At 37.4% G+C, this 71365-nt stretch overlaps 4 protein-coding genes and 1 non-coding gene across 7 annotated transcripts; 2 read left to right on the top strand and 3 right to left on the bottom strand.

Moving 5' to 3' along the window:
- Window positions 1-14685: 14685 nt before the first annotated feature.
- Window positions 14686-37781, bottom strand: ankrd27 (ankyrin repeat domain 27 (VPS9 domain)). Of its 3 annotated transcripts, none has more exons than XM_049474554.1 (29): window positions 37640-37781; window positions 33003-33125; window positions 31636-31746; window positions 31387-31543; window positions 29725-29879; window positions 29572-29631; window positions 29396-29449; window positions 29221-29286; window positions 29039-29115; window positions 28718-28839; window positions 26731-26809; window positions 26402-26534; window positions 25946-26038; window positions 25034-25158; window positions 23676-23758; window positions 23400-23515; window positions 23049-23141; window positions 22733-22930; window positions 20881-20940; window positions 19963-20082; window positions 19799-19843; window positions 19351-19473; window positions 19074-19271; window positions 18673-18792; window positions 18257-18430; window positions 18009-18108; window positions 17828-17906; window positions 16816-16882; window positions 14686-16703 (listed from the first exon to the last, which is right to left on the bottom strand). In XM_049474554.1, exons 2-29 carry the CDS (start codon window positions 33102-33104, stop codon window positions 16287-16289), a joined length of 3327 nt encoding a protein of 1108 aa, XP_049330511.1. In that variant the 5' UTR covers window positions 33105-33125; window positions 37640-37781; the 3' UTR covers window positions 14686-16286. The 3 variants fall into 3 exon arrangements, with proteins under 3 accessions (XP_049330511.1, XP_049330510.1, XP_049330509.1); XM_049474553.1 differs by lacking the exon at window positions 37640-37781 and adding an exon at window positions 35469-35620 and having other exon boundaries at window positions 19074-19268; XM_049474552.1 differs by lacking the exon at window positions 37640-37781 and adding an exon at window positions 35469-35617.
- Window positions 37782-43570: 5789 nt separating this feature from the next.
- Window positions 43571-51233, bottom strand: bmb (brambleberry). Its single transcript, XM_022672311.2, has 13 exons — window positions 51088-51233; window positions 49009-49277; window positions 48279-48407; window positions 47986-48171; window positions 47358-47580; window positions 47095-47211; window positions 46785-46964; window positions 46204-46410; window positions 45963-46116; window positions 45272-45324; window positions 44579-44697; window positions 44059-44159; window positions 43571-43896 (listed from the first exon to the last, which is right to left on the bottom strand). The coding sequence occupies exons 2-13, from the start codon at window positions 49258-49260 to the stop codon at window positions 43767-43769; spliced, it is 1851 nt and encodes a 616-aa protein (XP_022528032.1). The 5' UTR covers window positions 49261-49277; window positions 51088-51233; the 3' UTR covers window positions 43571-43766.
- A 39-nt stretch (window positions 51234-51272) lies between these two features.
- On the top strand, window positions 51273-54437 carry faap24 (FA core complex associated protein 24). The gene is made up of 4 exons (XM_015604555.3): window positions 51273-51880; window positions 53212-53351; window positions 53763-53918; window positions 54030-54437. Exons 1-4 carry the CDS (start codon window positions 51772-51774, stop codon window positions 54270-54272), a joined length of 648 nt encoding a protein of 215 aa, XP_015460041.1. The 5' UTR covers window positions 51273-51771; the 3' UTR covers window positions 54273-54437.
- Window positions 54438-55161: 724 nt separating this feature from the next.
- slc7a10b (solute carrier family 7 member 10b) lies at window positions 55162-68657 on the top strand. The gene is made up of 11 exons (XM_007244271.4): window positions 55162-57401; window positions 59478-59682; window positions 60051-60202; window positions 62340-62465; window positions 63425-63581; window positions 63842-63965; window positions 64315-64418; window positions 64962-65058; window positions 65428-65577; window positions 65809-65986; window positions 67076-68657. Exons 1-11 carry the CDS (start codon window positions 57242-57244, stop codon window positions 67204-67206), a joined length of 1584 nt encoding a protein of 527 aa, XP_007244333.3. The 5' UTR covers window positions 55162-57241; the 3' UTR covers window positions 67207-68657.
- Window positions 68658-69663: 1006 nt separating this feature from the next.
- trnat-agu (transfer RNA threonine (anticodon AGU)) lies at window positions 69664-69737 on the bottom strand. Its single transcript has one exon. It is a non-coding gene; the product is annotated as a tRNA-Thr (tRNA).
- Between the last annotated feature and the right edge of the window lie 1628 nt (window positions 69738-71365).

Raw genomic sequence — 71365 nt, 5'->3', positions numbered from 1 at the left:
ATTAAAAAAAAACTATGTATTTTAATACATATACATATTTAATGTACCGTTATTTTTAAAGTTATAACAGACAGAACTTTATCCTGGGCTTTTTTCATTAATGATGCACAGTCTAGATAAACAGAACAGGATCCATATACATACTACTATCAGATCAAAAACGTCACAGGAGAAGGGAAAAATTGAATGGGATTAAACGTAGCCTAATTTTGGAGAATCCATTTGGCACCTCCTATCAGCCATCGCTAACTCTGATAATTCACTTTGCCTTGCCATGAGCATGTTGGCCAGTTTTTAACCACACTCACAAGATAACACATTACAACTTATACAGGCATGGGTTAACACTTTATAATGGATTGACACTGTGGTATGCCATGAGGTTTTGCATGTTTAACCCACGTACAAGTAAATCTCAGAAACAGAAATAACACATAAAAACAGTGACGGATTAAAAGTGTTAGACTTTAAGACCTTTTTTGCAAGGATTTAAACTGAGCAGCTATTTGTCTAAATCAGAGAGTGTCCACAGCGTCCACAGTGGGGCCTAACCCGATCAGATCATTAACCTGAGCAGGAAGCAGTGTATTGATCTTGTGCTGTCTTTTATATATTCCTGCCATCATCACTCTCACTGTCAAAACATGTTTGGCCACTAACAGGAGTTACTTAGGGCTAATGGGCTGAGGTGGGCTGCGGCTTTTTTTTCCACAATAAAACTTTTCTGTCAGCCAAATAACTCAAACGCGGAGAGAAGAGGGCGTCCCGAGCAGCAGACTCTCCTGTAAACAACATGTTTTGTATTTGGTCTCTGCTGAAAAACCTGGGGACTGGCGTGAATGACCACGCAATTACTGCATGCGTCTCTGCAGTCCTGGAGTTTGAGTGTACAACAGCTGATGCCATAGGGAGCCAGAGGACGAGCGAGAAGAGGGAGAGAGAGAGAGAGAGAGAGAGAGAGAGAGAGAGAGAGAGAGAGGGAGAGAAAGGACAGACAGTCTGAGAGGTCAGCGCTCCTCCAGGGGCTGCTGGGTGTATTCAGTAATACAGTAATAATGAGCCCTGGAGAGAGAGCCCGTCTGAGCCATGAACCATGCCCACAGGTGCTGGCTATAATAACTGCCCCAGGGAACACGGGGAGGGAGAGAGGGAGAGGGAGAGAGAAAGAGAGGGAGAGAGGGAAAAAGAGAGAGAGAGAAAATGTAAGTCCTAACCCTCTTTTCTCTTTCTCTGACAAACGGCATTTTTTACAGTCTTGAAAAAAAGTGCTGTGCTCAAAAACACACAACCTAGCAGAGTCAGAGTGAGTGTGTGGGTGTTTGTGTGTGTGTGAGAGACAGAGAGAGAGAGACGATTTAAGTGAAAGTTACAGAGTGTAGAGGCGAGGAAGAAGTGGCAGTGAGATTTGATCATCACACATAATAGATTTGCCGGGCCCACTAGAGGAGGCCTCTTGTTGGATGAGAGGCATGAAAGGTTGTCAGTGTTATAGAGGGGAACGATAAAGGCACAACACAATCAGCTCAGAGTGCACTTAACTAAAACTAATCGATTAGTGGGGGGCTCTCCACACAGCCCCCCGCAGCCCATCTGTCAAATCACATCATCCCCCGACTTATCCCAGCCACATCACCACTTGTCAGCATGATACCTACTTGTGTGTGCACGTGTGTTTATGTGTGTGTGTGTGTTAGTGAGTGTGTGAGTGGAGTGTGACGGGGAAAGCCCTTTTGATATGGCTCACCAGGACACTTCATTAGGCTCTGACAGCCTGGTTAATACTCCACAGTCTGAGAGGCTCATCTTCAGCTCGTAAACACGAAGCGCACGCACACATGCACAGACACACACACACACACACACACACATTCACAGACGGTTACATCGTACTTTTCTGCAGCAGGACCTGGTTTGTTCACACAATACCACAGTCTCCCATTAAACACCTTCACAACAAATGCCATCTGATAATTAACAAGAGAGAGAGAGAGTGAAAAAGAGAGAGAAAGAAATGCCACTCTTCATTTGCTGCATCTTTCTACGACACATTATTTAATCTGTTTAATTGAATGCTTCAATAATTCTAAGGAGATTATTCTCTCACAAACTGCCAGTTTAAGTTCGGGGCTAAATAAGGCCAATTATCTATTTGTCAAATACATAAAGCTCTCATCTAATCTGCACTCATTGTGTTTGACTGTGGTGTAAAAACAGATCCCATAATAAGATTGATCGACTAATAAGATCTATCTTTGCTGTGACGAATCAGGCAAAGCAAATATTATCTTAAAGTAAGGGATAAGTCAGGATTATCCAGAATCACACTCGATATCCACAAAAGCTGATTTTCACGCATGCTCACCCCCAAGCTGACAAATTCGGGAAAGTCTGTTTATCTAAACTTCACATAGCCCATTTATTTTTCCTGTGAGGAACAAGTAACTCGTCTTGTTTAATTAATACTCTCACAAACCCCTTTCATCTACATCAGATTCAATTTTGGATAAGAGTTATGTTCAATGTTGAAAAAAAATAAAAAAGTGGCAAAATGACACTGTTAGTTTAAACACAATGTGAGTCGGGCAGCTGTCCTTTCCATTGTTTCAGACATGCTAAAATTTTAATAGAGTACTATTCAAAATGCTCCAACATGACTTGGACTAAAATCTTTTTACACTGACTGAACTTAAGAAACAGTTTTTCTCCTTATTTTAATTTTTCTGAAGCCACAGGAGTTTTGTGTGACAAAGGCATTTTCATAAGCTAATTTTGAAAAATAACAATAAAATACTGAAACCACTGAAATGCATGTACATGAGTGTATGTGGAATATATTACAATGTTACAAAAGACAATGGGAAATAGGCAAAAGAAGTTTATTTTCTGAACTTTAAATTGCCCTCTCCTTTTCACTGTGTGGAACAATCAACTGCTCTTCTTTAATTAATTCTCTTGCACACACTTTTTCACTCAAATCAAATTTAATCTTGTATAATAGTGAAGTCTAGTAGTCTGATTTAAACTCTAAAAAAAGAGATAGCAGTGTTGATAATAGGGGCGACTGACTGACTGAGACCATCTCAACATTCTTGTTCTTAATATGTCGAAATCTATGAGAACTATTTAACTGCTTTAAGGGAAAAAAATAGGAAATGAACACAGTAATAGCACAACAGACCCTACAGTAAAATGCAGCAAAATTAGTGTTTGTGTTTTTTTTTGTTTTTATGGTATTTGTATCCTTGCACTGAAAATATCACTTCATTAGGTGAAGTATGAAGTCGGTGCAGTTTTAAAATATGCACTGTGGGAAACGCTACTCCTGACAGACTTCACACTGGAAGACTGCTAGTTCTAATTAAGCCTCACACTGTTCTCATTCCAACTGCAGCTGACAATTAGCACAATATGTGGCCCCATTAGGGCCATTGGGAGGTGGGCTGCCAATCCCTTCAGGAAACCAATATCGCTGTTGCATCCAGCCATCAGAAATGCTACACATACGAAGTAGTTTACACATAAGCCTGACCTTTGCCCCCACATTCCCAACCACCGCTAAGTGGAGAGACAGTGTCAGTTAGCTATAGTACAAACTGTGATGGTGATGAGTGGTACTCTTTAAGGCACTGTGGTGGTACTCTCAAGGGTGTATTTTCAGTATATTTAGTCTATTTAGTCTATACAAGTGCAATGAATGCATTCAGGTACTTTAAGCTGCATCCATTGCTGACACAGATGTGCAAATGCACACTCATAGCTTGTCCTGTCCCTGAAGAGAAGTATTGATAATGATATAGGATTTTTTATTCTACTTTCTTTTTCACATAAACATGAATTTGTTGTCACCATGCCTAATGTCAAATGTTTTTAAATACACTTGATTTCAGAAGGAACAATAAATCAACCAGTTCCAGTCTTTTTGCCCACATAAATCAATTAATCACTAAATCAATTATTTTTATTTAAATTTGAAATACATTAAGGTTGACAGTTATTTACAATGGTGCAGAGTTTTATACAGAGGAAGGGACTAAAAAAGCATGTATAAATTTATGATTCCAAAATATGACAAATAAAAAGAAAAAAAAACAATAATTAAATATTAAGGACAAATAAAGTAACTGAAAAGCATACAAGTAAAATACAAAAAAAAATCAGAATACAATAGACTAATAAAAAATACGGATAAAATATTAAAATACAACGTAGAAAACAAAGTTGTACTGTCAAGGTCTTTTTATTCCATGTAAATGTCATGCTAAAATCATTTTAAAAAACGTTTAAAAACCTCAAAATAAAATTACAGATGAAGAATTTAAACTTTCAATGAAGTTAAACTTTTTCAATGAAGTTAAAGTAAAATTATTTAATTTCAAGTAATTTTTGAGCATTTCTATTGGTCAATTTAGATACAATGTAGACCTTTATATACAATGTAAAGAACAACTGCAAGATTTATATTATGTCATTTATAATATTATATGTCAAAAAGTGAAACTGCATAAACAGGCTATTTTTAAGAAGATATGTATATTTTTGTAGTACTGACTGTGTTAAATACCTCAGTACCTTTTATTTGTATCTACTTTACACAGAGAAGCGTTTTCACTGTTGCACCCAGCAATCAGATACACTATAAACAAGCAGTCAAATAAGCTGTTAACCTTGAGGCTGGCACTTGACCTCACATTTCATATCACTGCTAACTGCAGATGCTGTGTCAATTGGGTTAGTGAGTTGGCTTTAGCTGTATCGACCTTGCGTAGGTTACTTTGTGTGGACAGCTGCGGTTACATAAAGCAAGTGACAGTGCGGCCTCTTTTAGCCCTCTAAAACCTCAGTCTCTTTGTTTTGCATCCATGTAATATGTAAAGTCGACCTCTGCTTAAATCTGTCTTCTCAGCTTTCCATCCCTTTTTTGTTGCCAGTTTTGATTGTCTTGCAAAATAACTGTGACTTTTTGGGATATTTTCCTGTCACGGCTGCTCGCTTGCAGGTCTGTGAAGGCCATGAGGGAATGTGACTTGAGAGTGTTTTGATGGGCAGAGGGAGGGCAAGAGAGACTGCTCATTTCAGGACAGAGTCTTCTGTCACTGAGCATTCTCTCAAACCCCTCTCTGTCCCTCTCCCTCTCTCTATATCTACGATGGCTGCGGTTGGAGAGAGAAATTTCCAACCGCTGTGTATGTGAGTGGTGATGACAGAAGTGAAGTTGACGCACTTCAGCGAGCTCTCTGCCCTCAAGCGGGTGGGGGGCTGCTGCTGAGGTTCATCAGGAACAAGACCCCGGCTGGTCCCGCCGCTCATTTCCCATTATGCCTGATCCCAGTGCTGCTCTTCCGTCTGCCTGATGTTCTCTCCCTCAAACCCTTCAGCGGCTGTGATCGGACGGGACAGCGGGCGAACAAGCCTGACTGTTCTTTTTGACTTTGGTGTGGACCGAGCGGGCCTTTCACAACGGCAGCCGGCCTCTGGGCTGAGCCAGTCATCAGAGTGGCAGGCCTGTCAGATCACGTGGGGCCCGGCAGTGTGATCAGCGCCGCAGCAGCCAAAGAGACAGCGGCCGAGTCCTGAGCCACACTGACAGGGAATATGTTCGCACAATTGGCAAGCTGGTGGCAACTGAGTGACTGCGACTTCAAGTGGCAGCACGTAAAGAAAGTGGCACGGCAGTCAGTCCGTCAGCGGAGCAGTGACTGCACGCAAAACACAGGTGTTTATAACAGCCACAGAGGAAACTCAAATAATGCTATGTATATGACAACATAGATAAAATGAGCAAATGAAAGGCCTCTTAGCATTGGCTTTAAACACAGTTTTGGTTACTGGATATACAGTTCATCTCTGTGTAATATATATAATAATTTATCTTAAATCAGTAATACATACCAAATTCTTCCATTAGATAAAAACCCCTGACATGTGTGTGTGGCCTTAAGGACAAATATTTGTATAATTGTATAACTGTACAGTGAATTGCGTATCTATTTCTAAAATTAAACACTGATACGAAGCTGGTGTTTGTATATGTCCTTACAATTGAATACATACTTCTTTACGTTGCACCCGTTGCTGACACAGATGTGCAAATGCACAAACAAATTTTGTTGGTCGTTCAGTAATTTTAGTCCCATCTTATCACCTCGCATTTAATAAATTGCTATTTTTAAATTGCTACACATCGTGATTACACTTTGGGCGCGTTTCCAAGGAGATCCGCATAAAACACCACGAGTGGAAATGGAGGAGCTACTGAACGCGAAGTCGTGACCAAAAAAGCCCAAAAACTCACTGGTCCGCCGATTTTTAATTGTTTTTTAATTCACACAGCTTTGGCAATGGAATGTCACATCCGTTATCTGCTATCAGGCCTCGAAAAATCACATCACCCTGCCATGAGAATGGTGGACAGTGTTCACCCTCACTCTCACAAAATATCACTTCACAACGTATACAGGTGAGAGCATTCCCAAGTCAATTCCTTAAGGAGGAATTAATAATCAGTTTACTCCTATCCCATAAGTATTTTGCATGTCAGTGTAGCACCAAAATGGCAACTTCTTTGGAAATGGAAAAAATCTTCCCAAATTTCAATGATAGTTGAAGTGAAAAGATTTTATTCCAAATATTTTTTTTTAATTATTCATTATAACATTTAGCAAAAAGAAAATCAAGATTCTGCTTCACCTGACGTATTGTACTATAACCACGCACCATAAATAGCAACAAAAATGTTCAGTAATTTAACATAATTAATATAAAAAAGATTAACCTAACATTTATAACAGCCTAATAATGATGCATAATTCAACCTCATGACCCCACACTTGTTAAACACATTCCGCATACTTAATGCAAACATATTCCTCTGTACACAAAGTACCCATACACTACCACTGCATAAGGGATGTGCTAACATCTGCTTTAACACTGCCATTTTTCTAGCTATTCCAGCTGAATGTTTTCTTTAAACACTGTTTTTTGGAATATATCTCGGCATACTTCAACAAACAGAACAGCCATGGGGGAGAATAATGAATAATCATTAGCAAAAGGTCCACAAATTATTGATGTAAAATAAGCAATGATATTTTTCCCTCTCCGCAATTTATTGCCATTAACAAGTAACTTGCAATCCAATAAATGTCAGCATTGCTTTCAGTTAATTAAAGGAATAGATATTATATAGTAATGCAGGGTGGCGCTTAGATCCCAATTGCCACAGACTGCAATTTACTGTCTGAGCTTTATTTGAAGGGAACCACAAATAATGGCCATTAAGCTGTCAGCCAATGGACAGGAGATCACATTAATGAAATTAGATAAGCTGAGCTGGTGATATACACAGCAATCCCACTGAAGAGATGGAGAGACCAAAAAAAAAAAGCTTGAGATGCCTTAAATAACACAAAACAATGTATGGCTGTTCCGACGTTAAGAGAATAGCAAAATGAAAATGTCAATTATACCCCAGCTACAGCTCTATAGCAGCATTTCTGTGTTGGAGCTTTTTGTCGTGTAGCATTGTAGCATGTGATTGAGTGTGTGGGTGGGTGTGTGTGTGTCCTGTCGGGGGTCTGTAAGTGGTCATTTAGCTGTAAATCTGAACACTGAGGACATTTCAGATTATTCACTTCATGTGAAATATAAACTGTCTATAAATTCACAAAACATTCTTGTCAACAGCTCCCATACATCACTCACTCCTCAAACCATCAAACTAATAAACAGATAAGGGTGAGCACCTTTTTTCGTGGGGGAAAATGTGGGAAGCAGTATTTTAGGTTCATAATGGTTTAGAATGGTGATTAATGTGATTAATTTCTTTTTTGTTTTTATTATATATGAATGACATATCTGTTTTATGACTTCCTAACAATCAGTTAATAAGGAGAGGTAAACAGAGTACAAAACGTTGAGGGTAAATCACTTTAAATCACTGTTCTGTGAAGTGAGGAGCAACTGAGTTACAGCTATCCGGCTGTAATGTGTGTGTGTGTGTGTTTTACCCTCACACTGTAGTAGCTTTACTCGGCCAGGCTCGGCTGCAGCAGCAGAGCACCGGTCCGCCCTGCACAGTTGCCAGATTCGCGGTTTTCCCGCCAAATTGGGCTTGTTTGAAAATCCAGTTGGATGAAAATTCAGGAGTGGCAGGGTGCGTTTTTTTGGGCTACTTTTAAAAATTACTGCGGGCGCCAAAAAAACAAAAAAGTAAGTGTTGCCTTGGATGTTACGTCAACACGACGGACAAACATGTAGAAGTGATCCTAAAATTATTTTTTATAAAAATTACAGTAATACAAATCAAGAGAACATAAAGGCATAAAAAAGATGTTAAAGGGTAGAGAAGACAGTTCAGGAACACCACTGCAAGAACAGAAATGAGCAAGTAAAAGTCAGTTGTTGTTGGTTTTTTTTTTTCTTTTTTTTTTTTCTTTTTTTTGCTAATTATGTTATTATTAAATGTTCTTGACTGGAATAAAAAACTGTTATAAAAAGAACTAATAAAACACGAAGGTTACAATGTTATTAATGACTTTAAGATAAATAGCAATACTGACAATAAATCCCGTATAAACAAAATACTACGTCGTTGTTTTGCCATTTGCTTCAAACGTGTGACAGACATATATTTTAAACTAGTTTAAGCTTCTGAAGGGAGGGTTTTAGATATTTTTTTCGACCTGGCAACCCTGCCGCCCTGTCTGTCTGTATCAGTGTGGACACAGACCCGGCACTATTGTGTGTGTGTGTGTGTGCCCCCCGGGCAGAGTACCATGGCTGCCACTAAATTAGTGATTAGGGACCCTCTCCTCTGCTCTCTCTCTCCGGAGACGAGGCCCGCTCGCCGGACAGCCGCGTCCACAGCTGTCACCCTGTCACACCAAGTTTCTCCCGAGTCCGCCAAACTTTCGTCAGTCCGTCTTTCGTCGCAGTTCGAGCTGTTAGGCCACGCCCACTATCAACGGCTGTCTGAGCGGTCCAATCAGAGAGCGGAAGAGGGAGCGCGAGCCCACAGCACCTGAACTCTGGAAAGTTCGAGAAGTGAATTCCCGCGAATTTCACCCAAAAATCCCATCTATGTAATGCTGCAGGCCGGAGCCCAAGTGGGCGTGGCTAAAGGGCGGAGCATGTGTCAATCATTGTCGACTGCAGCCAATCAGATACTACACTTTTGTTGTCAATCACTTTTTATTAAGCCAATCCTCAGACAGACCAAGCTGTTCATCATTTTTTACTGCAGCCAATCACCTTAAGAGATCTGTTAAAAGAAGGCGGAAACTGCGGTGCTACTGGTTAAACGTAGCGCGATTTAAACTTCAAAAGTAATAAAGTAGTGAAACTTTTTTATAAAGTTGGAACATGTATTTTTTTTTTATGAAAATCAAGTGAATTATCCTAATTGAACCATTACTTGTTAGAGGTAAGAAACACCATTGCACTTAATACTGATAGAATAATTAGCAATGGAGTTGATGAATATGATGAAATATTCACACTACTTCTTAGGATTTTGTGGTTTCAGACATCTTTTGGACAATTAAACATGCACCAGGTCAAATTGACCCAGGCAGGGGCGTAGCAGCAAATTCTGGGCCCTGTATACTCTCAATGTTAGTGGGCCCCTATCCATGCCAGTACACAAAAACGTGAGCGAAAAAAAAAAAAATCAGGATTTTCATGGGGCCCTCTTCCTACTCGGGCCCTGGGTGTTTAGATCCACTTTCCCCTCCACTACCATGCCCATGGACCCAGGAACATTCTTGCAGTTCCTGACAAATAAAAATAATAGGAGGGTTAATATGAAACTGGAAAAAAAGGATATAAATAACATTTTAAATTAAAACAAAGACATTGAAATGTGATAATTTGTTAATGTGTTGTATGATATGACAAGATTAGAATTAAGATTATATACACTGTGGAATTGTGATTTATTACTGAATATTCTTAATGCATGCAAAGCACTTTGTGCTAGAAAGTAATCAGTTCCTCTAACATAACCAATGGGCCTAGACTGGCTCCCCTTGTTAAAATGGGCTAGAACCGACAATGCAAAAAAAAGTGCACTAGAGAGATGTATAGTTACAATTTAAAGTAAAATTTCACTGTTTTAAAACAAATTAGAGCCTAATCCAGGTTTGAGAAGTAAAAAAAAGTCATTTGTGGTTGTTAACTAAATATATTATTTTTAGCTTGGATGTTTTTAGTTTCTTTGGTTTGGTTGGTTTATTTTCTTATGCCATATTGCCATTATAGCTACTAAATGATATCAGTGAGTCAACACATGTATGAAGAGTTGAACAAGTAATGCTGACAATAGTAACATTTTATTTAATCTGAAGAAAAATATTTTTGTATATTTGGTTGCTCCTTCATATTATCTTATCTTGTGCTTCTGTGCAATGAATGGTTTTAGAAAACAAAGTGTGTTAGGCTTCCAGAATTTAGAAGCTCCAAACTCTTATGATCTATATTTCCTATCACTTTCACTGTAAACAATTATGTTTTGTTAATATTGAATCAAACATTTCACACCAAATACTATGGCTGTTTGTGCAAATAAAACATATAATTTTGTAGGTTTGTGTGAATTTTTCTGTTCCCAAAATGATTCAGTCCAAATTTAAAAACAACCAAATATATAAAATAACTGAGTGACTATAGAACTGCAGGGTTATCATAATGGTCTAAGCTGTTTTTATGTTTTCGGTTCTGGTGCTAGTTGACCAGCATTCTAGTATTAAGAGCACAATAATACAGGTGCTGATTGCTGCTGGCTGATTGACATTCTTGTGTTTAAAACTATTTATGCTGGTTTATGCCGGTCCATTGTTAGCGTGGCGATTGCTGATTGAAAACACAACCTATGCATTTGCTGGCATATGCTGTTTTTTTATACTGAAAGTGTCTTATTAATTAAAAAGGCCTAAATAAAGAACATGATTTTTAACTTTCTAATTTACCTATTATTTTTTTCTAAATTAGTTGAATATGTTTGCTCAGTGGTTAAGAGGGCCAGAAGTAACCCTATTCAAGCATCACCTTAAGCAGAAGTCTGTTCACTCGGCTGTTATGAGTGGTTTAGCTCATCCTCCTGAGCTCATCCTCCCGAAGTGTGCTGTGATGGAGAGCTAACAGGAGAGCACTTTGTCAGTCTGGGTGTCTGATAAGCCTCACCCAGCCTCCCAGACAAACCAGGCCATCAACAACTTGGCACACTTTAGCTACAGTTACGATTGTTCAACTCCCATACAGTTTAAATGTGGAGTTTAGTTACAAACATTTAGATACACATGTAAAATATCAAACTTAAATTTTATAGAATATACAGAGGCCTGCATGTTTACACAAAACAGACATTTGTCTACACCCGTGAAGTGTTTTTTATCATGTTTCCACACATATTGCCACAAAACGAACACTTTAAAAATGATAGAAATAAAAATGTTTAAACAGAAATACTCCACAAGAGTTTTGATTTCCTCCACTATGGATCAGAGTCTACAAGCCTCTCCTGTTTGCTGAAGCAAACATAGGAGAGGCACACGTCAACAACGGACAAGTTGCCAATATTTTGGTCATGTGATGGGGAGTCCTGTCTTTACTCTGAGATTTCATCAATATGCCCACATGTTGACATGCTCTCCTCATTCTCCTACATGAAGCAGATCATTGTGGAGTAATTGGTTCCTCTTTCTTGTTGAGACTCCAAAATCCATTACTATTACTATTCTGCCCTAAAATCCATAGCAGCCAAAAACACAACTAATGGCATGGCCGTGTCAGAAGTGTGTGTTTACTGACATTGAACACGTGTGAAATGGAGCCAGACTACTTCTGTTCACCAGTTGTCTTCCTGGACTGGAGAAACATCTACAATCTACACAGTGTAATTAAAGACTCATGTCTGGTTGCTCTTGCATTAGACTGCAGGGAGTAGGCATGTATGAGTTATATTAGAAAATATTCTAGGTCAACAGTGCCCTCTAATGTTGTCTTAGACCTACTACATTGAGACTTCTGTGCAGTATCTCAAAAGCAAGTCTCGGGACACTTTCTTTAGTATCACAAAAAAAACGTAACTATTTAAAGATGTGTCTTCTTTCATCTTCTAATATTCTCATTCTCATATCTCAAATGAAACTATTTAATGCAATTTATTAACACATCTTGCAACATGTTAAAAATGGGAGCTAGTGTGAATATTATAAAAGGTCACATGGACACATAAACTGATCTCAGGTTTGTATCCAGATGTGAGATCAGTCTTGTCAGAGTCTGAACCTATCTGTCTACTACCCTGAGAAATGCAGGTGACACATATTGACAGCAACTTGCCTAAAGAACAACGCCCCCTATATCTGGTTAACATTGCTTATTGATCTTCTCTCACCAGTTATTGGCAAGACTAATTTATTTACGAACTCGCCATTCCAAATAATTGATTGAGATGTCCTTTTGTTTGAGTTTTAATTATATGCAAAGATAAAAGATTTTCCCATTATTGGCTGTTATCTAATTAGGTCTTTTGTTCTACAGAGGAAGAGTTCAGGGGTCTTGTGGCTGCTGGCCTTGTAGTCGTTTGGGGAGGGCTGAAATGTTTAATTAGGCTGCGTAATGAAATGCAGGAATCGGGCTGGACAGAGCTTTGACACATGCAGAGCAGCTAAAGCAGCCTAATAGATAATCAGGTCATATCCCCCATTACCACATATTGAAAGGGGTAGTGCTGCTTTACTCAGGGTGCCAATGAAAAGGGAATATTGAGATAATGCATGGGTTGTGGATGTGGATGCACTGAAAAGCAACACACTTGAAGTCAACTACATGCAGTTTGGGCTTTGAATCAAGTCGTATGGAGTATTAATCATCTAGAAAGTGCTAGAAAGAGCATGAAATGAGTGACACACTTGCCAAAAGGCATATGCATCAAGAATAACCCAAAACAACAGCAAGAAATCCTTTTTTTTAAGATTTCAATTCACAGCACATCTCAATAAAGATATTTCCACAGAAACAGCAGGCCAGGCCCATTGTGGAAAATTATAAATGGTCTCCCAAGCCAGTCGTCACAAATTGAGAGTGTGAGCTAACAGAAGAGAAAACTGATTTTTTTTTTTGTATTTAACAGGCTGAAAGGGAACAGATCGATGACGCTCCCTGGTCTTTAGATCCCGCTGCAGAAGAGCTGACACAGGGACTTTCCTCTTCCTGTTCTGGGAGACTGTGAATGCTACATTTCATTCTGATATTTGCTTAATGTGTTAATTGATGACCTCTCCATATTCAAATGAATCCACAGGAGATTTGCACTTTAGCACTATCTCAAGCAAGAGTGCTCGCCCACACCGGGCTCCAGTCTCAAGGCGAGGCATATTTCAAAAACGGTGTTTCAATCATTTAATGCACTTATGAAAGTGCTCCTTTTTTGCCCGTTTAGACTAAGTGGTTTAATCTTTTTCTATCGCTGTGATGCATGGTTGGCTGTGAAACTGCCCTGGCGCTTAATAATGGTAATGACTACATTTCCCTACATCTCCTTCATTAAATCAGAAGGGCCATAAGATTCCCTGCCTGCTCAACACATCCATCAATCGCCCTGTTAGACTAGCAGCACATTTCACAGAGGCACACCCACAGTCAAACTCCGGATTCCCGTTTCCTACCAAATGTTTCCCACAACTCATACTCCTAATCCTGAATCTATTGCTGATTTTACACTACCAAATGGTTAATAGTTCTCAGAGCTCGAGTTCCATTTTGGGTGAAGATAGAAAAGCTTAATTTTAAGGGCAGGTGCGGCCTAAACCCGTCTCCCCAACATCTGAGTTTGCATACTAGCACTAGAATGCCGGCTGGGATAGGCTCCAGCCACCCCCCGCCCCTTTTTCCTCCCTTTTCTTTTCTTCTTTTTTGAATATAATTTATTTAAGCAACAGCATTAGCACACAGGTTTTATTTGCATTGGGAAAACCTGTTTAAAAATGTCCTCTCTGGACTGGAGCATTTTCTGTGTTTACATTTTATTAAACACAACCATTATTCTACCCTATCTCGGGCTGTTAAGCTGTTTAGTCAGAATCCAGTAAGCACGCGTATATCATGTGTACTGTTAGTAAAAAAAAAAAAAGTTAATGTTAATGTTACAACTGGAAGTGCTTTTCCAAAAGGGAGAGAATTATAATGTGAAAGAAATCAGGTCAGACACAAAATAATAATAATAAGTGATCTTTAAGGAATCTTTCTGGAAAAATAAGTATCTTATTGGAAGTGTCTGTAATAACTAATGGTAATCTGTACAATGCTATTTAAGAGACATATGAAATGGAGTAGATAAGCCTTTATTGCAAACCTCACTAAAATAAAGTGTTAAGTACCGTAATCCTTCAAATAAATCTTTATACAATACTGCAGCTACATAATGCAGTCAGCTGTATTATGCCCAATCAACAGCTAGCCTACTCAAAGTTCTTTTCTCGTCTCCGTTTGCATTGCTTTTCTATCTTATTTTACATAGCTCATAGCATATTTCAGTCATTAGAATGGGAAGGCTGTATAACTGAATTGTTACATTGCTACTGCCAAACGATTTTCAAGTTGAATTAATACTGTATGCATGTGCATGTCTCTAAACAAGCCCTTAAACATGATTTAAATATCAATAACAATTAAAACAGCTGGTTCATTATTAACATCCATTGGATTATGGGTTTATTATAGGTTATTTTTACACAAATAAGGCACAGTCACTGCATCTTACAGAAAATAAAGTTTAAACTGACACATATAAAAATAATTATGATTTTCTTTCAAGACTGTTTATCAATTCTATAACAAAAAAAATGTTGCATCACTGTCTGTGACAAATGAATTATTGACAAGTTATGGGATCTTTTTTTAAACAGGGACCTGTTTTCCACACAAGTCAATTGAAACCACTATGTCACACTATGGGTCAACTATCTAATAATCCCATTTTAAGACTAGCTGAATATATTATTTTTGTAGAAGAAGTAAAGTGCATCCGAAATACAACAGTGGTCAAGAATGCTGTATATATGTATACATGAACACATTTAAAGCTGGAACAGGTGATTCTGTAGGAACCAGTAAATGGTTGCTCTTGCTTTATACATCCTCTGTGTGACTGTGTAGCTTTCAGTCCCACGTGTGTGGATCTGGCACAGTTAGACATGTAAACAGGCTTTTCAATCATTACATTTGATTGAAATTTTCCGATCATTCCAAATTAAATTAATTAAAATAGTTTCTAATAAAAAACATTTGAGATCATTTAGAATTAAGATGCCTGTGGGATCTAGACCAGTAAAATACATTTAGTATTTGTTTTGCCTTTTGAACACAGTCATTCAAAATACATAAGAATTTGGAAAATATTACTAAAATGTCTTATGCTAAACTAGGAGAAATATACCCATTTACAAAGAAATTAGAAATTAAATATAACAATAAAAAAATATCTGAAATTAAAACCTGTGGAAAAATCAATAACACATTACTGTGAATTACTGTCAACTCGATCACACAGTTGCTCACTCAATCAAGTCAGTTTCAAGCTTCTGTAAGTGTTGCCTAAGCCACCCAAACTTAAGCATATTAGATTTGACACCAAAATAAAATGGGAAAAAAAACAATCAAACAAAAAACACAGTAAAGCTTATGCCTAACCATCCCTTTTTATGCTGCTTTGATACGCTTGAACAAGCAGAAGATAAAAGTGCTGGTAAAATGAAATTGCAGGCTAAACTCAATCTGAAAAGTTCTTTCAGTACAACTGAGATGTGCAGGCATTCTACAGCATCTTTCATCACATGCTACACTTTTGGACTTTTGATTCCTGATTGACAGGTAATCCCTATTCAATCTGAGTTAGCTAAAGAAGTCACAATAGCTAGAAGCCTTTCAATTTCCCTTTATATGACAGAAAAACAAGCCAGGCGTCAAGTGTTCCTATGTCTATTCTCACATCCCCTCAACTTAACAGCCAGCAGACCATTCTGAGTTTATTTCACACAAGTTCAATTAAGCAACTGAACTGAGTGGCCTTAAATCACAAGCTTAGCATTTAAAAAAGCTGTTCTGAACTAAATGAACTGTTCCAGTCAGTGAGAAGCTGTTGGGATGAGTTTAGTAACACTGACTTAAGCAAGCCCATTAAACTAGCTGAGCAAGATGTTCAAAAGCACGGCTGAACACAAAAGTTTCTAGTGATCTTCACCTTGCATCAGGTGGACATTCAGGAGAGAGGCCTCAGAGGATCCTCAGAGCACAACATTATCCATCTCTGTGAAAGCAGTATCAGAGTTCTTCCTCATGTGCTGCATTTCCTCGTCTTCCTCCATGCAGGCCTGCCCAATCTCCACAGACTCCCCGTTAACCTGCTCAGGTTCAGGTGTGCAGTTGGGAGAGAGGTCACTGAGGGCAGAGGAGGGGTCTTGAGGACCATTAACACCACTTTCAGCCATCTTGTCCATAGAGGAGCTGCAGTCTGTTTGCTCCAGAACCAGTGGAGTGCTGTGAGCCAGGTCCTGATGGATAGTGTGGCAGCGGGTCAGGCTTTTGGTCTGGTTCTGGGGGCCCTGCTGAGATGATGCGGAGTGTTCAGCAGGATGAGTGAATGGACCGGAGCCATCCACAGTCTCTCCCCTCTGGAGTCGCCTCTTACCACTCCTGCCACCCTGTGTGATGCACGTACACAAGAAAACAAAATAATCATAGAGAAATTACTGGTTTTACAGTGTGTGTAAGGAAATACATGGAGTTGTTCTGTCTCAATTAAAATATAATTACCAGTCTTGGAGATTCTGTGTAGGTAATGGTTCCATCCTGGTGAACAGACTTCTTCATCTGCTGTATTCTGCACAAAACACATACACATGCACAAGTGTGATGTTGGTAAATGATTTCAAGTGTAGGCCTGTCACACTAATGATCTATAATAGTTTCTGAACTAGTTTCTCGGATTTTGCTATCCATATGTTTATGTTTGAGTAAAATGAACATTGTGGTTTTATTCTATAAACTACTGAAAACATTTCTCCCAAATTCCAAATAAAAATATTGTAATTTAGAGCATTTATTTGCAGAAAATGAGAAATGACTGAAATAACAAAAAGATGCACAGCTATCAGACCTTAAATAATGCAAAGAAAACAAATTCCTATTCATAACATTTTAAGGGTTCAGAAATCAATATTTGGTGGAATAACCCTGTTTTTTAATCAGTTTTCATGCATCTTGGCATATTCTCCTCCACCCGTCTTACACACTGCTTTTGGATTACTTTATTCCACTCCTGGTGCAAACATTCAAGCAGATCAACTTGTTTTGATGGCTTGTGATCATTCATCTTCCTCTTGATTATATTCCAGAGATTTTTAATTTGGTAAAATTAAAAATTAATAACTTTTAAGGGGGCTCTTATTTTTGTCCAGAGCTGTATATCGTCCTTTCTTTGTTCATTCACACTTTTTTTAACCTTAAAAAGAACTTAAACATCATGATGATGCTCCACTGACTTAAAAAAAAAAGTGAAAACAGAATCTCCATCTATCATTTTTTAAAAAGGGAGGGGAAATTACCTGTTGCTGGCTGTTAATAACCAGAGAAAAAAGGAACCATGCTTTACTAAGATCCACATGGCATGATTCTTATTACTAAAACAAACAGCAGTTTGCTGTCAAATTACTTTCCTGTTTATACGATTCCCTGAATGCCAATCACCACCTGCAACCAACCAGCATGGTTGAAAACACAACTCAAGTGTTAAATTATTGCACTGCACACACAGCTCAAAACCTACCTGTGTGATAACTCGTCTCTCTCTCTTCTCCCCTGGTCAGGGCCCTTGTGTTGTTTCATCCTCTGGACAAGAGAAGGCGCTGCATGAGAAACAACATGTTAACACTCAACCAAGACTGTTTAAAATATATTTAGCATAATTGTGTTCTGTCTATGATTATGTAGCATTAAATAGTTCCTACTTCTGCCCAGAGCTTCTTGGGGCATGCAGGACTGTCTAACAGGATTAGCGTCAGGATGGGGGTCACATGCTTTCTGTAGAATCTTCAGGATTAATGTGTTCTGAAAAACAAGACAAGACATTGGCACATTTTTATTTTTTTGTTTCCATGTTGCAATTAACTGGCTTCTAACTACAGACATTAGTAACTGAATGTAAACAACTCAGCTAAATGGGGAGTAAAAATAAAGAAATATATATTTAAAGTACCTTGCTAGCCGTCTCTTGTGCACAGTCGAGGGGCGTCCTCTGTCTCTTGTTTCTGAGGTGTGTGAGAGCACCAGCTTGCAGTAGGAGCTCTACTAGAGCCTGGTGTCCTCCCCTAACTGCTTCATGTATGGCTGTATTACCCTGGTTATTAGCCAGATTCACTGAGGCACCACTCTAGACGGAGGCCAAAACAGCTAAATTCAATTTACCAAGAGCAGAAAAAAAATAGTGGACTCTATACTTATTAAATATTTTTAATAATTAAAGTTGAATTAGTCCTTAAAAGAGTAAAATTAAAGTATGCTGCTATTATCATTATATGCTTAGCATTAACATTTAGAATGACAATATCTTATTATTTTTTTTATATAATTTCACAAGAAAAAAAATCATGAAATGGGAAAAGGTGAGGTTACCTCAAGTAGGACTTCCACTGTCTGCTCATGTCCCTTTAGACAGGCTTGAATCAGAGGAGTGTTCCCAAACTGATCCCTTTTATTCAACTTGGCATTGCATTCCACAAGTGAGGTCACAACCTACACACAAAAGATTGGAAGGGATTATTAGTAAACTAACCAATCTGTGCATCAGTGGCTATATTTATAAAGCAGGATCAAATCCTCAAATCAGATATGCTTTCCATTTTAAAATTGTGGGTTTGTCACCAAATTATAGCTTAAATGCTTCTTTATGGAACAAGAAAAAGATACAGTGCATAAGAAAACAGAATGACCATTCAGGCTAATGAAGTTATTGTAGTGTTTTATTTTAAAGCAGTGTTATCACTTAGTGAAGGCTCTGTGCTGTGTAGAAGCACCTGTATGTGGCTGTTCTGGCAGGCCAAGTGGAGGGGCGTGGCACTCTGGCCATTACGGGAGTTGATGTTGGCTCCATGGCGGATGAGCAAAGAGACCAGTGCTGTGTGTCCATGCAGCGCTGCCACATGCAGGGGAGTGAACCCATCCACACTGCTACTGTTCACACCCAGCCCATCTGACTGCAGGGTAGATAACTTCTAAACACATAAAAATATAAAATTAAATATGTCCTGAGTGCAATTATATATAAAACAGTGTGTGTGTCCATGCTAGCACCTTTTGAGTAGGCTCACAGTTTGGACACTGACACAGGGGGTGGCACAATTCTGTTTTATCTGGCATCTCGGCTTTTTCATCTTCCTCTGGCTCCTCGTCTAGCCACTCCAGCAGGTAACGCACCTGAAAGAGAGATCAACAAGTGTGGAACTTTTTAAACAGTGGCAAAATTGGGATGGAGGCCTTAAGCCCACAACTGGATTTAGGCATGGTACCAACTGGAAAGTGTTTATCTGCAGGGACTAGACAATCTACGTGTGCATTTGCACATCTCTGTCAGCAATGAGTGCAGATTAAAGTAGCCGATGTATTCAATAGAAGGGGTGTCCAGAAACATTTGGATATACAGTGTTTTCTACTTTCTATTAAAATTTATAGTAGCACGACACTTGTTAGATGTTGCATAGTAATAAAAAACAGACACAAATTAAATGAAATAGGATCTCACCATTTCAACATCTCCATCTGCCACTGCCCGCAGCAGCTTCTCCACCTGCCATTAGAAAATATATTGTGTGATTAGGGAAAGAGGCATACTTAATCCGTAGGCAGAAGATGACTGAACTGCAACGAGCAAAAATACATTAGATTGAAGAGAGTTACTGTTCTCACCTCTTTGTGACGAACATTGTCACCTTCTGGCCGTGTGTCCAAAGAGAGCAGAGAGCAGGTACTGGATATAGAGGAGCGCCGACTGCTGCAGTCAGAGGGCTGCGGGGAATGGCTAGGAGACTGATAAACAAAACAAAACAAAAAAACAAATAAATTAATTAAAACTATTACAATTAGAAAACAGATTAACCTGGACACATCACTTTGTGTGTTTACATGCAATTTATAATCTGACTATAAACAAATTACTGCATTATCTGATTCCTAAGTAGCCAACAAATTCATGTCAAAAACATATGCTGCTTTCTTAGCTTGGAGTAAGAAGTCTACAAATTAAACTAAACTAATCCAACTAAGAAATCCAATAAATTGAGCTGAATTATAGCTCAATAATGAAATTCATCAAAGCACATGCTTTTATTTGAGATATTTCTAAATGACGTATCCAAATACCCCAGCATGTAATAGGTGAGGGAGTCTAACATTTAGGCTATGTGCAGAACATGCCAGCCATCTTGAAAGCCGCCAAATTTTGTTTCTGAAATAAAAGGGGATCCTGGCAATTTTTATCATGTATACTCCTTCTCGGATTTCTTAGTCACAGGATCAATGAGATAATGACAAATCACTTTAAATTTAGGATTTATGTTATTTTATTTTCTATTTGATGTATGTTGCTATTGTGGATCAACGTTTAAAAAAAGGCTTTTACATGATGTTTAAGTCACATCTAATTCTGTGAGTTTACTGGCTGGTTGCAAGGCAAAACTCTGATGACTGACCTACTCAGTCAATCTTAAGAGTTTTCCCATTACCTGATTACCCAAGTTCATGCAATTGCATTGATTGTATTTCTGACAAACTTTTGTTTTCTGTACTAATCAAACTATGAAATGCATGAAAAAAAAAACACCTTACCTCAAACGCACTCTCCTTTTTACTAGCGCCATTGCGTGTACTCTCCAGAACAGACAGAATCTAAATAATGAAGGAAAAAGAAGTATAAATGTTGCATTAATTCAGTGTTTTTTTTTTTTCAACTTAATAGTCTAATTAAAGTGCGTTTGTGTTCTTTGGAATGTCCACAGAAACAACGAATGAGCACATGTCCCAATACTTCTGTTGATACAGTGTTCTATGTACAAACTTTTTTTTAAATATTCATCACCTCTCACCCATGCCCTCTTTGCAATTCCTTTAAAGCCCACTAGAGGGCCCTGTCCTACAACTCAACTGAATTAAATGAAGAAGTACATTTAGTGGCCTGCAAAATATTCATACCCCAAGAAATTTCACATTTTGTCCCCTTACAGGAGATTTTAAATGATGGCAAGGTGGCACACAATTGTTAAGTTTTATTTTGAAGTGAAATTTTATTCAAATAAAAATCTGAAGTGTAAAATGCAAAAGTATTCAGTCCCAATTTACTCTGAAACCCCTAAATAAAATACATTGCAATCAAAAGCCTTTAGGAGTCACTTCGGTAGAGTCCAGCTGTGTGTAATTCAGTCTTAGTATTAATACACCTGTTTTGTGAAGGTCTCAGTGATTTGTTAAAGAACACTAGTGAACAACCATCATTATAAAAGACCAAGGAAATCAACATACAGGTCAGAGATAAAGTTGTGGAGAATTTTAAAGCAGGAGTAGGTTATTAAAAAAACATATCCCAAGCATTAAGCATCCCACTAACATTGTTCAAGCCATCATCCAAAAACGGAAAAAGTACCGTTATTAGACAACTTTAAACCTACCAAGACATGGTCGTCCATCCAAACTGACAGATTGAGCAAAGAGACCCATGGTCATGACCTTAAACATACAGCCAGAGCTACAGAGGAATGGTTTTGATCAGTGGTTCTTAACCTTATGTTTTTGGAAGCAGGTGTTTTGTATCTCCATTTTCAAATCGACTTACAGAGTCAAGGTATGTGAACCTGAATCTAGATTGAGATTGAGATTGAAGAGTCGAGTAGAGTCAGTTTGAAACAGTGAAAAGAAAACTTTTACATAAAAAAAAAAAATAAAAAAAAAACACCTATTTTAAGCATGCAGTACACTGAATCAAGCCTGTGAATGATTAAGTAAAAAAAAAAAAAGTTTGGCACCCAAATCTGATTTGTTGCAAATTAAGCTTAAAAAAAAAAAAAAAAAAAAACACGACCCCCTGGAAGTACGTCATGACCCCCAGGTTTAGATTGAAGAATATTCATGTCATGTGATAGTCCTGACCTAAATCTTATTGAGCATCAGTGGCAAGATAAGATGCTCTCCATCCAACTTGGCTGAGCTTGAGCTATTTTGTAAAGAAGAATGAGAAAAATCTCAGTCTCTAGATGGGCAAAGCTGGTAGAGACATACTCCAAAAGACCTGCAGCTATAAATGCAGTGGGGTCTGATTACTTTTTCATGGCACCCTTTTTAGTTTTTTGTGATTTTTATTTGATTAAAATTTGGAAAACCATGTATCATTGTCGTTCCACTTCACAATTACGTGCTACTTTGTGTTGTTCTATCACTTCAAATCTCAATAAAATACATTTAACTTGTGGTTAAAGATGACAAAATTTGAAAAGGTTCAAGGGGTAGGAAAAAATGCTTATAAGATTGAATATGTGCAAACTCACAATATGCAAGATTAACATTTCAATGCATTTCTTTGTAAAGATTAAGCCCATTTTTATGTAAAACAACTGTGCACAAACCAACTAAACACAGCTAAACAAACACAAGACTTCTGAGTAAGAGGCTTAGCGGTGTGGAGTCTGACCTTGGAGTTGAGTGCGCAGTGCAGTGGTGTCTGGTTTGCCTTGTTGTGATTAAGAGTGGAGGCACCGTTTTCTAATAGCACCTCTATGATGCCCTCGTAGCCCCACCGTGCTGCAATGTGTAGTGCTGTGTCGCCTTTATCATTCTGTACATTCAGCTGGCATGTGTGCATGTCATAGTAAACCAGAGCCTTTACACACTGAAATACACAGGCACACACACTCAGGTTAACACAAAGCTCCGAGATGACTTTAAGATGATATCTTCAGATCACAGAAACTGTAGGCCGCATGTGATTTACTATCCAAATCACTCACATCCTCATGGCCATACATGCAGGCCAGGTGCAAAGGAGTGTTTCCATTATTGTCCTGAGCATCTGTGTTTGCCTTATAGTGCAACAGCAGCAGCTGCAGGTATAAGAGAAGAAGAGAGGGGACAAATAATCATTGAGAAAGATTGTGTATATATATATATATATATATATATATATATATATATATATATATATATATATATATATATATATATATATATACATATATATATATACATATATATAATGTATATATATATATGTATATATATATATATATAATATATATATATTATATATTATATATATTATATTATTATATATATATAATATTATAAAGAAAGCTGCCTACCGTGACTCCCTGGTACCCCTTCTGGCAGGAAAGATGCAGAGGTGTGAGACTGTGGTAGTCTGTGGCGTTTACCGGAGCTCCCTTTGACACCAACAGGTCAATCAAAAGAGACTGACCTAATAAAAAACAAAAACTTTACATATTAATCAGAGCACCTACAGTCATTAATTGTCTATGCCGTCAGCATGCAAGCAAATTCTTAATCAGTACAAATGAAAGTAGTAATGTATCTGAGAGTAAGAACAAAGTATCTAAAATATTTAAAGAAACACTTACCACATATAGCAGCAACATGAAGAGGAGTGTAGCCACGGTCATCCCGGGAATATGGAGTGACTATATAGGGGTCATTTAATCTACTGAAAGAAATGAAAAAAAAAAAGAAAGAAAAAAGGAAAGGGAAAAAAGGTAACTACTTAGTGTGTTCTGCCACCACACACCACAAACATTCTTTTTATTATTTTTAATATACAGCTCTGGAAATTAATAAGAGACTGTATAAGTTTCTCTGATTTTGCTATTTTTAGGTATATGTTTATGTAAAATTAACATTGTTGTTTATTTTATAAACTACAAACAACATTTCTCCCAGGTTCCAAATAAGAATATTGTCATTTAGTGTATTTATTTGCAGAAAGTGAGAAATGGCTGAAATAACCTCAAATAATGCAAAGAAAACAAGTTCATAAAGTTTCAAGAGTTCAGAAATCAATATGTGCTGTGCATGTTTGGTGGGCATGTTCTCCAGTCTTGCATTTCGCTTTTGTAAAACCTTTTTGTATAACTCCTGGTGCCAAAAATTCAAGCAGTTCAGCTTGGTTTGATGGCTGTCATCATCCATCTTCTTTTTTGGTTATATTCCAGGGGTTTTCACGATTTTTACCATTTTTAACATTATTCTCTGTATATGTGATTATATGATGTATATGTTATTTATAGCTACTTTTTTGTACTTTGTGTTACATATTTAATATAAAATGTTCCAAAATTAGTTATTTAGCAATTTTGTACATCACCACAACAAAATATTACACTTAGTGATGATGCATGGAAAAAACTTAACAACAACCTGAATTTAAACAGGTTCATCATACTATCATTATAGCTCTACTCTTTGTTAGTTGTATAGTCCTATTGTTTATGTTGTATAAAAGAGATCATAAAAAAAAAATTTCTGTGAACTCTGGAAACTTACTGGCCTACTTTGTCACTGTGTATCAGGGTCAGGGAAATTTCCTAGTAATGAAATTCTCAGTGATCACCCCTGTTTCCAGGCATGTGTATAAGCACAAACAGGTTTGGCCCAAAACTCAAAACAAAAGTGTACCTCCTCCCCTTCCTCTCCTGTACTAGTAGAAGTAGTGAGTTATTTCATCACCATGCACCAATGAGGCTCTGACTTCATGTTTGTTTCGAAAGAGTTAAAAAAATTCCAGTCTTTCAGTGATATTCCATCCACATGCACCATGTTGTAAACTAGTCATATTATGAAAGAAAAAAAAATATGTTCTGATTTCTGATTCATGTTGACTTATTATAGGTAAAGTAAGTATTTTAATACTACTATACTACTAATATGTAGATGTGTGGGGTTGTGTTGTGTGTGAGAGAGATAAAGAGAGAGAGCTTCTGACCCCGACACCCGCAGATCACATGCATCACAGGAACAGAGCGGGTGACACATTTGCCTCCTGTCTTCCTCACTCTCGCCTTCACTAAGCAAGCGTTGCACCTCCACCTCATTGCCATTTGCTATGTGCTGCACACACACATATGTAAACATAAGACAAAAAAACTGTTAGAAGCATAGTTCACTTGAGAAAATGTATTATTTTATTAGGCTCTTAAGTTTAAGACACTGTGATTCAAGGAAAAAAATAAATAAATCTTGAAGGTTCGTTAAAGGTACCTTAAGGGGTTCCTCCACAGTTTTCAAATAGGCAAAAAACTTAGCTTCTCAAATAAATTTTACTTTAAAAAAAATTACATTTATAATTACGGAAAATACTCTGTTTATGAATATTGTAAAAAGATTAGCTTTACCTAATTTTCTGTTTTCCATATATACCTGAATACTCTGGTGCTCTCTGTTGTACATATGCCAGCCAATTACGTCAATGATCTTTATTCTTATTTTAAGCATGTGACATCCTCTTTCTGCAAGAGTTTTAGAGCAACTATTCATATCTGATTACAGTAAAGATGTGGAGCATGTGCAGCCACACTATTAACCTAGATCCAGTACCAGAAATGAATGGTCTCATCATCTCACCATATGTCAAAGAGAACATAGAATGCCATGGCCTACCAACAGACTGACCATGGTAAACACTTCCTCTTTTCCACCATGCTTAGTTCTCCAATAAGCACCATCTTGTTTTTGTCAGTAAGTCTTTTATTTCAGACAGTTAGACTTTGTGATGACTAAAGGTTGTTCTGATTAATCTTATTAAAACCTTTCAGGACATTAGACCCATTTTTTGGTTTTAATGTCAGATTTGAATACCAAAAGCAAGCAAAAACTACATGATTTTGCTGATTCCTACCTCAAACAAGCAGTCTATAGGTGTAGAGGAACTCTGAGAAAGAAGATTCATCTTCTGTCTGAAGAAAAGCTTGTCATTCAGCTCCCCTGATCCCTGCACACATTACACATCACATACCAACACATTAGAGCAAAACATGCAAGAGATTATGAAATAAACAAAACAATAAACAAATCATTGTTCTATACATTAGTCTCACTTCACATCCTGTGAGACTCCAATGGGCTCTTCGTTAAAACAAAAACAAAATAATACAAATAGGAAATGATTATTTAGGGACGGGTAATGACTGCCTGAGTCTAACAGCTATGAATGTTTTCAATGCTTTGACTGTGCAGCAATCCAAACCTACAGTACCTAAATTAGCCCACCCTTGGCCTTAATTAAAAGTGTCTTTAACATGAACAGTTTTTCAATGAATGTCAGGAGTAAGTACTTGCATTTCTCTTCACTCACCGTGGGATCTTGACTAAGGTTGCCTTGGCTGATGTACTCCACAGCTGCCTCAAACGAGGTCAGGCAGTAACTCAGGTCATCCTTGACAGAGTTGCAGAAATGGAAGTTCTTTATGTAGCTAAGATTTGCCATCCTAAGGAAATTGAATGAACATTCTCAATTATTCCTATTACAATTTTAATGAGTTCAAAAAACAGCAAGAAATACCTAATAATATCTAATAATAATTCCATGAAATACTACAGTAGTAAAAAACATTCCTATTCTTCCACCTATGTGACAGACTGAGCAAGAAGAGGAAGAGGAGCAGTGTTTACTAAAATACTCACCAATTTGGAATCTCTGTTTTTACCAGCAGATAAAGAATAACTGAAAGGAGATCATCTGCACATATTGCCTCCAAATTAACTGAAAGAGAAGAAAACACAAGATAATTAAAAAAAAAAAATTCAAAGTAAAAATGTTATTCTATAAAATTTTATAATTATAAGTGATCAGAGGTCAATTTGCATGATAATGCATATTTAATACCGTTCCACTGCTCTTATTTACAATTACATGTCTTACATTTCTTCTAACTGACAAAACCCATGTATTTTGTCATGTGTATATTACTCTATATTTACACTCTGGTTAAAATGCTTGGCTACACTTGGCCAGAGAACATAATGGATTTTAGTAAATCTTAATACACAGTAACTGACTCATAATATAAAATATAATTTTTTAACAGTGTGAACTGAGCAAAACGTTTCATCTAGGCCTATCACGGTCATTTTTTGTGGATGATATATTGTTAAAATTATTATGATAAACAATATTATTGTCATTTTAAAATAATTAAATGCCACTGACATAACAAAAATAGAATAGAATAAGAGAGCAACGGTAAGCTTTTAAAGACAAATGTGTAATTAAATCACAGTTTGGGAAATATATGCTTTTTGCAGTTATTGAAGCTCTGGTCATTGTGTAAAACTGTTCACTTTAATATGTAAACAAACATACAAATAAACACAACAGACAATTACAATTATTAAATATTATTGAGGAAATATCCTTTTATTTTATGATAAATCGATAATGTAATGTAATAATGTGACCGGCCTAGCTCCATTAGTCTGAAAGCTCTAAATGTAATGAAAGTTAAATTAAAAGCATTAAAATTTTCTTGTCAAATTCACCCATAAAGTACTTGACTACTAATGTAATTCATAGTGGCAGCTGCTAATATTTTAATCTATGGTACTGCTTTAAAAAATGTGTTTAAATGTAACTCACTTCTTGTGTCGAGTTTGACTGCCTTTCTGCCTCTGTGTGCTTTTTATAACCATTAAATTGGTTCATTGGCAGTTTGGCAAACAGTAATTAAGACAGGATTGCTCTAGTTTACTCATACAGGGGTGTGTTGTTGGCCTGCCAGCAAAGTGTGCATTTCAATAATGTCCATTTGAGGTGAAACAGTGAGCAAAGTATCCTGTGTTTATGCATGCCAGCTAATCTTGTTACATCAGTGCTATAAAGGCAAATGGTGGAACGGAGAGCTAAATAGAGGATTGTCTGTAACAGCGCTTACTGCAGCTGACCCTTGACATGCAGAGTTAATGGAAATGTGTAGGTCAACAACAAGTCCTTGTTACATAATAAACCATAACGGCTGCGCTCTCGAAGAAAGTGATTTGTAATTACTACTTGTGTTATATATCTTATCTGTCTGACATACAGTATGTATATTAAACAAGGTCTGCACAGTTAACATGAATGTGATCTACAGAGAAACAACTGTGCATAAATAAATGAGTCATAATAGATTTGCTTAAATAGATTAATTGTTACATGTTCTGGGTGTATCATGTGGAATGTGAAGCATGTGGAACTAATACAAAATGATTACTCTGTAATTACTACTGATGTGCACAGACTTCAAAAGTGGAGCAATGACTGACAGTGGATGCCAGATGGATGGGACAATCTGTTTTAAAATTTGTACAGGCATTTATTATTTCACGTAAATATGAAATTCACATTCAATATTTGCAGGAGGCCCCACTTGCCGGCATTTTTAGCTTCCATTGCACATGAAAAAGTCATGGGATACAATAAATAGTTTCTCTCCAACAACTTAATTTTTTTACTGAAAAAAATAAATAAATTTTAAAAAAATTCTTGGAGTGAAGCTTTAGTCACTATCTTCTGCAAAATGGCTTATTTGCTTCAGGCTATTTCAAACACATCTAAGCTTGAGGAATGTGTGAATACTTATGGAAAATTACGGCACAAGTTTAAAATTCTGTTTATGCACAGACAATAACACACCTGTGCGACTGGGCGACTGCATAATAGTGAGGGCGACCTTCCTGAGGCAAAGCAGCTTCTGCTGAGGAGAAGTGCAACGGTTGAGCTGATTCAATTCCCTCTTCGCACGTGGAATATTTATACTGTACAGGGTAAGAAAAAAAACCCATGAAAAAAGAAAATGTGAAACACAGCAGAACACATTAGAAAAGCTTTCAGATACTAAATTTAACAAATTAAATTATTTTTGTATCATAGTTCACAGTAAAAAGAAAAAAAAAAAAAAAGAAGAAGAAGTGAAAGCAACTTTTAGTTTCTTAGGAACCAAAAAGGGAAGTTTACCTGAATTCTGACTTAACACCAATATCTTTCTGCTGCAGATCCTGCAGTCCTCTTGCTGTTTTATTGAATGCAGCATCCTAATAAATAATCAATAAGATATAAGAGACAAAAATACATGCACCCCCTCTTTTAAGAAATTAATACATAATACAAAATAAACAAACCACCACACAAACACACACCTGGCTTGCTTCAAGAGTTCCAACATAACTAAAGAGAAAATCATGGATACCATGATGTATGTACATCTGTTGACAAGAACAAGAACATAGTAAACAGCGTGAAGAGCTGCACCATTCTAAAAATCAGATATCAAAGACATGCTTAGGCATGTCTCTAGTTAAAAGCATATTTCACCTCCACTGCTTGTTTAAGCAGTGCCATCTGAAGCTCCTGTTTGGTCAGCACCTTCTGAAAATCCAAGGCATTCATTTGATCAGCTCTTAGCATGAAATACCAGAACAGAAACAGCATCAGGAGCCCTTTTATTGTATTAATTGTCCTATACTCTGCACAGATTAAGCTCTACGTACCAGACGAGAATCCCTCAGCAAGCACTGAAGACACTTTATGTACAGACTATGTACGGCATCCTGAGAAAAGCAATGAGATGTGGTTATTCACCACCATCAACATACGACCCATATAAACAAACAGACAACAATAACAAGGTACGTTTTTCTCACTATGTGATGGCGGAGGCCCTTTCTATCCAGCTCTTTGAAGGAGCTACAAAACGCAGCAATGAACTTATCCAGTTTCTCGGCATGGCGGCCCAGGAATTCCTTCACCTCCTCCACATTCTTCAAGCAGTACAGTCCAGGGACAGGACTCACCTCCACTGAAAAACAAAGTTTACAAACAGTTATACAAACTCTATTATAAACTCTAGAAAGTGTAAAAGACTAGTCTAAAAAAGAAAATCATACACTTAGCTCTACACCTGTTGACTTTGCAGTGAGTGAAACATTCTCAGTACAGTTAAACATCTCAAAACATCTGTGGTTTCTTAATGAATAACTAAGGGGTGTTTGTTAAGCACTTTATCACAAAAAGAAAGTAAATATTAGAGAACAACCATTCTTCATTGTGGTGAATAGGAAGATATGGGGAAGTTCCTCAATGAACAAACGCTCAAAAGACAAAGAGAGAAGGAAAGGTAACAGGGAAGGCCTGTTATCTTCTCATCTAATAAGACACATTAACAGAGTACTTACGCTTTCTGAAATTCTAATATTTCACCAGAATGACCACATTCTGGGATTTAGGGCATTTTCACCCTTGTCCCGATCGATTACGCAAATCTGTACATCACTTTTCTGCGTGTAGATTCATAAACGCTTCAGCTACTTTTTATTATATTTATTGGATGAATATATTTGATTGGTGAGGAACAGAGCTGTTGGGGTGCACTCACTCTACAAAGGTTGGATTATTATACTACTCTTGATATATTTAAGCAATAATACATGTGTGGGAGAGCTATAATGTGTAATACTGGCACTGCTGTGCTGCAGGCCGAGTGCCGTAGATCAGCACAGCAGTGCAGTGCCAATATTACACTTTACAGTTTGAACCTTGAGTGTATTATAGCAATTATACCCCAATTCCATTATCGCTGTTTATTAAAAGACTTTGAGTTAAAGAGGATGAGAAAACATTATCTGTTTGGTTATAAAAACTCTGTGCATTAACGGCTGATAATGGCACTCATAGAACGCCTCTCAGCCAATTACACTGCATGGTCTGAACTAACTGTGGTATAATGGGTATTATTATACTGACAAAAAGGGAAATAACCCAACAAGTGGAAGCGTTACATTACAAAATTAACTTCACAAGCCCCCACACAGACCCGGGTATGGAGAGCTTCCACACCTGGTGGTCCCCTTGTCCCCTTGAAACAAACCCCAGACCACAATGGGGCTCAAAAGCAGCTTTCACACTTGACCAAGTCTACTGAATCCGCAGAGAAAGTGAACCTGGATCAAAAAGGTTACTTCATCATGGGTTCATAGTGATTTATGCATTTGTATTTGTAAGTTGAACATTTTTTTTTATATAATAAAATATAAAAATGAAGTAAGTTTTTTTTTTTTGTACTGATTTCAAAATTCAATATTATTCATATATTGTTATTTAATGTAAGACAAAAAGCAAGACAATAAACATTAGAAAAACAGTTATAGTATGAAAGACAAACCATCATATTCATACAGTGAGTAAAAGAAAAGTTAATTTCTTCTGCAATCGGAACACTGGCAAAACTTAATATCACAAGACAAACTTAATTTATAGCAATATCCTCTTACACCCCTACTAATGTAGTGCAATAGGGACAGTTTTACCTGGGCTTGGCTCACAGTCAATGGGTCGACTGATGCACAGGATACTGTAGGCCTGTTCTTTCTCATTGTAGAAAGTTTCCTCAAACAGAATGGGAACAGAGGCAGAGTTCAGAAACCCTGATCCCAAATTCACTTGGTTATTCTCTATGGAAACCTCCTGAAAGACACATCAGAGAACAGTGATTACACACACTGCTAAACACTAACAAACACTGCCGTTAAGTGTATGTGTGCAAGTTGTGTGTATACCTTCCCATCAACTGTCTGATATCCCTGTTCTGCAGGCAGGAGTACATTGTTCTCAAATTGTGCTGCTGTGTATGAACCACCCGATAAACTTCCACGACATGGAACCAAGACCTACAACCAACACGAACACAGGAAAAAAACAGGTCATTTTGTTTTATTCAAAATCAATAAAAAGGCTGAGATCTCTGCAGCCTTCTGAAGTTTATTTAGGAAAGACGTAATAAAGTTTTTTTTTGTTTCTGGTAACAGTTGAATGCACCAGTGACACAATTTCCTGTCTGCTCAAAGGCCACACATCCTTTTCACTCCAAAGTGAAAGTTGCTATTAAAAAACTCTTAAGAGCTAAAAGGGTGGGTAAACATTTCATGGTAAATGCTGCTTAACATGTTCAGACCTCTAAATATATAGCTCTGGAAAAAAATAAGAGACCACTTCAGTTTCTATTTATAGGTATATGTTTCAGTAAAATGAACATTGTTACTTTATTCTATAAACTAAGGACAACATTTCTCACAGATTCCAAATAAAAATATTGTCATTTAGAGCATTTATTTGCAGAAAATGAGAAATTGCAAACATAACAAATAGATGCAGAGCTGCTTTTTAGACCTCAAATAATGCAAAGATTTTTAAGAGTTCACAAATCAATATTTCTATATAATAATAATAATCTATATAAGAATAATCTTTTTTTATCACAGTTTTCATGGATCTACTCCTTCATGTTCTTCTCCACCAGTCCACACTGCTTTTGGATTACTTTATGCCATTCCTGGTGCAAAAAATCAAGGGGTTTATCTTGGTTTGATGGCTTGATTGCATCTTCCTCTTGATTAAATTTCCGAGGTTTTCAATTTGGTAAAATGAAAGAAACTCATCACCTTATGAACAGGACCATTATTTCACAATTGAGACAAAATGCTAATTGTTTAGTTCAGTTTAACTGCAGTACGACTTTCTGCAATGCTAAAACCAGTGCATCAACATTAAAGTATGAAGATGAATCAGAGGCATGATTTCATTCTCTGAAGTATGAATAAAGGATTTGTGCATGTGTTCCATCCGCACAGAACCTCCCATTGATTTTGTATGGCACTGGTAGCAGTCACATGGCAAAAGCTGAACCAGTTATCTCTTTGTTCATTTGCCCTAAGGGCACATCTACACATTTACTACTTTTACACGAGTCACACAGCAAACAATTAATTTGTTATTAGTTGCAATTTACCCACATGAAATACTGTCAGGAAGGGACAGACTGATCCATTTCTGTCTCTGTAGGCCAGCACCACAGTTCAGGGTGTGATATTGGTGGCAACAGCAAACTATTTAATGAATGTGAAATACGTGAGAGTGAACTGCTTACAATGCCATGCACTTCTGCCACTCGGCTGCACAGGTCTGGTCTTTGCTTCTCCAGTGCCAGATAAAAGGGATTCTTCAGAATGTTCTCATCATACACAGCCATATGGACCCGCCACTCGGACGCCTACAGAGGAATTTGAGTGAGAGGGGAGAAAGGCGGGAGAGATGTGGAGAGAAGTGTGGGAATAAAAGTGTGGTTAGAAAGTTCAATTAAAAAAAAAAAGAAGAAGAAGGGCAGGGCAGTGACAAAAATGAAGGAAAAAATGTGGAGAGAGGTTTGTAGCTAATCAGATTAGTCCTATTAGCTGACGATAATAAGTTCTGGATGGCTGATCAGAGGCATGGCTGAAATATGAAGTTTGATATGTGGTATGAATTTCATTCTAGCTCATACTGTAATTCTCATAGAGGATGCCTGACGGTACTCTAAACAAAGTCACGGTATTCAAAGCTAATTCTGAACAAACGTTCCTCGTCTCAGGTGCCACCTTGACGCTGAGAACTCTGGGCCCTTAGCCAGGGTTAACAAGCTAATGGGTGCTAATGCAGGGTAAGTAAACAAGTCCTAAACAGAAAAAACACACTACTCTCTGCCTGCCTGTATTGGAACAACACGCTGGATCAGACAACAGAGAGCTTCTTTCAGTGTACTGGGCCTTCCTTCTCTCTCTAGCCAGCTGCTCCTCAGCTGAGCTTCTTGGGAAATGAAATTAAGCTTCAAAACTCCACAACTGATGGAAGTTCTACTAATTGCCATGCACTGTGGTTATGAAAAACGACTGTGAAAATGCCCAAGAAAAACGCCATGTTTTGCTGCCCAATCATGCTTTCCTGTTTAATATCTGAGAAATGATCAGGAGGCAAAAACAAGGACAATGTGCTATATAGTAAGGCTGTAAGATAAATAAAACTTTTATTTTTATAGGCATATGAGCAGTCATGATGAAAGCATCAAAAACAATGTGAATAACTGCAAACTCAAATTGTATTACCAGTGTGCATTAACACAGGGAATTCTTTATGCTGCAGACTGTGCTTACGTGGCATAAATAGTATGGATGTAAAGTGAGGAATAGAGAGGTAGAGGTCCACAGTGAACTTACAGACCAAACTACTTCTTATCCTGGGAAAAATTATTGCAGTCAAACCATCTGCAGAAAAAAAACTCCAGGAGCTTAAACTGATTTAGGTTATTTATTTATTGCGTTTCACATCGACATAGGAAAAAACTTTTAATAATTTCACAGCGGCACAGAGAATAGAACAGTGGTCAGAAAATGTCCAGATATTGCACATAGTGGAACACTACATCAGTAATAAGTAAAGAGTTTTATTGAACATAATAATAAATAGTAAACTGCTGTCTACTGAAAGCAGTGTCTGTTATACAGTTTGACATAGCCATAAAGAAGGACATGGATTTCCAATATCAGGTAATGGGAGATTGCATTTCTTTTGTCAATATCATACATCCCTGCTGTAAACCTTATTGTTTTGATCAATAGATTTTTTTTTCTTAAATATGTGTTTTTCAGCAGGTTGACAATGACAATTCAAACATGCAAATGAAAGTTTACATTTTTTGCCAGATTAAATAGGTATCCTCAGTATCAGCAGTTTCTTAAAAACACTAATTTACTTATGTGATTCATACTGATTTGTATTCAAATTATGCTGCACATCACCCAAATTATTACACTTTCTGTTATGGAATGTGCAGCTGGTACATGTGTTTTCTTTTTTAATAATTGATAAAACCCACAATATAGGGATGCTGGATCATTTATCACAATAACAAATTCATCAGAATATGATAAAATATTGACATATTGCCCTTATCTAGACATTTCCAATCTTCCTGTTCTTTTACTTAGCAAGCTGCACAGGATCATTTTGAATAAGAAAATCACACACAAATGATAACTGGAATAGCAGGTGTGTTATGATGATGAAGTGATTTTATATTGCAAAATTGTATTTTGGAATGCATCAATATGCATGGTATAGTGTCATAGTGAATAGGACTGTAAACACCTCAACCACCAACTTTTACAGCAAGAGGTTTGAGAACAATGGTTATACTGTTATTCATACTGTTATCATGGTTGACATGGTAGACAGTCTCAAGTTCTGAAAAACATGAATGATCCACCTGTGCTGAGCATGCTTTAAGCAGGCATTAACATTTCATGCATTATACAGCACTTTTTTATGGAACACAGATTAATCCTCATTGCAAGCTAGAAAAGATTTGAAATGGATAATCTCTTTTTCAGGAAAAAACAAGGCATGAGTTGCGTCTGGAAAATCATACCTTGATTACGCCAAACTACAATAATGCAACCTTAAGCTACAGCAGGTGTGAGTACGTAAAATTTTCAAAAACAGTTGCATCTGTAACACCAACGCTCCTTTTCGTAATGCCAATATCTTTAACAACAGATACGAGAGTCATTAACATACTTACTTGTTTTTGGCGATTGAAGAGGGCTTGCGATACAGAAAATAGCCTCATCTTCAGGCCCTTTATATGACGGATCAAAAACGAGAGAGCCATTGGGCAAACCTTTCTAGAGTCCAGTCTAGGCAGTCATAACATTCAGAAACTCACACATTCAGAAACTCACACAATCCCCCAAGCGAGGTCAAGACCCAAGACTTAGCACAAGATAGGGGCCTCCCCTTGGCCCCGCCTACCAACCCTCATCCCTGCAGAGCATCAGAGGGGTGCTGAGAGCCTGAGGAATGCTAAGTGCGCCTTGTGATCTGTTCCAGTAGACCAGAACCAACAAGGTTGAGGGAAATCACACACACACTTACAATGCTGGAGGAAAAATGCACTTATTAGAGAGTCGCAGTGGTCATTGATGGGCCTGTTTATTTTATTTCTTTTTCAAACTGATTTTTGTTTCGTTTTTCGACATTTGCAAAATTATTGTTTGGTCTGGCAAGGCCTACTGAACTATATATTTTAGTGATTTTCCTGCTTTAACACTTACACATTAACTCAATACTGGGCTGTTAATTAGCTGATTAGTTGGGTCAGATTTGTCATAAGCAAAGAATACACAAAAAGAGGAGGCATGCCAGAGGGTTTCCAGAATCAGGGTTGAGAAGTACTAGCTACTAAATAACAACATTAGGATGTAGACTAAGGTTGAGGTATATTAGCTATATTAATTGGGTTAGCTAACAGGGCTTAATCCAAGCTGTACTATTCAACCATAAAGAAAAGGTGTTTTTACAGTGGAACTTATTTCACCTGGTTTCAATACATTTTTTTATTTATACCAGCAGCAGCAGGTGCTAAATCATTATGTTACCATGAATTTACAAAACATTTAATATCAGGCAGGTCTAAGTAGATGTCAATAGGCTTGCCTTATGAGCACAGGTTGCCCCAGTTCTAAAGACTGGAATGCAGAGACTAGCCACAGAAGTCACCTTAAGGCCATCACATGATGGTTCCTTGCCTCAGAAGACCAGATTAACGTTTAGCTAGCTAGATGAACCTAACCTACTTAAATTCTGCATTATGGCTGACAGCTATACTGAAGGAAACGAGTAAGACTCGACATACAGCTCTGGAAAAGTATAAAGAGACCACTTTAGTTTCTGATAGGTATTATAGGTATGTGTTTGAGTAAAATGAACATTGAGATTGTTTTCAATGAGATTGTTTTATTCTATAAACCACAGACATTTCTCCCAGATTCCAAATTAAATTATTGTCATATAGAGAATTTATTGGCAGAAAATAAGAAATGGCTGAATAACTAAAAAGATGCACAGCTATCGGACCTCAAATAATGCAAAGAAAACAAGTTCATATTCATAAAGTCCAGAAGAGTCCAAAAATCAATATTTGTTGGAATTACCCTGGTTTTTAATCACAGTTTTCATGCATCTTGGCATATTCTCCTCCACCATTCTTTCACAATGCTTTTGGATTAATTTATGCCACTCCTGGTGCAAATACTCAAGCAGTTCAGCTTGGTTTGATGGTTTGTGATCATCCATCTTCCTATTGATTAAATTCCAGAGGTTTTTAATTTGGTAAACTCATAATTTTTAAAGTGGTCTCTTATTTTTTTCCACTTTTATATGTGACAGATGCCCAGGTTATGCCACGCACACAGACACACAGCTAACTAGCGTATTTGAAGCAAAAACACAGCTTCACAAAACCAGACAAGACCAGAGGTGATGTTGGTCAACACACCTGCTGAGCTGTGCAGACAGACAGACAGCGCTTAGTCACAACACACTGCGTAACAGACGCACCGCCAGCCAGCCGCTCTCACACACTGATGAAGCTAGACATTCAGATAAAGTTCTAAACTGACAACAAGGCGCTGACAAGTCACCTGTAATACTACAGTATCAAACCACACACTGACACACCGCCAGACAGCCGCAGTGTTTATTACTTTCTACATGTAATTAGTTAGGCTAGGCGCGCGAGCTAACCTAACCAGCTAGCCGACTAGCGAGCTGCTAACGCTAGCTGCCCTGGCTCAGCCCCGGTCTGTTTTCGAGGCGGTTTTGAGCGCACTGCTGCGAATAAAACCATAAAAAACAGATATAAAAACACACAGCGAGCTGCACACGTTGCTGAAAGTGTCAGAGCAAGCTTACCTGGTTTTTGCCCACCAAATATATCCGAGAAATTTAACATTTATTCGAGTACAGCCACAATAACCGAGTCCGCCTGAACATCATAGCCCCGCTCCGTAGTGCACTTCCCCGACTGCTGTCGGACCCGATTGGCTGTTCACCGTCCAATCAGAGCCCAGATCCCTCCCTGCTCGCCACAGACGGCCCGTCAGTTCCAGAGGTGACTGAAGTTCCTGGACCAGGAGGGTTGCCAAGTCCAACAAAAATATCCAGCCTAAAACCAGCCCTTCAGAAGCTAATAGCAAAAAAAACGACCTAGTATTTTGTTGATTTATTATCAGGGATTTATTATCAGTATTGCTATTTATCAAAGTGTTTAATAATATTGTAACATTAGTGTTTTATTAGTTTTTTTTTGTAACAGTTTTATATCCCAGTCAATGACATCTGATGCTAATATAATTGGCAAAAAAAAAACGTTTAATTTGAATCAGTAACTATTTTAATTTGCATTCTTGGCCGTTTAGCTCCATTCGCCCTCATTGACATTCTTTCAGGACTCATTTGCTGGCTCCCTCTAGCGTTTAACATCATTTTCTGATATATTTGGGATTCATTTAGGGTATTTAAATCTAGTATATTTCTCTGCTAAATCTTTAAATATAACATTCAACAAATAAGAATGTACCTTTTTAACTACTTTTACCAAATTATATGTTAGTTATTTTTTTATATATTTTTATTTTATTTAAAATAATTTTTAAGTATCATTGTTTTCTCTAACTGATGGCTCCATGTGTATGTAGGGTTGGGTGGCGGGAGGAAAATTGTTAAGTCTTTAACATTTTTTTCATCGCCTAGTGATTTCTGGTTACAGTGTGATTTCTTTCTCTCTCTCTCTGTCCCTTATGTCGTTATGTTCCAAGGAAGATTGATTAAAGATGAACAACGTTTTTGTTTTGTGGCGGCCACGGTAATGTTTTAAAGTAGCCCAAAAAGCCTAACATGGCGGGAAACTGCGAACCTGGCAACTCTGCTGAAGCTCTTGGATCAGAGTCGTCTTTTCTCTCCCTTAAGTTCCACTCGTGACTAATAGGCGACCTCTGAGCCTAGATATAGAATTTCACTCGCTGACTAGAGAGAAGTAAACACACAAAGTGAAAAAAGTATCCGTGTGAGTCTGCATGCCTGTTTGTAGGGTTTGTTGAGGAACACACTCTGGCCAAATCCCATTTCACCCTTGGCCCTACCACAAGTCCTACCCTTCTGTTTTGCGTGTCCCGATTCTTGTTAGGTTGAGGGTAGAGTGAACCCTTAATTGTGCAGCAGACAGCAGAGGCTGCATGAATTAAGGTGAAATGGGAAAATAAAAAAATAAGATAAAATAAAACCTAATTGCAGCTCCCCTTCACAGATGAATTGACAAATAGACAACAATCATATATTGCTGCACCACCTGCTCTCTTTTCTTAGTTAACCAGAAGTTAAGCACTTTACTGTATCTGTATCGGTGCTTAAAGGGTTGTCCCAATTTTTAATTGGAGGATTTTACCCCTTTTGCTTGTAACTCTGTTCCCCACCTTCTGATAATGTAGTGGAATAAAGTTTTAAAAGCTGATTTCTCAGTATGTATAAATTATAACAATGGAACTGCTGGAATTGAACACAGGGGATGGAAATATAGTTTATAGGAGAAACCTGAGATGGAACAATGTCTGTTTTGTCACTGAATTATATAAAGATGGGTGAAGCTACATACCATACAGCAACCAGCCAACAGAGGCAAAAAGAACTGAATTGGAAAGAAAAGGAAGCCATCACCGACTAAAAAACACAAAACACATTAAAGGACACCTGGAGTTTGATAGCCATTAATGGTATTTGTGGTCATATTAGAAACACATAAATATATATTTTTCAAGGCATTGTAATAAAAGATTTTGGTTCAAATAATGTTTAAAGCTGTGGAATATTGACATGCACTTGTGCATACAAACAAAAAACATTATTCTTAAATATCTTAGGTGGGTTTGACATCTTGCATCTTACATCTTTTTGCCCACAAAAAAGCCCTTTCCATTAAGGCAATCCTGTACCGTGGAATGCTGAAAAGGTTTTGTGCCATTCATTTCCTCATGAAGTTAATCAACTTCTGACTCATGTAAATGTAGTCTGTTAAGGTCAAGGCTTTGTAAGTAAAATCATTCAGGAAGTCAATCATTCATTGTGTCATAGTAAAACCTGCCTCACTAGATAATAAACATGAGAAACATTGAATTGAAGAGAACAAACTGACACACATTGGCTGTATTCGAAATGGCATACTACATACTACTCGCATACTAAATCTGCCTAAAGCCAGTATGCAGTACGCAGTATGCGACCAAACTGAGAATCTGTAGTGCACTACAGGTACCCGGATGGTGTACTACTCCGCTCCGATTTCGCAGTGTGCATGGAGAGCTGTCTTCGTGGTGTACTGCATCCCAACATGCATTGCGGCTGGCTCCTCCAGCTCGCTTCAGAAAAAAACAAGATGGTGGCGAGTGCGAGAGATTTTGAAATTATGGAAATATATATATTTTTAAATTAAGGGAATTATTTTGGAAAGTATCGGCTCACCGCTGTCGAGCCCCTCCGCTGCCGCGGCCGCGCGCTCTCCGCGGCCGGGACCCTCCGCTGCCGCGGCCGAGCGCTCTCCGCGGCCGGGACCCTCCGCTGCCGCGCCGAGCGCTCTCCGCGGCCGGTGTTCTGTCGAATTCTCCTACCCATCGATACATGCTTCCCAAAGTTACTGCGCATGCGCCGACCTACACTATTTAATTATTTCTCGTTTTTTATGTATAATTAATCTGGTTTAGGGGGGTTTATGTGTATTAAACAACCTGGACGAACTGTCATTGCACAAACGTGTAAAGGGAAACAAAAAATTACACTTATTATCATAAATAAATACAAAAGCAGTTTGTAATGAGCTATATTTACTATAACTTTGCCATGGTACAATGAATTATGCAATCCAAATCTAATAACGTACATCTACTGGAATATCACTGGGTACATGCCCTAAAATAGTGCTTCTTTTGTATTTTTACAGTTAAATATACATTGGGGCAGCACGGTTCGACAAGGTAGGAAAATTCGACAGAACACCGGGACCCTCCGCTGCCGCGCCGAACGCTCTCCGCGGCCGAGCGCTCTCCGCCGCAGCCGGGACCCTCCGCTGCCGCGCAGAACGCTCTCCGCGGCCGAGCGCTCTCCGCCGCAGCCGGGACCCTCCGCTGCCGCGCCGAACGCTCTCCGCGGCCGGGACCCTCCGCAGTGTGCAGCAACATACAGTTTTAATAAATTATTCTGTTATTTTAATAAATAATGTCCTCAGTTTTAATAAATTATTCTGTTATTTTAATAAATAATTACCTCAGTTTTAATAAATTATTCTGATATTTTAATAAATAATTTCCTCAGTTTTAATAAATTATTCTGATATTTTAATACATAATTCCCTCAGTTTTAATAAATGATTGTTATATTAATAAATAAGTCCATCAGTTTTAATAAATTACTCTGTTACTTTAATAAATAATTCCCTCTGTTTTAATAAATCGTTCTCTTTATTTAATAAATAATTCCAATAAATCGTTCTGTTAATTTAATAAATAATTACCTTTGTTTAAAAAATCGTTCTCTTTATTTAATAAATAATTCCAATAAATCGTTCTGTTAATTTAATAAATAATTACCTTTGTTTAAAAAATTGTTCTGTTGATTTAATAAATAATTCCCTCAGTTTTAATAAATCGTTCTCTTTATTTAATAAATAATTCCAATAAATCGTTCTGTTAATTTAATAAATAATTACCTTTGTTTAAAAAATTGTTCTGTTGATTTAATAAATAATTCCCTCAGTTTTAATAAATCGTTCTCTTTATTTAATAAATAATTCCAATAAATCGTTCTGTTAATTTAATAAATAATTACCTTTGTTTAAAAAATTGTTCTGTTGATTTAATAAATAATTCCCTCAGTTTTAATAAATCGTTCTCTTTATTTAATAAATAATTCCAATAAATCGTTCTGTTAATTTAATAAATAATTACCTTTGTTTAAAAAATCGTTCTTTTGATTTAATAAATAATTCCCTCAGTTTTACTACATATTTTTCTTTTAAATAAGGGAATGATTTGAATACAAATTAATAAAATTGTTTCACTTGTGCAACGTGTCTCATTTCTTTTATTGTTGAGATTGTGTAAATATGAATAAGAGTTTGTTTAAATGTTTTCTTCTTGATGGTACTTACATAGATGAAAATAGTAATCTACTAAAATAAATAGGAAAACGTATTTAAATATAACTGGAACTTTCTTGGGTTGTTTCTGTTTACAACTCACTGTGAGGAATTCGGAGCACTACAGAGGACTGACTGGTGTGTCATGGGGCCATGTAGGGTACTACAATCAAAAGTGTTGCAGTACCGAATACTACATACTGGGCAGTGTGTAGTATGCAGTACATACTAGTGCAGTATGCAGTACGCAGTATAGTAGTATGCCATTCCGAATACAGCCATTGTATGAACTGTTCATTCTTTGTTTCCTCCAAAATTAAGTTTATCTTGCTTTTGTGAAGTTATTTTCCCTACTGTCTTGGGGAAAAGGCCTTTAACTAGATGTTGGTGTACTGCTGTGAGGATTTGGTTGCTTTCAGCAACAAAAGCATTAAAGGTATCAGGATTATGGATCAGAACTCATCCCAGAAGTATTGCATGGAGCACCATCATTGCAGAGATGTTTCCATCTGTTTCACTGCTTCATTCTAGCTCACACATGGAATTAGGCATGGAGCCAATAGGCCATGCTTTCCAACAAAAGCAGGACCTAGATAAAAAGACCAACAGAATGGTAAGACTAATGAACATTTTAAACTATGCGATAATTAAAATGTGCTTTCGACTTGTAAAAGGTTTTGTTTTATTAAACATTTTTAAGCAACTCTACAACTGGTTCTTTATTTTAGAGATGAATGCTGTAACCATTCTAATGGTTGTGTTCTATACAAAACCATTGCCTAATGAGACATTTAAATGTATCAAGTAAACTGGGAATTATTGAATTCCTGAAAGGTGTATTTAGTTTTTAGTCCCTTTAAAAGTAATATGTAGGCGTTGTCATGAGCACAATGAATTGGATGTGAGTCATTCTTGCAAATCATATAAACAAAAATAAACAACATCATTTTTGCAGTCATAACCATGCTACATGTATACTATGTTCAGTCTGTTAAAGCTGTGCTTTTTGCAGTTGTCTTCTACACGCTGATGCAAAATGTCTACAGGACCACTGCAGAATTCTACTCAGCGGGGCTGTGTCCCGCGCAAGAGAGCGCCGCGATCGACTGTGCCCCACCTATTTAGATATCTGAAAAAATACATAAGATTATTTGCAGAAAATGATAAATGGCTGAAATAACAAGAAAGATGCATTTATTTGAAAACAAGAGTTCAGAAATCAATATTTGGTGTAATAATCCTGTTTTTTAATAACAGTTTTCATGCATCTTGGAATATTCTCCTCCACCAGTCTTACACACTGCTTTTTGATAACTTTATTCCACTCCTGGTGCAAAAAAATCAAGCAGTTCAGCTTGGTTTGATGGCTTGTGACCATCCATCTAATTTTTTTCCCCCAGAGCCACACACACGCACACGCACACGCACACGCGCGCACGCACACGCCTTCATTGCAGCAGATTCAGGCTCTACTATTTTGGGAACACCAACATTAACTGAAGGGGTTTGATTGTAAATAGTAACAACAACAGTTAGGGCAGATCCTTAACATTTCATGGTAAGTTATAAGTCGTTGGTTCTTTGCAAATAATTAATGTAAATTAAAATGCCTTATTTTCTACTTTGGTAAAAACTAATAAAAAAAGCACAATACAAACTGCTAAGCATTGTAATAATTTATTGTTAAATAAAATTCCATATACACACCATTTTATACAGACAGAAAGGGTGAAAAGAAAGCCATGACTACAAAAGGCTACAAATAAAAGGGATGAAGTGAGTACATTAGTTAAAAATATCACATCCTCTGTAAACTCGCTGCTGCTACACAGGGAACCGGATGATTTAATATGCATTTCAGAGGCGATTATAGGAAGAGTGTCCTCCCTCATGGACCCGACAGTAGTCCTGACCAGCTAGAGCCCTTTTCTTACATGGCTGTCCCAGGCGTGTGGTCCCACAACACAGAGGACGACCAGAGAATGAACTGGAGGAGGACAGTAAACACAGTAAAAAATTTAGTAAAGGTAAAACAATTTCTAAACAGTATTAGATAGTTTTAAAAGCTGTAGCATGCATGTGTCCTTACAAAAAAAATAGAGACAGTATATCAATTCAGTTGTGGTGAACAACTACCCCCTTCTCATACCTGTTGCTGGCAACTGACTGGTTAGGGCTGGAGCTCCGAGACTGGTTCACAGTGTCCAAAACGCCTCCCAAGTTTCTCTGGGGGATGCTTTCAAAACCAACCTGCCAGTCAGAACATGGGTCCAAATTAGAGTATGGCAGGCAGTCACGGTACATCCAGTATTTTGTAAGTAAATCATACAAAAAAACTTTAATAAAATTCAAGTTCAAGTTATCAAATCTTGTAAATTAGTCACAAACACAACACTGTATACACAAATATTAACATTTTAACATTTTTGAAGAAAAGAATGCAAAATGCAATACTGAAATTAACTCCTTTGCAACACTTTAAAGACTTAAGCTTATACATTTTATCATTTTAAACAGTTATACATACATACATACATACATACATACACAATATAAAAATGTAAAATACATATATTGGTTCCAACGAGCAATTTAAGCAGTATTTCTAATATATTGCTACACTGTAGAATTGTTGTTAAAAAAAATAAATAAATAAATAAAACACTCACTCTGTGGCTAAGGAGAGTCTTCAGTCTGGGTGTAGAATGGCTAGAAGTGCCCACAGAAAGAGGGAGTTCAGGAGGTGAACAAGCGTTAGATCGAGACATGGCCACCATGCAGGGATCACCTACCAAATCAGCAATAAAAGATCAGCATTATTCACAAACATATCACATAATAGGACAGGTATTATTATCATATTCCATGACTCCTGCCATAAAGTGCACATGATGATTCTGGCGGAGTTTACATAAGTCATGATCATGATCATTACTTCACTGCCTTGTCCACTGTAGTTGGTAACATGTTCTATGATTAATTTCCAGTTCCAATTGTTTAACACTGAATCTGGCACCCACCATCAGGCCTCGCTCAAATTCACATAGGCTTAGCATTAGCAGGCTGGGCAGTGTTTACACTGAGGTAACAATCTTGAAGTTGCTATACCATAACTGCCATTTCCGTTTAGAGTACACAGGCAAGTAAGCAAATCATTATTCAGGTACTTGTGTTAAATTACTATAAATTGTCACAAGAAGGTGGAGAAAATACAAGTTTTAACAGGGCTGCAAATGAGACATTTTGGGTCATTGTTGTGTCATTACTAGTAATACTCGGAGTATATGTGAACAAGGATTAGATAATTGACCATCGAAATGTGGGGTATCTGTGAAGGTGTGTGTGTTAATTTGAGAACTCACCAGTCATAAAGCTGTCTTGACCAGGACATGGCTCTTCCGATTCCAGGTCATCACTAAAAACAGGTTAAGAAGATGGATTCAGACTTCCCTAAAGCCTAAAGCACTCATGGAACAAAGACTGAACCAAGTCTACTCCCTTAATTGAGCAAATCCAGTTAAACAGATAAAGCACACTAAGTAGGCTAGAGGAGTATCTATATAGGACCAAAACTAAAATTTGTTTAAACCTGCCATGCAGTTCAAGTGCAGAACTATCAAAGCACATCTGGGCATGTTGGCTTTTTGGATGTTCAGCCTGCAGGCAAATCAGATTTGTATTTCATATCTGCTTTTGTGAAGACTGTTGGCACACTGCATATTTGGCATTGTAGCTTTCTAATGCAGAACCATGATGGAAAGAATCATCTTGCCCTCCTAAACTGTTATGTTGCAGCACACAAATTCAGCAACAGAGAAGGCTCACATTCAACCTCACTGTGTAGCGAGAAATGCAGTGTCATTTGTAAAGTATTGACTGTTGGGAACATATATTCCTCAGTTCTGTTGATGCCTATGGATGGTTCGTCAATGGTTTTCCAAAGTTCAGTTTGGAACATTTGACAGCCCTAAGGAAAATCAGATTTCCGCTGGCATTCTGAAAATAGCCTATGTACCCTTCATTTTTCCAAACCCCTTCTGTGACAAGGCTTACTCTAGAAGGGTTGAAGAGCTGGCTGGGCAGTATGCTGGTTTGGATTTTTTCTCCAGTGTAGTCTCAACAGGAGGAGCCAGGAGAGCAGCAGGGGTGCACTTTTTGCCATTAAGTTTGGAAACCATCCACAGCAACTGCAGCAGAAACCAGCGAGCTGGAGAACAGAAAAGCTGCCATTACATCTTAAATCATGAAGGCCTTTATTCAAAGCAAATTTTCACACTTCTGGTCCAAGACTAACCCAGCGAGAGTGTGAAGAGGAGCAGCGAGAGTGAGACCAGGTCCAGAGCTGACTGCTGATTGACTTCAGCGATGGCGTTGACTGGCACAGTGATGAGCAGAGAGACGCGAGAGAAAGTTGGACATTGCAAGAAGGACAGAAGCACTGCACTAAACAAGAAATACCCAGCATGCATCACACAGGTCCACAGGGCACGCAGACTGAGACCTGAAGAAGAAAAAAAAATAATGAATTAATTACTAATCTTCAAATGTTATAGCCCGGTTATGCATGGAAATTTTTTTTTTTTTTTTTTTAATAGTAGATAGTAAATAGTTAAGCTAGGTAGATCAGGATCTGTTGTGACTAAGTCCAAGAGAGCACAAACTTTCCTCAGTCTCATTTAAGTGTTCCTGCCATCACTTAGCATTATATTTAACATGAGCATTTTTAAACTAGAACTGCCAGATAGAATGTGTGGGAATCACATGATGGGAGACATTGTAAATGGCAAGATCAATATAAGAACTCTGCCTTAGCTAGCATATTTTGTTTCTGCCACATGTTGTAAACAGTCCTGACATATGAATATTGGGATGTACCAGCCCATCCAAGGTAGCCTTGGATAATGTGCAATCTATCTTCTAGCCGGGTCTGCATGCTATCCAGGTACGTCAGCATATATCCCAGTGTGCCATTCATGCGCTCCAGCTTCCCCATGAGTTCAGAATAGAACTGGGCAGTTGTGTTCTGCTGCTGTAGAACACCATTCAAATTGAGCTCTAAAAAAACAACAATTTTAGAAATGAAGATTAACAGGCAAATATACACATTATACAATATTCTGTTGAATAGAACATAAGAATAATGTGAAATTAGTGGCAATAGAGATACATCTGCTATGAGATTTACCCATTTTACTGTAGATCTCCTGTGCACGGCCTCTAACTTCAGCCAGGTCATCCAAAATGGCCCGGTGACCTTCTTGCACCTCTGTACCTTGGCCTTTCAACTGTTCACTCACATTTTCTGAGCACGAACACACACAAAAAAAAAAAAAAAACCTCAACATACTTTCAAATCTAAATTTAAAAATCAATAATTTAACAAAGAAACGTCATAATAAAACCCCAAACACACTAAATGGCTAAATAAAAACAGTGCACAGGACAAACCCATTCTGTGGGTAATTCCTTGTATGAGCTGCGCCACCAGCTGTTGGCCGGTACTTATGAGGGCCTTCTCTTGAGCCAGCCTCTGCAGATTTGAAGAGATTGAGGCATCCAGTTGCTCCTGCCCCTCTTTTAGCACCCCCTGCTGGACCTGTAGAGCACTGTGGCCTTCCATCAGTTTATCGAGGGATGCAGCAGTCATTTCCCGAAGTTCTTGCTGGCCCTCCTGCACACGCGTGTACACACACACAGTCACAGACAAACAACTAACAGGCAAAATTAACCCTTGTTTTAAATCATGACATGTTTACAACTATTTAAAATAAAGCACTCAACTGAGCATTTTTATACATGCTTCTATATATTTACATCCTTTTTGTATTGAGTGCATTAAGAGCACCAATCCTGCATCTAGCTCAAGGTCTAATTATGTGCATGCATTCAAGATATTTTGCTGGTTAGAACTTTGGGGGTACATGACCAGACTACAGTTCATTAGTACCCAATTTGTTAATTTTCCTGTAATCTCTACCAATGTTCTTCTCAAATGAGCAACTATTAGGAGAAAATCTGTCAGTTAGTGCAAAAAGCTCTCAAAGTTCTCAAAAGAGAAAGCACAACACAAACAGACCTTCAAATCTTTCATTGCTTCAAGCTGGTTTGTTGCAGTAGAAATCAGAGCATTCACAGTAAGCTCTGCTTTTCGGCGGAAGTGCTGCTGGCGTGTGGCATAGCACACTGAACGGGCTCGATTGCTGACAATATGATATGCATTCCAGGTGTCTGAATCCATGTTTGCTGTGCACTCTTTAATAGACTACAAAAAAGAAAATAGAGAAAATCAAGACCTATTTTTCTCCATTTTATATAAAATTTGATAGCCGAACAACGTACAAAATGGTTATTAAAAGGTTATGATGTTACCATCTCGTCAGTACAAGCATATGTCTGGCGACCCTCAACTTCTGACTGGCAGTTAAACAAAGCCACACCTAGTTTAGCCAACTGTTCTTCTGATAGGGCATTGCAGGTAGCCTTTAGCTGAGCAACAACCTATAAAAAGAGAGAAGACAATGGGCAACAATGTTTTTTTATTTAATAAAGAAACACACGTGGACAAAATGAAATAAGACAAAACAGAACCTGTATGAATGTACAACAATGTGATGTTTATTAAACAAACAAACAAAAAAAAACACTAATAACTGATTACAATAGGGTTGCTCTCTGAAGATTGAGCCATGAATTATAGATTACCTGCTATGAGGAACAAAGACTAGACCACTAGGGTATTTGGTTTAAAAAAAATAAAAATAATTTACAGATATACAAATACAGATTTTTTTTTTCTACAAGGGCATGTGCCATTTTATTGCAGCTAATTGGTCCGATTGTTCTGTTTGGTTGTATAGTATTTAAAATTATCACACCTTTTCACGGAGACAGACACACACACATTGTATTTTTATGGTTTTCCCCATTATACAAACATGATTATGGCTTTTCATCTTAAAACCAGATACATCCCACTCAATATCAATACATAATTAACAGCATTCCAAGTAGGACTGATAGTTTCAGATAGCAAATCATATCCCATTTCTTTACTCATGTTAATATACTGTTATTTGTCAGTTTTTTGCCACATACTTACTTTAAAATGGCAGCTGTCAAGGGGGCTGAGATCCATCTGTTTTGCTTCAGCTAAAAACTTCTCATCAACAACATTCATCTCAAAAGGTGGAGCTTCACCCTGCAGAAGTGACTGAGAAGAGGGAGCAGCTGGGGGTACTGGGGCTGGGGCAGGGTCTGCCTTCCTCATCCACTCAAAGAAGGCATCAGCTATACCACACTGAGTACCCAACACGCACACCAACAGCGTCCAGGGCACCAAATTCACCACCATCCTCAAAAACACCTGGCCTTTAAGGGGAGTGGCAAAGACATATTTTAGGCAGAATTGTCACAGACAATGAAAAGCAACTGGATGGATAATTTACTTTTTTGTGGTTTGTTTTTTGTTTTATTTTTGTCCATTTTATATTTGATAGTATTTGATAGGTCAAATTCAAGTCCTCAATATGCCCTTTTAGGCATATACAGCTCCTAATAAAATTAAGAGATCACTTACAAATTATCGGTTTTCTTGATTTTACTAAATAAAATATAGGTATATATTTAAGTAAATAAACATCCGTTTTATTCTATAATCTACTGACAACACTTCAAATAGTATATTGTCATATAGTGTATTTGTTTGAAGATAATGACAAAATAGTCATAACAAAAAAGGTGCAGTGCATTCAGACTCAAATAACGCAAAGAAAGACGTTCATTCATTTAGTAACAATATAAATGTGTGTTATACACGGGAGGAGCTCAGAAATAATATTTGGTGGAATAACCGTGATTTTTTAATCGCAGCTTTCATGAATCTTGGCATGCTCTCCGACAATCTTTCACACTGACTGTCACTCCTGGTGCACAAATTTAAGTAGGTCAGTTTTGTGTAATGGCTTGAGACCATCCATCTTCCTCCTGGCTACATTTTAGAGGTTTCCAGTGGGGTTCTTTGTTATCAATCTCTCATAACAGGAGTCAGTTTGAAACAGGCTCCTAGAGGAGGGGCTCATGTCAGCAAGTCAAGCCCATACTCAATGAGAATCAAAGATGAGCCACAGTGTTTTGCACAAAGCATGAAATTTGGTGGAGGATTGGGGATCTGGGGATGCTTCAGCAAGGCTGGAATCAGGTAGATTCCAAGGATGCATGAATCAAGCCATATACAATGTTATCCTGGAAGCAAACATGCATCCTTCTGCTCTGGCAATTGGGTTTTTTTTTCCAACAGGACAATGCTTCATGCCACACAGCTAGGTCCATCAAGGTGTGGCTGAACCTCATTGAAAATCTCTGGAATGTAACCAAAAGGAAGATGGTGATTTTTTGTGCCAGGAGTAGCATAGGGTCACCCAAAAGTAGGGTAAAGGACTGGTGGAGAGCATGCCAAAATGCATGAAAACTGTCATAAGAAATTAGGGTTATTTCCCTAAATATTCATTTCTGAACTCCTCCTGAGTTCAATCATTAGTGTTGTTATTTCTGAAGAATTCTTTGGGGCAATATTTGAGGTCTGAAAGCACTGAATCTTGTTTGTCGTTTTGACCATTCCTCATTTTCTGCAAATAAATGTTCTAAATTACAATATTTTTTTTATTTGGAATTATGAAGTGCTATCAGTAATGTATATAATAAAACAAATGTAAAATTTATTTAACATATACGTTACCTATTGTACTATTGTGAAAATGACTTCAAGTATCATTATAGTAATACTAAATAAGTTTGAAAAACAAAATATTGTAAAAAATGAATAATTTAAGCACTGACACATTTCTAACACAGAAGTATCGTTAAGTAGATTATTAAATCTGCGCCGATATGCTTGGCAGTTGAATTAAACATTGCAGCAGTGAAGGTCTCTCTCTGCCTTTTCGCTCTAAACAAGCCCGGGCATGGACCTTCCAGCTGACAGCAATCAGTGCGGATGAGCGCGTGCTCTCCGGCTTGCACATTCAATCATACTTCTCTAACATTAACCTAGCTACACAAACTCGGGCCTCAGGCGTGGGGAAACACTACACAAACCTTGCACTGCCGTTTGAATTTATATTTAATGCATTGTTATTTTTTTGTAAAAGTAAAAAAAAAAAATCACATTTTCGGTACTCACCACGAAGGTCAGTTTTCCTCAGTGCAAATCCTGTAGTTAGCTTTACCCTCTAACACGTCTCAATGTGGAAACACTCACACTGATTTTATGCAGAGTGCTAAAAACCAGTAGTTTTCGGGATGATCCGCGTCCAGCCTGAGGGGGAGGCATTACTGTTACTGTTCAACTGTTTAAAAGGCAGCTGAACAGCCAATGAACACAAACAGGCGACACAATCTCGCGATACTTTGGGTTTGGCGGGCGCGAGATTTAACTAATACTGTGCGTTGTTGACACTTACTGGATTCATCAGTAAACATCTCAACAAACATCTGCCGCATTAACTCTTTACCTCTTAAATAGAAGAGAGCTGTGTGGTGTTCGACAGACATTAAACGGGGAGATACGATAAGTCTTTAAGAGTTAAGTTTATACGTTGTGTAGGGTTTTTTTTGGTAGGTTAGGTTAGGTTAAGTTGGTTGAGAGTTTGTTGAGCTACTTTTTTTATTCGTCTAATGTTTAATCATTCTCGCGGCTCTTCTATCTGTCAGTGTGTGTGTGTGTGTGTGTGTGTGTGTGTGTGTGAGAGAGAGAGCACACAGTCCAGCATCACCACCGCGCAGAGCTGTTAAAATGATAGTTAACGCTAGGCTGTAATATTGCTAGCTCATTAAATAGGGACAGATAGGAGACTGTGGGGCTGTGATGGATTTAAAGCCCTCGACCGCGGTCAGTGTTAATGCTGTGCCCCCATACGGACATCTCATCATCAGCTCCAAGTGGAGGGGCTCTACTCTAGTTCAGCATTTTAAAGGTAAGCAGGAGTTACTATACTATACTATATTATACCCACTGTTATAGGGAACATGGGTTACCACCGTTCAGATATGAAAATAAAGAGAGCCACACCACCGCTCTCAGGGCCATGACCACCACGGGCCCGAGTCCTGGGGGTCCTGGTATGTTTTATATTGTGCTTATATTATTTTTTTTATTCTATTATGTTTTATTTTATTTTAATAGTATTTCTATTTATTTATTTTAAATCTGGTAGAATCTTTTGAATGAGCTTATGTGCACAGGCAGCACTGTTGTAGCTGAGGTTGTGTGGTAGGCTATTACAGCTGTGCCACCTTGCCTAGTTGTGCTAACCTAGAGGGGAGGAGTGGGATGACAAAATGTTAATTAAAATGAACATTATTTATCTGCTTCCTGTCTTATGACTTGAGAAGGAGTCATCCAAACAGTTAAACCAATATATATATATATATACACTATATTTACTATATATATATATTAAATATAAAACGTTTTCTCTTAAATTACTTATTTATTTATTTATTTATTTATTTATCAACTGTTAATCCATTAGTATAGCTTATTCTTCAAATGGATGTATATAATATTTATATTGACTAATACTAGGGCTGCAATGATTAGTCGATATAATTGACAAGGTCGATTATTTAAATTTGTCGACTACAAATTTCATTGTCGACTATTCGTTAATTTGTAAAAGTACTGCATTACACAAAGTGCTGGGGACAGAAGCGAGATGGGCAAATGGCTCACTCAGACTGTTTAAATTCAACTCAATTTTAAATTCAAGTGTGTGTTTCCAAAAGTGCCCAGACTCGTTTGAACAAAATCTAGACGTTTAAATGCCTTTACAAAACCTTATGTTCAGCTGTTTCTATTGTCTTTAGAGATTGAGGACATGGCAGAAATAATTGTTGACTAATCAACTAATCAAAAAAATAATAATCAGATTAGTTGACTACCAAAAGAATCATTAGTTGCAGCCCTAACTAATGCTACTGTATAATAAATATGATCATTTATTTTACTTTAAAAAAAGTGCACATCCTAAACAATCAATTAGACCACAATACTCTAAAATAAACTAAATAAACTAAACTAAACTAATCTATGACCCATGCACTGACATCTAGCAAAAACACAATCAGATATTAAATCAGTCATAACATAATGTCCCATACTGTATCAGTCTCCGGTGATTTGGGTATGAGGAACTGTAATACAGACACTTGGGTCTTCTGTGTTCTTAAGCATGTGCACCGTGGTAGCGGTTGGGGGGTGTTAGTGTTGATGTGTTTGTGACAGACATGTATTATCTATTTTCAGGCAGTGTGAGTCTCATCTATGAAGAAGAGCTTGGTGTTGTAGACATCCACCTCAGTAACAGAAGTTGCATCCTGTATGTGTCAGAAAGTGATCAGATTGCTGGAACTGACTATAAGAGGAAAATTGTCAGATTCAGGAATGTAAGTTTTAATAAATGTGATTGGTTGGTCTTTAGTAAAGTGATACTACTATTTTCTAACCATATTTGGTATCTGTGCTTCTTAAATCTGGAAGTCTGGAGGCCCATTCCCTACATATTGCTTGGTCCCACTACTCCCAATACTCCTGATTAAATTATTATTTTATGTTTAAAGCCCTTTCAAGGTTGCAGAAGTCCAAATTATAATTCAGACGATTTAGTTCAGCAGTCCACCGTCATGTAAAAACCTCTTGTCTTCTGGAGTAAAGTACATACCTTATTAATCACTGGTTTGAAATATGTCAAAAGATCTGTCAGATGCCAATAAGCTGCTAATACCCATATTACACAGATGTTCTGCTTTCCTAACATAATTTTTATTTTTTTATTATTTCATATGCTGTTTTTATAGTCAAACAGCAAACTACAAGGGATTGTTCTTGTGGAGAAAACCCGTCTCAGTGAGCAGTACTTTAGTGGACTGCAGAAGTTTGTGGTGTTGGAGCTGGGCTTAACCTTGCTGCCTGTTTCCAGCCCTGCTGAAGCAGCCCAACTCATTGAGCGAATGGTGAGTAACTAGCCTTGATTTGTTGGCATTGAGCCTGTTCTGATAACTTTTAAGGAGACTATGTAGCCACAGCCAAATTTCATATGGTAAACATATTGGTGTCCTCTGTAGGTACATGTAGAAGGCAAGGAGAACCCATTCCGAAAGAGAAGCATGTCCAGACTGCTAGACCCAGTGGTGTTTGACATGGTGCAGCTGATCCCTGGGGTTGGCAAAGTGAAGGCCGTGGCCCTGCTAGAGCAATTCCCCAGCGTCTATGAAATCAATAATGCTTCAGTCCAGGAGCTTGAGTCTGTTGTAGGGCATTCTGCGGCTCAGCGTATCTGGAGTTTTTTCCACAGTCCGTTTAACTGATATTACACCAAGACTTGTGTAACAGGAAACTCACCTGGTCACTGTTAAGTAAAAACATTAACTGGATGCAAAACATGTATTCTAAAATCATTTATTTATATAACAGGACAGGCTCTACATATGGAAGCCCATTTCCGCCACCTGAAGAAGAAAAAAACGTCCTCAACTAAGTCATAATTATGAGATAGTAAGTCATAATTATGAGATAGTAAGTCATATTTATGAGATAAAAAGTCATATTTATGAGATAAAAAGTCATCATTATGAGATAGAAAGTCATAATTATGAGATACTAAGTCATAATTATGAGATAGAAAGTCATAATTATGAGACTTTTTATCTCATAAATATGACTTACCGGTACTATCTCATAATTATGACTTTTTTATCTCATAATTATGACTTACTATCTCATAATTATGACTTACTATCTCATAATTATGACTTTTCTATCTCATAATTATGACTTAGTTGAGGACGTTTTTTTTTCTTCAGGTGGCGGAAATGGGCTTCCATATATACCACTTATTTTCTGCACTTTTGTAAGGTGACCTAATTATATTGAACAGTTGCTGCAATTTGTACACTGTAAATATTTGCTTCTACTGCTCTTACATTAAAATGTCCAGTGGTAAATACATTGCTTAAGTATCCAATTACTGACTAATAAACAAGTAAATATTCTAATTTACATTGCGAAAGATGTCTTTTTAATGTGGCTTATTTCAAAACAACTTAACCTGGTATAGTGTTTTTGCATGTAATCCAGTCAGATTGCAGTACTGATTTATTTAATTGTTAATTTAAAATATGCTAAAAAGATTGAATTATGGTCTAAAATCAGTTTCAGATTTTTCATCACACATACATATTCTGATTTTGTTCAGTTTTCTGTTCACTTTTTTTCTGTCAGTGTAGATGTATCGACAGATGCATGTTAAAAAAAATATTTCAGGCTTGATTGAGAAAGCTTTAAGAGGGACATCATTTCATATTATTAAAAGAAAAATTCCAGTTACTATGGTACTATGGTATAGTGCCATATTTTCTTGGATTAGTGGGTTCTTAGAAGCAGTTATTTTGGAAGACCACCACAAGATGGAGCCAATGATCCAATAAATGTTTTTAGGCCAAAAAGACAATTGTTGATTGTTGGACAAATTGCATTAGAGGTCTATGTGCATGTGACTTTACCCTATTTAAGATTTACAGCCATGTTATAGTGTCTTTGTACTAGCATTAAACTAAACTTACTGGTTAAATGTGGACAGTCATATATGAAATTTGCCAATATCTGCTGCCTGATTTTAAACTTAACGTAAACGTAAATGGTCATGATGAGTACTGGATGTTGAACTATATCGCTGTTAACCCTGTAATACTTGATCATTTTATCATCCTCAAGGGCAAGTCAGATGGCTTCTGGGTCCATCTGATACTGAAGGCACTTGGTGAGTATGCTCTCACTGTCTCAATTACCAATTACTCCCTCATTGAGCAATCTGTCTTTCCCTCAATTTCTCTCCCGCTTTTCTCTGTGGCTCTTGTGATGTATTGGTTTTCTGCTCGACTTCTTCCTTTAAGTGCCGCACACTGCTGGCAGTGTTTTGGCCTTCCTGCCGGCTTACAAAGCAGCCCCCCTTTTAACAGGCTCACTGGCGGGGATCAGCTGAATCCTGGGCCCTTTATTGTGCCACCAGTGTTGTTAGCCAGGGAAAAGCTGCAGCACAAATTCACGACTTGACTTCTTAAATTCCACGCCAGGGATCCTTTCAGGGTGAATAAGGGTGTGAGGAAGCCTCTCTATTGTAAAACACATGTCCCAGTGCTCCTGAGATCTCTTCACACTTTTCTGATGCTTTCTTTTTGCCTCCTCTGTGTGGTGCCCCATCATGAGCATCTATCTATCCTAGCAGGAAGTACATCAACCTAACAACAGTCCTGCAGGTAGCTTTAGAGCTTTAGAAAACCAGTCCGGGATATTGTATACTTCACTGTACTTAATTTTTTTCTGCCACATCAACTCGCATCAAGTCTAGCAAGAAAATAAATTAGATGTTTTGATTCCGGCCATAAATATATGATATAATATTTTACGTGATTCGTTAAATACAATGTCTGACCTCTGACTTTTCACATACAGCTCATAACTGATTTCCCAATTGTCAACTGAGCACATTTTTTTTTTTATTATTATCAAAGCTGAACCACTATTGAAAGCTGAACCATTATTCTGACTGATCTTCAGCACATGAGGAACATAGTGAGCAGGGCCATGTGTGCTAGATGTGAGAGAACAAGAAATCACTGTGCCAAGCATGGTGACAGGGGACCCCTGCTTTAGAAGCAGGGAAGTGGGGGGAGGAACTGGAGTTTTGGACTTTTTTAAGAGAAAGTCAAGCTGGTATTGACCCTGCAGCAGTGTTTCTCCACCATGGTTCTGGGGCCCACTGTTCTGCACATTTTAGGCATTTAAACTGTGTTACATTTAATTTAATAATAGTCTGTTAATAAGCTAATTGGTTTGATAAACAGGTGTGTAAATGTGCTGAGAGAAAACACTAAAAAGTGCATGGCTTTGGGCCTCCAGCGCCAGAGCTGAGAAGAAACACTGCCCTACAGCATACAGTACATAGCCGCACACCTTTGCAAGAGACTCTCCACTGAGGGTCAGTGCAGGGGCCCAGTCAGTCCCTGCAGATGGTCCCACAAGACGAGCTTCACACCTTTTAAAAGAAATGTCTAAAAAAAACGAGTCAGTCGGACAGGACGTGAACCTTTAAACCCGAGCTACTCGTCGCTGAATCAATCACACACCATGTCCTCAAACGGAGCAGCCGAGCGGTAGTTAGCATTCAGTCCTGGGCAGCGGTGGAGGCTGCGCATGCGCGTCCCTTTCACCGTGCCTGAATGCTGTGAAGGGTTTGAGGGGAGAGACCCCGGGGCTGCTTTACTTACGGACTACTGAAATGGATGGAGCGGAGCGGAAAAGCGGCGTCCGCGCCAGGCCAGAGCCACAGGCTCCGAGGAGCACCATGAAAGACAGGAAGGTAAAGGAGGACACGGTCCCAGAGAGAGTGACCCTCAAAAAAGAGATAGGACTGATGAGCGCCTGCACTATTATTATAGGTGAGTTGTTTACTGAAGAAGAAATTATTCGAATATAAAAAAACACTTTAGAAAGTTTCTGTGGAAGAAACCCTGCTCAATTTTATGTTATTGTGTATTTTATTTTTTCATTTTGGAAAGAGATAAGTTCAAACATCTCTAAAGTGGAGGGTTTCCTTGTCCAGCTAACTTAGTTGATGTTCACTTGCTTAGATACTTTTCTAGCTTACTTTATGGGGAAGGTTCTCAGACAGGGATTAACACTGCATTTGTTTTTTGTTTTTTTTTTATTATTATTAAAAGGATTAATCCCACGAACCTCTGTCCGGAAAATTTACATCTTAAATTTTAACAAGACAGTTTAAACCAGACCACAGGAAAATGTGAGCTATAGTAAAGTGTAAGGCACAGCTAGTTGCACTGCTATATTAATGCACCTGAAGTCTACTAAAATCTATAGCTATGTAATCTGTTGAGTAGTCAGATTACTATTCAATAGAGCAAGTATGTGTCCGTACGCTAGTAGATAATACAGGGGAACTGTCAAAGAAAACATAATTTTCTTTAAGTCTGAGTAAAAGTCAGAGCTGTGAGATCTGAGGACAACACAAAATATAAGCTATTATTAAAAAGAGGGCAATGTGTTCTTGATAATCAATACAGCAATTATTTCTTATTTTATTACACCTGTATACTATTACTTAAATAAGTATATGTCATGTATGCAATATAAACCACCTGAAATATTATTAAATTATTGGAATGTGAATTTCAAAATTTAAGGCTAATTGGATAGAGACATTTAATTTTCAATTTAAGTTCTGTTACATTCAAATCCAGACCCACAATTTAAGTTTACTTTAAGAGCATCATAGAGCAAGATCTATATCTTTCCTATTCCTTTCGGATGACTTTTTGCTTTCAAATAAAAGACACACTGAATATGGTTATATGAACTATGCACATTTACTGATCTGCAAATTTTTACTTCTTTAAAAAGTGATGTGTAGGCTGCTGTAGTTTCTTCAGAATCTCCCAGTTGGATCTGCTCCTTGTGGCAACCCAGGCTGTCGGCACACTGGAGTAAATGATTTATTCCTGCTCTTATGTAATCAAGTTGTGTGCCACTTGGCTGCCAGGGAAGAAAGCGTGAGGAGATTCACTTCCATTTGCAGTGTTCTGTGTGAGATGCTGAATGAGGTGCTTTTACCTCTGTATGTGTATTTCTAGCTTTTGTTCAGTATGTGGATGGGTCTCAGTCAGGGCAAGTCCTTGGCAATCGTCTCCCTTGACATGTGTCAAGTACAAAAAGAAATACTATACAAGTGAATAGAAGGAAAAAACAAAAAAATATATAGTTTTGTATGTCTTTGTTAGCATATTATTGTATGAGAAATTAAAAGTACATTTTACCTGCCATTTTAATAACAATTTATTTAAAAAAACTTGTTACATGTCTCGCATAGAAATTGTAGTCCGATCCTGACATCCCTGATATTTTCATGTACAAGTACATATCTGCTGATGCAATAAATACATATAAATTTTTTATTTTAACAAAAATTAGGATTACATCTGTGCTGCAAAACACGATCTAGCTAGATGCATCTGTGTAAACATATTTGACAGTTTGACAGAAATCACATCTACAATAAATGCAATAGGGGACACAGTACTATAACGAAAAACAGCAACTTCACAGAAGAGAGAGAAAACATTTCCAACTTTCAGTGAAATTCAATTTAAAAAGAGTTTATTCTAGGTCACGATGAAAAGTTTGTATTGGTCCATTCATTAAGACATTTTGACATGGTATAATGGACAGTTTGTGTGTACAAATTATGTAGTAATCTAAAAGAATGTAGATACTTGTAGTTTATTGGACAGAGATGACAAGTTCTTGTCCAGTGACTTTTGACGTGTTCATTTATATGTTACTTAATATTGTCACTGTCACACCAATAATGGCAACATTACAGAATGTTAACATAATGTTAATGAAAGTTAGATTCATGTCAGATTTTATGTTGTGATGAGGTTTTATTTTCTGCATTTCTATTGTTTACCTGTTTATAATTTGTTTTTTGTTTTCTGCAGGTAACATAATTGGTTCAGGAATCTTCATCTCTCCTAAAGGGGTTCTAGAGCACTCGGGCTCTGTTGGCTTGGCGTTGGTGGTGTGGGTGTTAGGAGGTGGCATTGCTGCTCTGGGCTCTCTCTGCTATGCTGAGCTTGGTGTCACCATTCCCAAGTCAGGGGGGGACTACTCGTATGTTACAGAGATTTTTGGAGGCCTTGTAGGGTGAGTTTAATATAACAGTTTGTATATGTGTTGATTTTTTGCTTTGCAAAACATCTTAATCATTACAACAGATCAGCACTAATGCTTCATATTATCCCATGGTTTACCTCACTGTGCAAATTAAGAAATGCACAAGGTAAAAACAGGTTAAAAAGGTGCATATGCTACAGTATCATAAATTAAACCAACTGTATTGATAATATTCGCTAGAAGTATTTTTAGTTTTTATACCCTTGTCTGTGATGATATGCCAATCAATAATTTACCATAACTAAGTTATGGCCTCAGTTTACAAATGATAGACTCTCCCAATTACAATAAACTCTTATATTGTTAACTCGTGTTTTTTATTCTCTACTCCTCTCTAGGTTCCTTCTGTTATGGAGTGCTGTGCTGATCATGTATCCCACCACTTTGGCTGTCATAGCCCTCACCTTCTCCAACTATGTCCTGCAGCCTGTTTTTCCTAACTGTGTCCCTCCCTATATGGCCATACGAATGCTCTCCGCCACCTGCATTTGTGAGTACAGTAGATTTCCATGCCTAGTATCTGACCAGTTCCCAGTACACTGGTCTTTTAATAACGTTAGTTTTCCCATTGTTGTCTTTTTACCTGTTTTTATGTTACTGTGTGTAGATGCCAAATTTCCAAAAAGCATAGCTAAAGACGAAACATTTTTTTAAAAATCTAAAAAAAAAAATGTAAACAGATTTTTGTTTAAAATATAAATGAAATGTCACTTTTTATTTGGAAATTTAGGTATTATTTTATGTGCTAAGCTACTGACAATTATAAAAATATAGAACATAGGTTCAAAACTTTTCCATGCCATTTGTAGTAGAGTAGCAGAGGTTTTGGTAGGGAGAGTACTGTCTTATACAATAAAATGTTAAATGGAGAGCCATAGTAAAATATGAATGTTGTTTTGGGGCTGCTGTAAAAGTGTAAAAAAGGTCACATTAATACAGTGGCTTGTGAAACGGGTGTTGTGTTTTTTTTTTTTTTTACCTATTTTACTTAAAAAATCCAAATATTTTGGAAAAAAATGATACATGCACCTACACATGTACCTAAAAAATATATTGCCGAAAACCTCAGCATGCAGTCATGTAAATGGCTACAGGTGTGGTCTAATTAGTCACTGGGTCTTGCCACGAGAGGGCATGAATGACTGCTAGACACACCTCTACAATGTGTTTTAGATATTTGGCCCAGTTGACAGACTTTGAGGAGGGGCACATCACTGGACTGATACAAGAAGGGTGGTCATTTTGTTGACTCTAAGCCATCCATCAGGCAGCCACCAGCACCTATGTTTTTCAATGGTGTCATAAACTGGAAACCTGCACTCCTATGAACTAAAACAAAATTGTCTTTAGCAACAGGTTTAGGTTTTCTTTGGGAGTGCCCCAATTGCTGGGATTTATGTATATATACATTCTGTGGTCGCATGTGTTACCTTTCATGACCGGCCTTTTTATTGCCGTTTTTCAGCAGGACAGTGGTCACCCACACACACAGCCAGGTTTCCCAGGAATTCCTCGACTAGATTGCAACACTTCCTTGGCATGCCAGGCCCCCAGATTTATTGCCAGTCAAGCATTTGTAGGACCAACTGTGACACCATTTTTGGCTGCATATAAGTGTGCAGGATATATAGTCCCAACTGCACTATTTGTTCCATATTGTAGCACACAAAGACACTGGTGAGCACATCATGTCCTAATGGGTTCGGCTCATTAACCCAGCCTAAGAAACTGTGAAGCAGTAAGGAGTAAATGTTATAGTTCTTGGCTCTGTTTTCTTTAGACATTACTAATTGCCCAGCCTAAAGCTATGCATTCCCACAGACGTGCAATTTCATATGGACTTTACAAAAGCACTTCTTCCACGTTTTCTTCAAAGTCTTTTAATGCTGTAAAGACCCAACAAACAAGAATAAACAAAGAAGTGGGAACTCTGAATCTTGACTTGTCCACTCAAAGGGAACAATGAGCTGTGGGCCCACAGCACTTGACTGTGAAGTGAAAGACATGGCTGTGTCCACAGCGTGTGATTACTGCATTAGCTCTTATTATTTACTCTTGTTTGGGGACAGAAGGACCCTGAAAAGGGGAGAGGTGCTTCATCCTTTTACTGACCTGTTCGTCACTCACTATTTTTGTTCTCTCACAAAGAGAGGCAATTTGTTAGCTGGGGTTAAGAGGAACAGCCTTTTTTCACAGAAGGAATAAGAGAACATGTAAGAAAAAGAGAGTGGGAAAGTAACAGTTTTCCTCAGCATTCCCATAATGTTGTACCAGTCAATTGTAAAGGCGCATTTGTCTCATCATGCCTTGACATCATAGAAGGCTCCAGCTGGGAGAGCACTTTTTTCAACATTTATATTTGGCAACCTACATTTCTTACTAAAGACAGAGTTAATGTTAGGGCCGCATAGTGTCTTTTCTGCATTGTCATTTTAGTGCACATGGGCAACAGTCACAATGTGACTATTGCAATGAATACAGCAGAACAACAAAATATCGTAATGTTTTTTTTTTTTTTCCAATGTCTTGAAGCCCTAGTTAACATCTTTTGTTTCGTAGCATTTGGTCTATAAATTACAATTAATTCTAATACTGGTGTTTGTTTGTGTGTTCCTCTGCATTTGTAGTATTTCTGACATGGGTTAACTGCTTCAGTGTGCGTCTAGCCACTCGCATCCAGGATATCTTCACTGTAGGGAAGCTGATGGCCCTGGGCCTCATCATAGCTGTGGGAATGGTGCAGATCTATAAAGGTGAGGGCATCTTTAAATCAGTGTAAGTGTATTTGAGAGCATTTCCTGTCATCTCATTTTTTTTGTTACTTTCGGATTAATGGTGATTTAATCATCACTAGGAGGGTGGAGACTATCAAATGCTTCCTCCAACACATGACCGACATCACCTTCAGGGTGATGTGGGGAGAGACTGTCATCTATCCACCCAGAGACAGCAAGGCCAGTTTTACTCTCTCAGATTCTGGCTGCTGATTGCAAAACAGCATAACCCGGATTTTGAACTGGGGATGCTTGAATCACAGTAGCAGCACCTTGGAGCCCATGCCGTTTAGTTTTTTAATTGAATTCATATTTAAGCAGAAGAATTCATATTTTTTACACTAGGTTGCACACCAGAGGTCGAATGTATGCATGATGTATGTATGAACGTAAATGTTTGTATCAGGTTTTTTTTTTTCTTTTTGGGGCATTACCGGGACCAGCCAGCCCTCTAGTACAAAGTTCAGATAATATGTGAGTGAGCACATGTGGGGAAAAGAGCAGATAATTTACTGAGAGTTCACAGTGGGTTATGCCATGCCTCATGCATTCATTGATGCTGTGAAGCACCATCCATGTATAATTTGATTGTATCTGAGGAAAAAAAAAACTGTTAACCCCTGCACAGTTTAGTGTTTATTCTGCTATTTCTGTCAGCAGTCACATCAGTAAAAAAAAAAGAGAAGAAAAATAAAACACACACATGTCTATTCGTAGTCATACCTGCCCGTATTATAACAGTGACTGCACTGTGAAAGATTTTGTCTATAAACCTGATTTTATTGTATCTCTCTTTTAATTAACATCTGTGCAAATAATTTTATCCCAGAACTGTGCAGGCTTTTTAAGATGTGAGTTTCTGAAAACTGTTTCAACTATGTCAAACTGTGTTTAAACTGTGTCAAATATTGTAATATACACTACCTTGTTTTATTCAGGTAACTATGAGGGTCTTACTCCACAAATAGCATTCGACTTCAGTGGCAATTCTCCATCAGTGGGGCAGATTGCTCTGGCTTTCCTTCAGGCCTCATTTGCTTTCAGTGGCTGGAACTTTCTCAATTATGTCACAGAAGAGGTGGTGGATCCCAGGAGGTGAGGATGAATTTGTACTGTTGTATAGATGCATGGACTGATATGTGTAATTAATAAAACATAATGCCCCATGATTTTATGCTTCGCTATGATTCCAGCTTGATTATGCAAAGTTTACCAATGATTGCGTTTAAGACCTAATGATAGAATGCATGAGCATATGGAAATTTCTGCAATTTTTTCTCCTTAAGCTTTTTTATGTATGCCTTAATCCTCTAATTAACACCATAGTGTTTTAAACATAACTGTTGTTTTGTCAGGAATCTTCCACGTGCTATTTACATCTCCATTCCGCTGGTTACCTGTGTGTACACGCTCACCAATATCGCCTACTTCTCCTCCATGTCTCCAGAAGAGCTGCTTTCCTCTAATGCTGTGGCTGTAGTAAGTACGCACCTTTGTATTTGTTCTCTCTTCTTCTGAATCAAAGCTTATCTGTAGCATCGCAGAGTGTTAGTGCAAGTCTAAGATCAGTTTCAGGATTTGAATACATATATATATATATATATATATATATATATATATATATAACATATTGGATATTAAGGAAATTTTGATCTTAGGTGATCATTAAGTAGTGTTTTACTATTATTATAAAGTATTGTGGCATGTTTTGATATGTTTCCTATATATTCATTATTGCAGTTAGTTTGTTATTAGCTTGAATATAGTCAGAGCAATTATATCAGGTAGTACTGCTACTTATTTATATTCTGACATTTACGTTCCACAGACATTTGGGGAAAAGTTGCTTGGAATGTTCTCTACCATCATGCCCATCTCTGTGGCGCTGTCCACCTTTGGAGGAATTAACGGCTACCTCTTCACCTCATCCAGGTGAGACCAAAATATTCTGGGCTTTGTCCACCTCTCTGGAGGTGTGTCTTGGACACAAACCCAAAAAAGCCTAGTGTTGCTGCCCCTTTTTGGACACTTAATTTCTCATCGTTCACAGAGTAGTTTCCCAGACAGTAATTAAGCCTAAATTATATTAAAATCTCTCCTTTAAATGATGTGTAGTCAAACACTATCCCTGTCTGGGAAACTGCTGATATACGTCTACAACGACATACCTAATCCAAAGTTTATTTTATTTTATTCAGGCACAAGTAGTAATAGTAGTACTAATGTTAAGTATTTATAAATCACATTTGACAATCCCACTTTTCCCAAATGTACTAAATAGAGTTCAAAGGCTCCACACAGTTCCACTTATCTCTAGCTCACGCTGAGGGGATTTGAAATGTTTGATTAAATAGTGCAGGATTAACAGTATTGACTAGTAAAATATATCTCACTTGGGCACAGTTCTTTGCAAAGTGCTAAAAACTTTTACTGCAACTGTATTCCTTCCCTTTGACACGTTTTGTGCATTACCAGGCTTTGTTTCTCTGGTGCAAGAGAAGGACACTTACCCAGCTTACTGGCTATGATTCACTTCAAAAGCTGCACCCCTATCCCAGCTCTGCTTGTTTGTGTAAGTTGATCAATAATTCTCTTGGTTACAATTATGCATGTATGTTAAAATACTTGAGATATGCCTTGGATTCCTTTTGTTATTATTTATTGAAAAAATTAGTAATTTTGTTAACTTATTCAATATTTAATGAACACAACATTTTTGCTACAAAAATTGAAAAATTGCAAGATAGAAAATGTAAATGAAATGTCATAAATAAATCATGTAGTTACATTTCATAGTATAGCAAAATGACTAATACATATCTTATCAGAATGTTCTTACATAATTATTTGACTCTCTTTGTCTTGTAAATCTTTGTTAATCTCTTTCTTTTTTCTCTCTGTTCTTTCTGTTCACTCTCTCATCTCACTTTACATCTCACAGTGCACTGCCACAATCGTAATCATGTGCATTGGTGAAACACACAACCTCATAAACTATGTGTCCTTCATCAACTACCTCTCTTATGGAGTCACCATTGCTGGCTTGCTGTACTACAGATGGAAGAAGCCAAACCTGTACAGGCCTATCAAGGTGTGATCATGCAAACCACTATGTCATAATGAATATTATTACATACTATAAAAAGGCCTCTGGCAGTATCACATCATAAGCCAAACACAAATCTAAACCTCTAGCAGTAAACAGTAATAGCAAAAACGCTCCTAACGGACATTCAGAAATATAAAATGAATGGACAGTGAACTCCACCTTGCTCTGATTGCATGTTCTCACATGCCACATCATCTCCACTCCTCTCCACAGGTGAGTCTGCTGGTTCCTATGAGCTATCTGCTTTTCTGGGCCCTCCTGCTGGGTTTCAGCTTGCACTCAGAGCCTGTGGTCTGTGGGGTGGGTTTGGTCATCATGCTTACTGGAGTGCCTGTATACTTTCTGGGAGTATACTGGAAAGACAAGCCAAAGTGCATCTATGACTTCATTGGTAAGTTAAAGAACTTAATATTTAAATAATGAAATTATGTGTTTGTGAAATTGAGGTTTTATGATTCCTGCTGCTGGAACTGGCTCAGTGTTCGCATTGGCAGGACATAATAACAAATAGAGACACAGTAAAGTGTTTGTACTCTTATTCTGATCTAAGTGTATTCTCTGATCTAACTCAAAGGGTCAGTAAAGTAACAGTATGTATCCTGTGTCGTTATTAAAAGTCTCATTCCATTGTTTTTTTTGTTTTTTTCATTCATTTTAAAATGTCTAGTTGTGATCTCTAGTATGAATGAATGCCATGTGAGATGTTTTTTGTTCCCAGGTGTTTCTGTATAGCTTTGCTTTAGTTCACAAAATGAAAATCTAAAACTCAAAGGGCAAAATGTTTTCAGAGCTACAGACTTGGTTATAAAGATATAGCACTGAGTTCCAGGTAAATGTAACCCTTAAACTTCGCTTAACGTCAGAATGTTATCAGTGCCGCGGGAAGTGCGGCATAGCTCGCTGCCCGCTGCACTGCTGAATGTCTTCAGTTTTGGGTTCATCTGTCCACAGTTAATTGTCAACAAAAATGTTACAGAGATTTCTGTAAGTCTTTAGCTGACACTCTAGGATCCTTCCTCACCTCATAGATCATTCTACACTGTGCTCTTGCAGTCATCTATACAGGACGACCACGCCTAGGGAGAGTAGCTTTCCAACCAGCACATCTCATCACATTAACAGGAATCCTGGCTCCAATTACCTTCTAGAAAAGTCATTAGCCTAGGGATTTACATACTTTTTTTACCCACACTGTAAATGTTAACATGTTGTGTTCAATAAAACCATGCAAACATATAATGTTTTGTGTGGTATTAGTTTAAGCAGACTGTGTTTGTCTATTGTTGTGACTTAGATGAAGATCAGAACAAATTTAATGACCAAGTAATCCCAAAGGTTTCACATACCTTTTCTTGCAACTGTATATTAAAAGCTTTTTTCAAACAATTCCTTAAAATCTGTCATTTCTTAATGTACTAACTGCAGCTTCATAGATATTCTCAGCTCTCATACATGACCATGTGTGTTACCTCTGTTACAGAGTGGGCCACATATCTGGGTCAGAGGGTGTTTTTTGTGGTTTTCCCCCACATTGAACCTATTGAAATCCTGACACCAACAGAATGGACTGACAAGTCTTCCATCACAAGCAAGGCCTCTGGACCTGTTTGACTTTTCTATATATGTATATTGTTTTGTTTGTTTGTCCATTTTATTCTGTTTTTCATTTAGACTCTAAAAATGGGTCCCCCTTATTTTAAGGCCCTAGAATTCAGTTCTTGGGTACATTTTTAAATGCAGATGTCCATGTCTTGTACAATATATATTTTGTATGTACTGTTACACACAATTTATATTGTCACGGTTTTATCTCCTCAAATAGACTTAAACAGTCATTTATAAAGACGTTCTAACCTGCTGTTTAATATATTTAAAAATTATCTCGGTTTCAATCTATATTTTTTATTGTGCCTTACCAGGGAAGATATACTGCAACTAGTAATACGGAATTGTACTGCAACTGTACTTATGCTTAAAGCCTAATGCTTTATCTGAGGAGCTATATCCTGATCAGCATTTCAGCCGTTTAATGTTAGTTAATAACTTTTAGTTTTGTTTTTTTTGTTTTTTTTTTAGACATTAATTTAATGACACATAAGCTGTAGTGCTAAACATATATTTATTGCTATATGTAATTCAGTGAAGTCACTGCATTACAGCATTGGTTACCTCTTACAAGAAAAAATTACAGCTAAAAATTGTGAGATCGGAGATACATGTAATAAAAGTAAGCTCAGCATCATAGCTCACATTCACATTTTTGAGAGCAGTAAGAACATTCTTTACCTTCTAATGTTTAATCTGTGTTATATGTCCTTAAATATTTCTTAAACGTATAATTGTATTCTTGAACTTTGTACCATTTAAAATAATGCATTTGAGTAACTTCCCTTGATAGAGCATGGTCATATCGCCCTACAAACACAGCAGTTGTCTACAAAAACAAATTGCACTAACAAATGCAGACTGCACGATTACAAATTACCCATGTTAAAATATTCTAATGTCTAAGTATGTCTAAGTATGTCTAATGAAATGTGATATACATATGTATTCTTTATGAGCACCCTTTCACAGAAAGCTTTACCATGTAAGCTTTTGTCCACCTTCTCCAGCAACACTGCCAATACAAGACCACCGGTAGTCTGTTTGCTGTAAATAGTTTGTTTATGAAAACAAGCAGAGGGAAATGGAGCTATTAGACCCAACCTGGAAATGAATGAATAGATGAGTCTGCTAGCTCTGTATCCCTGTACTGTAAATAGTTATGCTTGTAATAATGCACATGGAGCTAAAACACCTCACACGGAAATCAAGAGGACACACTGCACTTTTTCGGAGTTGTATATTTTTACAACTTACTCATTTTTGCCTATGCAGACTATTGAGTTTGCTGTGGCTAGAGATGAGATTTGAGATCATAAATTATTTGTAAAGTTTATTAAACAGTGGAAGAGGCACGCTCTTGTTGAACTAGGTGTTTTCTGGTCCTTCATCTTTTTGTAAATGAAATGAGCGGTTTAACAGTTACAGCTCGGTGAATAAAGGATGAATAACGCTTTCTCTCTGGCTGATGATTGCACTGTGGTGGAGATTTAGGATTTAGAGCAAGTTTGGTAACATAATTTAGCCAGGTCTTATCAACAAATATACACCAGAAAGACAACTACCAATCTGTGATACATTTTTAGAAATAATAATTTAAAAAAAAAAACATTTTATAGGACTAATTTAAAAATGAATCCTTTAAAATAAGCAAATCAAATGGTTATTAAATGATATTATGAAAGTCTTGAAGAGCATTAGTTGTATTCATTGTCCTATAAAACATATAAATAAAAAAAGGGGTTATCATATCACACCACTAAATTCTTAAAGTTCTCTTTTTCATGTTTCTAAAATATATATTTAAGTGATACTATTGTTTTATTTTAGGTACCAAACTTTGGGAAAATCTATATTCGGTTGTTCATAAAACAGATTTGATCACTTGTGTGCTGTTCTCACATTTCCACATCAGATATTCAGCCTGACTTTAATACACTTGTCCAAGACCAAAACAGGCTAGATTTCTCTCACTGAACACAAACTGAGGTAGAACAAACATGCAAATGCATTTATTGCATTTTTTGTATAAATTTAAACGGTGCTGGACTTTTGAAAAACTTGATAGCTAATAGTGCTGCTAGTTTTAACTCGATTAATATTGCACATTTTGAAAATATTTTTTCATAAATGTTCGTCAAATATTTATATGATTATGTGCTCAAGAAACTGTCAAATAAATGTAAAAAAACTGCAAAATCTTTACAGTTTTCTAAACTGAAGTATCACATGTTTATTAAATAATTATATAATCCACCACATTTTATTGTATCATTGTAATGTTTCATCTACTGTTTTTTTTTTATATAAAAAGGGTTGTTATAAAAGCTGTAAAGATGTATGTATTGGGCAGAACTGAGCTAAGTATATTAGTCAGGTCCTCTAAAACCGTTTCAATCAACTCATGTTGTCCCTTGGAAAAATTAATTGCCCACCCCTGGCTTTAGGGTGTAGCGGGATAAAAGGCACCGCTGGGATTCGAACCCAGGATCTCCTGTTTACTAGACAGGCGCTTTAACCAACTAAGCCACGGCGCCGATACGTCACGAGCCGAAAGTACCTGTCTTGAAGATATGGGTGGTTGTTGTTGACATTTAAAATGAGAAGCTCGGTTATTTGCTTTATGCAGGAAAGTGTTAATCACTTTGTTTTGTGCCTTTCTCAATGAAAATTTCAGAGTATTTACTGTTTTTCTGTGTTGCAGTTCCGCTGAGAATCTTTTACGGGTTTATGTGACCACCAGAGGGCGCTCCCGCGTGAGTCGAAAATGAACGAGTTCATATGAAGCAAGTCAAGTCAAGTAGTTTTATTGTCAGTACTGCATGGACATACAGAGGATTAAAATTACGTTACCATCCTTCCCAAAGTTACATCAAGAACAGCAAGATAAAAATATAGATATAAAAGAATGAGACACTAATTGTACAACACACCAAGGTCACAGATACGTAACGTTACATACACAAGACAAGAGAAACACAATAGTGCAATATAAGAATGAGAATTACCCAGTTAGGTATGATGGGGGATTTAAAAAGGGAATGACATTACCAGCATAAAAAGAACCCGTATAAACAGCAGTACAAATATAAAGGCATAAAAGCTCAAGGCTGATAAAGTGAACGAGTGTCACAGTTCATCAAAATCAGAGTTTACAAGTGTTTGAACATTTTTTAAATGTAAAATGTATTACTTTTCTCTAAACAGAACTATATAACCTATTTCAATACATAATATAAGCCAATTAAACGAGCTTTAACTCCAGCATTAACTCACCGAGTAGCTCACAGTAGCAGTAATTCGAGCGACATTTGATGCCTAAGCCAGTTTACTGAAGAAAAATGTAAAGACACGGATACGTGCTCTTTACTTTTTAAGAAAAATAATTTATTCTACTTTCCAAATTAAATGAATGTCCGGGTCAAGTATTTAGTTAATCTTTTTAATTTGCGTTTTAACCGTTTAGCTTTATCCTCCCCTATTTATTTTAATCATCACTCGTGGGCTCCCTCTAGCAGCGTCCAGTCATTTTCTGCAATAACGTGTGAGATAGGAAGTGGGTAGTGGTCCTAAACTCCCACCTATAAATTGGGAGCATATCAGTACAAACACTGTTTTTACAGGTGCACAATATCGCCACCACAACCTCATACTTAACAGTGGGAAACACAGGCTTTTCGATAAGCACCAATTTAACAGCAACTGCAGCAAAAGATACTGGATAAAACACAGCTCATACAATGCTACTCAGCTCTTCATTTTGTACTGATACCAAAATATAGTTTGTTAATAACCCAGCTAACGGCTAGGTTACCAATACCTGCTCTTCTTTGGGGACATAAAATTGAAAATAAAAAGTATAAAAGATCTCAGGTCTTCAAGTATACTAAAATCTCTTGAGTCGTACCCTCAAAAACAAAGTAGGAACTTCTGAGAGGATATCATTACTCCAGCAGGGGCCAAATTATTTCCAAATATTTTTATTCACTGAAAAGAATGTAGATGTGTGTATGAAGTCCCTACAAGGAAATGAAACGAAAAAAATACATGGGATTTAACATGGGTGAAAAATGATCCTGCTTGTAAAATGACACAGCTCAATATTTTGTGGAGGATGGGTCCCCTGAGTTTGTTCTATATTAACTATTAACTAACTAATGTTAGG

Source organism: Astyanax mexicanus, chromosome 2 (assembly GCF_023375975.1).
Source record: "Astyanax mexicanus isolate ESR-SI-001 chromosome 2, AstMex3_surface, whole genome shotgun sequence".
Lineage (NCBI taxonomy): Eukaryota > Metazoa > Chordata > Actinopteri > Characiformes > Acestrorhamphidae > Astyanax > Astyanax mexicanus.
Note: the sequence above shows the minus strand (reverse complement) of the source record. Positions and strands in the feature narration are given on the sequence as shown.

What these genes read in the sequence shown, in the direction of transcription:
- ankrd27 (XM_049474552.1), bottom strand. Translation starts at nt 35,558, where the DNA reads ATGGCTCTCTCGTTTTTGATCCGTCATATAAAGGGCCTGAAGATGAGG. An exon ending in TCTTCAATCGCCAAAAACAA is followed by an intron (nt 33,126 to 35,468) that starts GTAAGTATGTTA and finishes ATTCCTCTGTAG; the next exon opens with GCGTCCGAGTGGCGGGTCCA. An exon ending in ACACAGAATCTCCAAGACTG is followed by an intron (nt 16,704 to 16,815) that starts GTAATTATATTT and finishes TGCATCACACAG; the next exon opens with GGTGGCAGGAGTGGTAAGAG.
- bmb (XM_022672311.2), bottom strand. Translation starts at nt 49,260, where the DNA reads ATGGTGGTGAATTTGGTGCCCTGGACGCTGTTGGTGTGCGTGTTGGGT. An exon ending in CCTCTTCACACTCTCGCTGG is followed by an intron (nt 46,117 to 46,203) that starts GTTAGTCTTGGA and finishes TCTGTTCTCCAG; the next exon opens with CTCGCTGGTTTCTGCTGCAG. An exon ending in AGACTCTCCTTAGCCACAGA is followed by an intron (nt 44,160 to 44,578) that starts GTGAGTGTTTTA and finishes TCTGACTGGCAG; the next exon opens with GTTGGTTTTGAAAGCATCCC.
- faap24 (XM_015604555.3), top strand. Translation starts at nt 51,772, where the DNA reads ATGGATTTAAAGCCCTCGACCGCGGTCAGTGTTAATGCTGTGCCCCCA. An exon ending in TCTAGTTCAGCATTTTAAAG is followed by an intron (nt 51,881 to 53,211) that starts GTAAGCAGGAGT and finishes ATCTATTTTCAG; the next exon opens with GCAGTGTGAGTCTCATCTAT. An exon ending in CCCAACTCATTGAGCGAATG is followed by an intron (nt 53,919 to 54,029) that starts GTGAGTAACTAG and finishes TGTCCTCTGTAG; the next exon opens with GTACATGTAGAAGGCAAGGA.
- slc7a10b (XM_007244271.4), top strand. Translation starts at nt 57,242, where the DNA reads ATGGATGGAGCGGAGCGGAAAAGCGGCGTCCGCGCCAGGCCAGAGCCA. An exon ending in GCTCTCCGCCACCTGCATTT is followed by an intron (nt 60,203 to 62,339) that starts GTGAGTACAGTA and finishes CTGCATTTGTAG; the next exon opens with TATTTCTGACATGGGTTAAC. An exon ending in GTGCATCTATGACTTCATTG is followed by an intron (nt 65,987 to 67,075) that starts GTAAGTTAAAGA and finishes CCTCTGTTACAG; the next exon opens with AGTGGGCCACATATCTGGGT.